Raw genomic sequence first — 72,089 nt, 5'->3', positions numbered from 1 at the left:
TCAACCAGAAAGGTTTTGAAGATGACAAATTGTCCTAATATACATAAAATAAAGAATATACAGAATTTAGTGTCATCCCTATTTCTAGGGTTTATTATATAATCAGTATCATTAGAAAGTAACCATAAAATGAGAATCTAAATATTTTATGTTATTTTCACATTTTATAAAAATCTGCATATTTGTCAGAATAATTTTTATACTTAATGAACAAAAATTATGAGAATTTTAATCTTTGAATATTCACTCACTAATACTTTTCCTTACCACTGCTACCTGTCCACCAAACTTAATACAAAAGTGTGTCTTTTTGAAAATGCCTTTGCTTTTACTATTAATAATGGGCTGAACACCAAACTCCTGTTTTGCATATAGTGATAAATTCATCCTAATAACACAAAACTTTTCAGAAAAACTTATGCCATTAACATAAGAGAAAATTCAACAGAAGATACAAAATATTGTTGTTCATTTTTTTCTTCAGTTGGGCAAATTCCAGACAGTATGCTTTTTTCATAAAACTTGAAAAATTAGTCATTTACACTATGAATATTTTTGGTCTTAGAATTTATTTACCCTCTTACAATTTGAAAGAACCCAAATAAATTTTCTTATGAGTTACATGCATTAATATTTATTTATTTATAATGATGTTCAACATGTGAAATTAAAACTGATAAAATTTATATTGGCATGCTAATTTTAAAAAATAAAAATTTTTCATGTTAAATAATAAGATGTATATGAAAAATATTTTCTCAAACAATGTATTATTTATAAGAATAACATTTAAGTTATAAAGTATGATGTTGTGACACACATATAGTAAACTGATTACTAGAATAAGTAGAATTAACTCATCTCTTATTTCACATAGTTAACCTTTACAATCTTTTGTAAGTGCACCTAACATCTACTCTTTTAACATATTTCCAGTATATGTAAAATACTATTAACTATAGTCCTTATGCTGAACATTAAATTTCTAGCTTTATTTATTGTATATAACCACTACTTGGTACCTTTTGACCTACATTTTCCCATTTGCTTTCCCTAGTCTTTCTTGTAACTACCATTCTCTATTTCTGCATTCAGACTTTTTTAGATTCTAGATATAAGTGAGATCATGCAGCATGCTTTACCTATGTCTGGCTTAATTTTACTTAGAATATTGTCCTCCAGGTCCATCCATGTTTTCCTGAGTATCAGGCTCCTCTTTTATGGAGATTGAATACTGTTTCATTGTGTGTATGCATCACATTATTTTTATTCATTCATCTATAGAGAAATTTAAGTAGTTGCCATATCTTGGCTACAATAAATAATTATATAATGAACATGGAAAACACAGATATTCTACAAGAGGCTGATTTCAGTGTCTTTGGCTATAAATTCAGAAAATGAATTTTTGGGTCACATGGTAGTTCTATTTTGAAATTTTAAGGAAATGCAGTGCTGTTTTCCAGAACAGATTTACATTCCCATCCACAATGTACAAAGCTTATCTTTTCTCTACACATTCACCATGAAAATTCACTTGTCGTGTTTAATAAAACACAATTTATTCTCATATCAGTTTCTGCATTAAATATGATGTTATACACAGTTGGATTGAAGCATAAGAAAAAATTGGATTCACATACATATATAGTTTGAAAGAAGTAGTGGTCACCATTTAAAAGAATTGTAAGGATTCTGCTTTGACACATCAAAATTCAACAAATTATCATCTCTTCAAGGATAGATTCAAATTGAAATTGGAAATCATATCTGTAATTTCTTAGTATTTAGCTACATTAAAATCCATTGATTTTCTTTGCATTCTGAACGGATATTTTACATGTGTATCATTCTCTATCTAATATCATATATTAGTCATTTGGAAAATTTTTAAATTAGTGACACTACAGATCTTTAAATATTAGCACATTGTGTGACACAGTATAAAATCATATTATTAATATCATTCATCTCTTCCCAAAGGCTTTTAAGTGTTGAATAGCCATTCAGGTCTTGGTTCTGGATATGTTTTCTAGAATGCTTCAGTGTGAAAGTTCAAATCTTATCATTGGTACTAAACAGTTGTTTATTTTCCCCCTGTGAACTGACGATCTCACTTCTGTATGCATGTATAAGAAAGTGTTTGTTGAAGGTCTCCATCTGAATTCGACAGCTAGTCTGTCAGTTAAATAGAAGTGGCATTTTGTGAGCTAAATTGGCTAATTCAACTGGTAAATCAAACCATCATGCAAACGCTTTGGTCCTCAAGATGAGAATTTTACTTCTGTGCACAGGTGTTTCTCCTCTGTTTCCCAGTGTGTCACTCACATCTAACTGAAGACATAGGCTATTAGAAAGGTAATTATTTTACTGTTTCATCAAAACATATTTACAGTGCATTTTCATGTGAGTGATGTTTTAAAATACACCAACTTCTAGTATGCTTCAGTGACAATCTTTTGATTTGTGCTAAATAAGCTGTCAGTTGTGCCCACCACTGTTTTTATAATAGGTGTTCAGAAATTAACACACTGAATATGAAAACAGTATCTCATTATTATTAGATCAAATGTATCGTCCATTAGGTTGGACCTTGTAGTCCCTGAATGCATGTCTAGTGCTCACAAAAGTCAAGAATTTACCTTTAGAACTAGTTCACATTGTTGTCTGTTCCTGAACTCCACTCTGAGCTAAATTTGACTATAGCCACCAATAGAAGAGCTGGAATAACTGTCACCAATCACGTTTTCTCATACCCACACAATGCTGATAACCGTAGTCTCTGCTACAAACATAGCAGATACGAAAAAATGTTCAGCATCACTGGCCATTCGAGAGATGCAAATGAAAACAACAGTTAGATTCCACCTCACCCCAGAAAGAAACCAACCAATAACAAATGCTGGCAGGGCTCTGGGGAAAAAGAAACCCTTTTCCACTGTTGATGGGAGTGTAGACTGGTGTAACCACTATGAAAAACAGTGTGGAGAGTCCTCAAAAAACTAGGACTAGAAGTCCCATTTGACCCAGCTATTCCCTTGCTGGGTATCTTCCCAAAAGAATTAAAAACATCATACCACACGGATATATGTGCACCCATGTTTATAGTGGCACAGTTTGTAATAGCTAAAGCTTTGAAACAGCCCAATTGCCCATCAACTGGTGCCTGGATAAAAAAGATGCGGGTTTTAATACAATGGAGTACTACTTTGCCATAAAGAAAGGTGAACTTGAGACATTTATAGCTAAATGGATGCAACTTGAGGTTATACTCTTAAGTGAAATAAATAGGACACATATTTATAAATACCAAATGGTTTCGCTGGTGTGAGAAACTGAAAGTATAAACAAGGATCAAAATGTATAGTAGATAATGTGAAATAAGAAGAAAAATTTCAAAGGGGAAGGGGAAGTAGGGAGGCAGGCTGGGGGAAAGGAAAGTAGGGAAATAAAAAATGAGAAAAGAAGGAGAAAATGGAAACAAAACTTGAGTAAATAAGAAGGGGTAGAGGGGTGGGAGGGAGGGAAGGGAAATGGGGAAAAACAAGAACTAAAATGTATCATGTAGAGGTGCAAATTCCCAATGATGAATGCGATCATAATGGATACCTAAAATCTACCAATAAACTTATCGAGGAAAAAAGGTGGCCATAGGAGGCTTATTTGTCCCCACAAAATCCAGTAAGTTTAAAAAAATCAGAAACTGAACTTATTTTATAACCTATGTTTTGTTTTTTACTATAATTCATCTTAACCAAAGTATCAGGCTTCATCTTAACCCAGTTAGGAATGCAAAAAAGAAAAGATAGATGACAGTGCATTGATCGTGTGACCCAAACCTCAAGCCTGGCCAGGGCTTCTCAAATTTATTTCACATTTGAACCTAGGAAATTCCACAGAATGCTGCAGAGGGGTTTTAGTCAGAACTATTTTTCCCCTAACTTATAGGGGAATGTGAACGTGTTAACAACAGTCAAAGTAATTCATCTTTGGGTGCCTAAGGAAAACAGCCCATTTTTAGTTAAACTGAGTATGTATTATAGAGTGGAAGTTGGGATACTATTGTGGGTTGTTCATCACTTAGAGTCTCATTTACTTTGTTTCACTTGTCAGCTGTCAGAGTCTATGAATGTTATTCAGGATTTGCTAATTGCTTAGCAATACGTTTTCAGTAAACTACTCAATCACAAATAAAAGGACACTTTCTTCTCATTTTCTGTGATGGTTTGAAAATTCTGGGTAGATGTCTCAGGAAATATATATCTAAGCCATATGATGTTTCTTCGTTCATTCTTCTGTAGTCAATAATTTCCCAAGACAGGAATATTATATTCCTATTCTTCCTATGGGAATTTACCCTTATTTCTTCTACTTTTTATTAAAATATAGTCAAATCGTGTTTCCTTCACTATTTTACTCACTTACCATTTAGTCCTGATCTTCAGTCTGTATTTGCCAGTTTGCACATAGTCTCTCTCAATGTCTGATATTTGCCATGTTAAACATTTCTAATGAGATGAAAGATGAAAATAAATAAAATGCAATAGAGCCGACAAATGAGGGTCAATATAGCAACCCTTTATGAACCCATCACTTTTATTGGAGAAAATACATATCAAGCAAGGAAAATACTTCAGCATTATCTTTCTATGTTAGATTTTGATATGATTGATAAATTAGAAAGCAAATCTTTACATGTAATAATTAGGGTTAGTGACACAAAAGTAAATACAGAAAAGTCTTTTCGTCTGAATTGTGAAAGGATTTGAATGTCAGAAGTAGAAGTTGGGAATCTGTTAGATTTCAGCCATAGACCATTCTGAAACAAGATGAGAGATCCCCATACATATTTATTCAGTTAACAAAAATATATCTATTACATGAGTTTATTATAGATTTGTAAAATTCTGTATTAGACATTTCCTTTACAAAAAATCACAGGTGTTTATTTCAAATGTCAAACTCCATTTATGCAAAGCAAACTGACTTTTCATTGAACTGTGTCCTGACATGTATTTCTTTCCCACTTGATATAACAAATATTTTGAAGATTTAGTTTACTATATACATAAAAACCTCAATGTACTATACTATCATTTTCCCACCAAATTTTAATATTGTATTTTTTACACAGGTTAATATAAAAAATCTCATAAACTGTATATCATATTGATATATTTCTTTAATTTTATTTTGTTGTTATCTGATAAGGAGGATAAGCATATACTACACCTATATCTGCACAGTTATCTCATCTGGTATCCTTCATCCATCTAAATAGAAAATAATTTTCTATCTACTGTTATTTTCCTTCTGCCTAAAGATCTTCCTTGAAAATTTCCAATTGCACTTATAGTGATGAACACTATCAACAGAAAAAGTCTGCCTTTTTGAAAAAGATCTCCATCCACATTGATAGATGATGATATTTTTGCTGGGTAGATACTTTGTCATGGACAGTTTTACCCTACAGCTGCTCCCAACTGTTAGGATTGTTTTTAGAATTATCTTGTGTCTGATGCCATGTTTGCTATCATTGTGGCTCCACTCTGCGTAATGTATCTTTCTTTTCCAATGTGCTGTTAATCTTGGCTCTTTTTACCTGACCTCAATAACTGATTTATGCAGTGCCTTCAATTGGTTTATCTCTTATCTCGCTTTAAAAATTTTTGTTACATTTTTTGAGTATTTGGAGACAGGGTTTTCAGCAGATGTGGAATTTTTGCTCATGATTTCTACAATAGTCCTTTGTTCTGTTCCTCCCACACTCCAGTGCCATGTATTTTTGGTTGCTTGAAGTTGCCTTATGACCCTTTACTCCTCATGACCTGAAAGCAATTCTCTTTCTACATGTGTTGCTGTATTTGGGTACTTCGGTTGTTATGTTTTTAAAATTTTTACCTTCTTTTCTATAGAGTCCAATTTGCTGTTTTACACATAGAGAATATTTTAAATCTTAAAAACTATATTTTAGAGCCTTGGGATTTAGCTCAGTGGTTCCGCCACCTGCCTCACAAGCACAATGTCCCGAGTTAGATCCCTGGTACCAAACAAACAAAAACAACTATATTTTATGTTTTAGATATATCATTTCTTTGAGAGACTTAGGTATATTATCACCTTGCCCATATCTTCTACATATTTATTTCCGCCTTGCCTATGTCTTCTACATATTTATTTCAATGTTGACCATATTTTCTTCAGATTTCTATTGCTGAATTTTCTGTTCATGGTTCTTATTTTCCTACTTTATTAAATGTCTTGTAAATTTTTAAACAAATATGGCACACTGAGAACTTTATAAATCATGGTACTAGAATTTCTTTTATCATTTTAAGTATTATTGCACTTTATAATTATATGCAATTAAGTTACTTCAAAGTAGCTCATTGCAAGGAACTCAGTTTGATCCCCAGTACCAAAAAAAATAGTAGCTCATCATTTTGGACTTTTACAACATTTTTGTTATGCAAGATTAGAAGCAGCATACAGCCTGGAGCTCCCTTAGCCCACCCCTGAGGTAACCCCTTTCTAAGGACTCTTTTCAGCAGCTCATCAAGTTCTTTTCTCCTCATCTGGTGGAGACAGGAAGTCCTGTGAACCATGTGCCTGGGGAGTAGCCTGTCTCCCACTTTCCAATGGTTCTTTCCTTAAGTCCCCCTCAGGTAGGCTTCTTGCAACAGCTAGTTACCAGTTGACAGCCACTGGCTCAAACACAAAGCTTTGTTGTTCTCCTGAGCTGCCTCTCTCTGTGTGGGTCTCTGCTCTCTGTATTCTGCTCTGCAGACTCTGTCCTTTACTCAGTAAGCCCACCAGGTTCTATTTGAGTTCCATTTTTTTCCCCTGCTCTGTGGTGTGGAAACTCTCTCAGGCTCAGGACCCAGAGGCAATCACAAAGCACATTTTATTACCATTCTTTCAGCAGTCGCTCTTCCTTGTTTCCTAGTCAATAATCTGAAAAGCATTCCATTTTCCATGTATTTTGTTAGGTTTTTAAAGTGCTTAATACTTGAAGATTAGTCTGGTCCAGATCATTAAAAGATAGTTAAAAGACAAAGCCTTCACATTTTTATTTTATTTATTTTACTTTTGCCATGTTTAAGCATACCCACAGACTTCCCTCACATTCAGATTTTAAGAAACAGGCACATAAAATATGAGCCATAAATGCATTAGCTTCAAAGTAATTTGTATAATTAATAAATTCTGACCAAATTCTTAGAGAATAACTTATTGACAATAATTATAAGTTATCATAAATCTACTTATTTAAGGTTCATTTAAGTGTTAAACCAGATATTTGTATTTTTGAAATAGTAAATATAATCTAACATAATAAAAACTTGGCTATATTTGCTTATTTTCTGTTTTGAATTTTAGATACAATTTAGCTCTTTGAGAAATGGGCACAAAGCTACTTCTCTAACATTTGCTATTTGAACACCCCGCAAAAATAAGCTTGAGTCATTTGTAGGAAGATGGAAGCACCTTGAGTCCATAACATTAAGTGAAATAAATCAGACACACAGTTTACATGTCACATGGTTTCTATTATACGAAAAACCCAAAGTATAAATAAAGGACAAAATAAAGATAGATAACAGGAAGTTGTGAAATGGATCTTTCTCGAATAGGAAGGGGATCAAGACATGGAGGTGGGAAGTGGAGGGAACGGAGAAAAAAAAAGAATTAAGATGTGTTATGCACATGTGCCAACTCCACACCATGGATATAAATAGTATGCACTGCAAACATAGACTAATAAAACATTCAGATAAGAAATAAAGAAATCTATTTTTTTGTAGTGCCCTTGAAAAGAACAGCACACAAGCACTCACTACCAGAGAGAAGAGGTCTAGGACCAAAGCAACTAAGGATAGCACACTACTTTCAGTTTGGGTAGTGGGGAGAGATTCTTAAATAAGCCCCTGCTTGCTGAGCAAGGTGTCCAGAGTCAGACCCTGAGAAAGTTGATATTATTCAAGAGGGTCAAAAACCTTATCTACCTTCTTTAGATCCAGGAAACATTTTTTTTAAATCTTAGTGCATTTCATTTTGTAAAATATTACCAGATAAATTTTGCTTAAAGGTATACTTAATAGGCAGTAGGCACAGTGAAAAATGGACAAGTTTTGCGATTAGTCCAAAATGGATTAGTCTAAAGCACTTAAAACAATTATCTGTTGTAATGAGACACTTTTAATTGAACATAAAAACATGGTTTTAAATACTAGATACTGTTATTACCTCACATATGGTGATGCCTGTGAGGAGGAAGCAGCCAATATGGATTAATTTCTCAGCTTGGTGAAGTTATAAGGACCTGCTCCTATCTTTTTCATTCTGCCTTCTCAGCATGTTCAGCTCAAGCATGGTTACTAGATGGCCATACAGCATTTAGGCAATTTATCTTCATTTCTTAGTGTCTGGATGTAAGGATGAAGACATCCTTCTCTTGATACAGTTTTCTAAAATAAGAAAAACTATCCAAGAAGTCCCTGAGGATACGTTTCCTAACTTTTTATTGGTTGGATGATTTCAGAAGGTGTCCCTGAAATAGTTAATGAGACACATGAATTGGTTCAGGCTTTGTGCAACCAGGGCTAAAGGAAAGAATGAAGCTGTAGAGGAAGTGAATTGGGACATTATCCATTCTCCCAAGGATGCCATATATCTAGCACCATTTTAGAAACACAGGCAGGAAGTGAGTTTATTTTATAAAATGAATGCTTTAGGGTGCTAGCATTTAACTCTGAGAATCCAAGTAGAAAAGAGAAGGTTTTATTAACCGTAATTCTTTCCCTAAATCTGAGAGAGAAGGATAGAAACATCTTCCCTGAAATGGAAAACTTCTAAAGTAATTTGAACTAAATTGATTTTCTATTAGTGAAGAAAGGGGTAGAGAATGGCTATTAGGTAAGAAATCAGCTTTATTCCACATTTGTTCTTTAAGAGTGACATGTAGTACATTATGCTGTGATATGCTGCCCAGATCTGCCTTTAGGAATGAAAGAATCATTTTTCCTGCTGTTGCAAGCGCTGCTAGCTGACATTCCTTGACTGTCAGACCTCTCTGGGGATTGTCTCAGCTAAAAAGCTTTTTCTTATTCGACATCACACCCTTTTCCCAGGTTATTAATCTAATAATCCACTGATGCAGGCAAAGGCCTGGCTGTCTAGGTAGGCACTGAATGTTGACTCTGTCTTGAGAAGGAATTGACTGCTCTGGACCTTGTGGTACTTTCTCCTCTCCCTCCGCCCAGCCCTGTTTGTGTCCTTTCCCCTGAACAGGTGACGATCCCTGAGCTGACCTCCTGAATTTTGTGCATCTTAGTGTTTGTTTCATCAGTGAAACCTTGGGAGTTGCTTTCTGTCCACATATGCAAAAAGGGCAAGGAATTACAACATCTAACTTGTTTGTGAAGATAATAAATATATACGTAAATGAATGGAGCTAAAGACAGACATTTACACCTAATGATATGCTTGCCATGGCCTATGGATAGAAATCCACAAATAAACTTATTAATTAATTTAGTTTTGTAAATTAATATTCCTTATTTTATATTTAAATACTTTTCAGCTAATTTATTCTCTGATTTTAATCATAAAGTCAATGTGTGGCAGAAGTAAAATACATCTCTTAACACATTCTTACTTTATTGTATCTTTTTTGAGAAAAGAAAAATAATGATGCCACTCAACCAGTGGTAGAAAATCATATTAAAAACATAACTAGAAAGAATATGTAACAATTTTACATTTGAAAATTTCTTTGAGATATAAATCACATTTGGCTCCAAATTATTCCCATGTCAAAAATAGCAGAGATTAATTTTTCAATTTCCTATAATTTCAGTGTATTAACACTATGACTTTATTTTCAAAATTACATGTATGTACTTTAAATGTGTGCATATCAAGTTTTACAAATATATAGTGACATTATTCTATAATAATTCAATTTCATTAAAGAAAAAATTGCTAAATTTTGTTGGAATATAAAATATTTGAATTATAGACAATTATAGAAAATCACTCTCAAAAATTATTGCAATTGTACCCAATTCCTCACTACCAATTGGACAAATATATGATATAATGTAAATCAGAATATGTAAATATCCACACATACATATTAATGCTTTACTATTTTCCTAAAGAACCATAGTTTGCAATAGGGTAAATCAAACAAGTGAAGGAGAAACAACAAAATTATTGTTTGATTGATTTTCTCAAATACAAAGATTCAAACAATACAATGAATAAATACATGATGATTATGCTAACCCAAGAATCGTCCCCTAAAATGTCACATTCAAGTATAATTCATGAGATAGACGGATCCCATATTTCAATTTGCAAATATTCTGCTAGATTTTAAACTGCATTGAAGTGAAATTAAAATGATATGAGTTTGATATATATGTTGTTACCATAAATGATTTATTATGAATAATATATAATAATTAATTTATTATGACTTTAAGTATAGAATTTTCAGGAGTTAAAAAAATTTACACTTATTATATCAAGTCAAATACATAATATCCTTTGGGAACCCCTGAATAACTAACAAAGACAGATACATAACCTAGCAAATTCACATAAACATGGGATGATGTGTATATATTTGGTAAAGATATTGTGGGCATTTGTTCATTTAGTAAAAATATTCTAGAGGATAAAAAGGCCTCTTCCTCATGGATTTTATGAATAATCATATTTTTACTTGCTAATTCATCCCTTTTCAACTGCTCATTGAAGATTTTCCTCTGTTGCCTCCTTGAAAATGAGCCTCACCTTCTCTCACAGTTCTCAGACCATGAAAGTATTATGGTTTGTTGCCAATGCCTACATGTAGATCTCACTATTTTTCCATTCAGAGGGAAAATTAAAGGTTAGTGAATATATTGCCATGGTGCTAGTCTGAGGTTAGCATCTATAAGCTATGAGTTCAACTAATTAACATTTCTAGGTTTCAGCACTTTCATCTGTAAAGATTAAAATATGAAGAGTACCTGGTATACATAGTTGTAACCCAGATTATTCACTAATATAGTGCAGCCAGGTTACTTGGAACAGTCTCTGGAATAACTTTCAGTTCATAATATGTAGCATGATCGAATCATTCTTATGATCATTAGTTCCAGTAGGAAATTGAAATGCTATTGACTAAAGTATGGACAGCTGTCTTAGTCACCTGCCCATCCCTGAGACACACTACCCGACACCCACAATTTAGAGGAGGAGAAACTTCCTTTTGGCTCACATTTCCAGTCAATGGCAGAAGCAGCATGGTGGAAGGGGCTAGGTGAAGGACAAGGGGTCCTCACATGGCAGCCAGGAGAGAGAGAGCCAAGGGAGGAGCCAGGGAAGGGGATTAGCTTTCCCTCTAGGTCATCCTTTCTGTGACTTGTCTTCTCCAACCGAGCCTGACCCTGAGTTGTTCATTCAGCTCTGACATCCTCAGTGGATTAATCCAGTTATTAATACAGCAGCCCCATCACCCTCTAAAAAGCCCCGCTTCTGAACACATGAGCCTGTCGGGGAACATTCAAGATCTACAACATAAAACTTCAGGAAAATTTCTTAAAGCTCATTGTTTTTGCCTTTTAAAATATGTTATTATGAACTGAGAGCAGAAAATACATAACTGGAAAAATTATAGCTTATTGAAAACTTGGTCTCCTTTTTGATAAAACAGACTAGCATCCAAAAATAGCGTATTAATTAACTTTATTAAAAATGAAATGCAGATTCTCAACTATAGCACGGAAGACTGTTGTCTTATCAACTTTGACCTGTCAGCTTCAACATTTCTCTTTGTTTTACAAGAGACCAAAGTCCCAATGGCATCATTCTTTATTCATTCAAATGCCTTATTCCTAATAAAAGTAACTTGAAAGTTGTAAGAGCGGAGCTACACTTCATTGTCATCATCCTGACACTAGATACCCCTTGCCCTCTTATCTACTGCTGCTCTTTTAACATGCAGAACAGCTTCTTTGAAAAAAATTGATTCATATGCCCACAAGGGGACTTTCTGATGTGGTCTCCACATTTGAATATTCAAAAATGTGTGTTAGGTTATTCCTAGCTCTCCAACACACAACTGGTTGTGATCCTAAAACAGTAATCACATTGTTCTTGTAAAACCAATATTGTAGAATCGAGGAAAATATGAATCAACTGTGAAATGAATAAACACAAAATAAATACAAATAAATTGTAAGAAAAGAACAACAGTGCTCTGTATTCTAAATATTTCATAAATACTGTACATATCTGAAGACTTCAAGTAAAGGAACTTAATTTTATTTTTTAAAGTATAAGAAAAAATATTTTATTTATTTTTATTTAATTTTCTCAAATTCACATGAACTAACAATACTTACCTTTTATTTAATTTTTAAAAATGAATGCAAATTAACAATATCTTTCATTTAACTTTACATATGAATTGACATTTGCATATGAATTGACAATATTTACCTTAAAAATGGTTCCAGCAATTTGTATATTCATTAAACAAACTCATCTGTATATATCTTATTAGACTATCAGATTTAGAAAAATTCCTAGAACCTTAAAAAATGGGAAATTTTCAGATATCAATCTTTTTGGAGAGAGAAAGTTTCTGGGCAAAAACATGAGTAGGTATGAAGAACATTAGAGAAAAATATGCAGAAGGAATAAAAATAAGGGAAATAAATATTCAAATACAATGGTGGAATTATATGGAAAAATATTAAGTAACCAAAACAGAAAAAGAATAAAATTTCTGGATGGAAATATCATTTTAAGGCTTTTGATTTAGAAGACAAAAAGAGAGAAAGAGAAAAGAGAAGTTGAGATTAGGAAGGTGAGGTAAGGAATTAAGAAAAACATACACTAAGAAGTAAAAGAAAAACAAAAGTAAAAAAGGGATTAAAATAATACTTATAGAAGAATTGGATAAAACAGAAAATGTTAAGGATAATAATATGTTAGTAATATGTCAATATCATACTATACTTTAAGAAATAAATTTTAGTTTAATACTTGCTACTAGGAAAAATTAACTAAAAAATTTCTTTAAAAAGTTCAACTTTGAAGAAAAGTGAAAGAAAAATTCGGTGTTAAATACAAGTACAATGACTCATGAGGTAATTAACTCCTCCAGTCAATTATACTTAGAAAGTATTTTTTTTCTGAAAAGATTGTATTTCAAACAGCTTGAGAATTACAGAAGTTCAGTCATCTGATATATGAACACCAAAATATAGCTACTGCTGCTCATTTCCAGTCAGAGATTTTTACTATTACGTATACAATAATAACATGCTATAATTGCCCGTATTACGGTAAACATTAATTTGTAAAATAAATTATAATATTTTATTTTCCCTCCCATGAAAGCAGAAAACATGTTTATTTTTCATTAGCAGAATATATTTGTGATATATAACAATTATCTTTATTTGGGGAGCTGGTACACATACATGTCACATATGATCATTTTATTCTTTCCCTCAATCCTTTCTCGTTCCCTCTTCCTCTCACTCCCTTCCCATCTCCACACAATCCACCTGTTTCCAACCATCTCTCTTTTTATTTTGCTCCTTAATTTTATTTATATTTCAGGTTTCTCATAAAAAATAAACCACATGATGTTTGACCTTTTGTGTCAGATTTCTTTCACTTATATTATGACCTTCAAATCCATCCATTCCAATGCAACCACTATGGAAATCAGTAGGGAGAGTCTTCAAAATAACTAAAAATAGATATTTCATTCTGGTTTTGGTTATCTTCCTGCAAGTGTTAATTCATCATATTTCAGTATAGCGATACACGCATATCATGTGCACATCAGCACAATTCACAATAGATAAATTATGGAAGCAACCACTATGTCCATTAACAGATAAGTGGATAAAGAAAATGTGGCATATATGCACAATGGAGCATAACTCCGTCATAAAGAAGTATAAAACTGAGTTATACAAAAAAATATGATTTTAAATTATATATATACACACATATATATATATATATTTCTTTTGGCTGTTATTTCAGCTCAGCTCTGGTAATTATTGACATTCTGGAACTCTTAAATGATTAAAAGGAAGAATACATTTTAAGTAAGTACACACGTCAGTAAAATATATAACTAATGTAACTAAGAATAAGAAAAACAAAACCTAATTCATTTTTCTGACATAAAATTATACTGTTTCACCTGAACAGCTTTGTGTAAACTTTTTTTTTTACTTCTGAGACTTTCAGAATTGAGTTTAAATACTGTACACATTTATAGCTTAGAGAGATCTATAAATGTGATTTCAATCAGCATACCCATGCTGCCAGAAAATCAGTTGCTCAGTCTAGAAAAAACAACCGTTTAAATGAGGAAAATGATTTTTAAACTGTAAAGAAAAAAGACTAGATCTAAAAGCCCAGATTTCACAATTTAATAATTTCTCTCTTCCTAATACATATTACACCTATTAAGAATGTAAAAACTTCATCATTGGTAGTTTTTCAGAGCTCTGAAAGTCAAAACCATCTAGAAAGATATGGGATTATTTTTGTTATATAACTTTTAAATTCTAGATACAAATATGCTGTGCTTCTATTTTTCTGTCAGTGATGTTGAAAATGTTTCTATATTTTCAATATCAATTATATTTTGTTATTCATAATTTTCCAAAAGTTATTTTTTACTGTTCAAAAACACAAGAAAGTGTTACATAGAAATCTTAAATGTATGTAAAAGTAATCTTACTATTTCTTGACTGAAATATCAACAAGTATGATTCTTCTCAGTTACCACTATTCTTGATTGTTTCCCCACCATTTCTATAGTTCCTCATTTCTCTATTAAAATGTACATCATATTCTCATGATGTTTGGATGGCCAGTGATTGTAAGTGAGAGAGCAAGTATGTGGTAAAATGAAGGCCTGAAGTGTGTCTTCCACAAGTCAATAAAAGCTACAAAATAGCAGTATAATTATGACAAAGTCTGTGTTTTAGGATAAGAATATATCCAAAGCAGCTAAGTGGACCAGCAAAAGAAATCTAGCTGTAATTTTCTTCATGTGCTACATTCATAGGAAAAATGGAAATTTAGATAATTCTGTTATTCATATTTATTTGTCTACTCTGATAGTAAATGATTCTGTACTATACTTGTTAATATATTTTAAGAAAAGGACATGTTTCTTTTTCTTATTTTTTTTAAAAGGTGTATTTTGCTCTTTCAGTATATTTTTATTAAGATTACAATAATTTTATTTATTTTAAAAATATATTATTGAAAATTTTACTAGAATTATAATAAATTTGTAAGATGTCTTAGAAGATAATGGGTTTTCCATGTAAAATAAGTACTCTGCTTTTGTGTTATCCTGTCTTTTCCCTTTTCTCCATTCTTTGCCAATTTTTTCCTAAATTTTGTGTTCACATTATTTTTAATATTTTTTCCCCTCAGATGTTGTGAATTTTCAAGAGTTCTTCTTTTCAAGAGTTCAAGTGTCTCCATAGTGACCATATCTGAAAATCTTGTCACCCCCTCAAATCAAACATATTTTGAAATTCTTTTACTGACTTGCATTCTCCAGTCTGCCTACTTAAAGGAAAAATAAAACAACAAAAACATTCTGGGCCACAAAGGCAAGGCAAGAGCATCACAATCCCTGACTTGAAATTGTACTACAGAGCTGGTGGTAATGTTAAACAGCGTGGTAGTGTTAAAAAACCAACTTGAGAATGAATGGAATAGAATAGAAGATTCAGAAACAACCCCAAACACACTCAGCCACCTCATCTTTGAAAAATAGGCCAAACACCTTCATTGGAAGAAAGATAGCATCTTTAAAAAATGGTGCTGGAAAAAATGGCTTTCTACATGCTGAAGACTAAAACCAGACCTGTGTTTCTCACCATGTACTAAACTAAAATCAAAATGGATTGAAGATCTAAATATTAAAACAGAAACACTAAATCTGCTGGAAGAGAGAATAGGTAGAGCTCTTGAGGACATAGAGATAGCCAAAGACTTCATGAACAAATTCCTGATTGCACAGGAAATATTACAAATAATCAACTGGGATCTCATCTTCTTAAAAAGGTTTTGTACAACAAAAGAAATCACCAACAGAGTGAAAAGACAACCCATAGAGTAGGAAAAAATTTAGCCAATTGTTCCTCACAAAAAGACTAGTATCTAGAGCATATAAACAATTGAAAAAAAATCAGACCTCTCAAATTTAAAGACTCAGTACAAAAATGAACATCTGAGATAAATGTACAATTCTCAGATGAAGAAGTACAACTGGCAAATAAATACATGAAAAAATGTTCAACATCATCGATCATTTGAGGGATGGAAATGAAAACAACACTGAGAGTCTATCTCACTCCAGAAAGAATGGCTAATATCAAGAAATCAACCTTGGGGAAAAAGGAACCCTTTGCCACTGTTGGTGGTTATGTAGACTAATGCAACTACCAATGTGGAAATCAGTGTGGAAATTCCTCAAAAAGCTAGAATTAGTGGTTCCATTTGACCCAGCTATTCTCTTAAGCATCTTCCCAAAAGAATTAAAATCATCACATCACAGTGATATATTCACACCCATTTTTATATCAGCACAGTTTGTAGTAACTAAACCTTAGAAACATCCCAAATGCCTGTCTACCAATAAATGAATAAAAAATGTATTTTTATATAATGGAGTACTACACAGCCATACAGAAGAATAATGAGACATTTATAGCTATATGGATGCATCTTGAGAGCATAGGCAAGTGAAATAAATCAGATACACATGTGTAAATATTGCATTGTCTCTCTGGTATGAGAAACTGAAAGTGTAAGGACTAAAATGTATCATAGTATTTTGAAATAGGAGGAAATTGTTCAAAATACTCCCAAGTGTCATATACTTTGTTAAGGATTAAAATATTTTATGCAAAAAGGTCTAGTTTTCTTAGGAGATAAGATAGATTAGCAATTCAAAATATATTCTTTTAAGATCAAGATGAAAAAATATAAGGTAGGAAAAGGAAAGTTTCACATTATTTGATGATCATATTTATATTCCTAGAAAACCAAGGGAAACCAACTAAAAAGTATTTTCAATATATCTAGAAGTTAATAATTGTAATTATATATAACTGTAAATATATAATTATAGCTCATACATTAATAATATGTCAATAATTGTATTTAAAGAGATGATCTGATCTGCAATAGTGAGACAAAATGTAACTACATGAATCATAAGAGTAAATTTAAAAATTGATGGGGAGGATAAATATTTTGATAAATATAAATATATGTTTTGATTTGATAGTATTCATTTTTAAAGTTAAAAATATTTGTGTGTCTATATGATTATTAACTTTTCTTCTGAAGTGAGGTCTATTATTACATGGCAAAATAAAGCTGATTTTCTTCAAAAATAGTATTTATATCCGAACAAATGTTGATTATCACATTTCTTTCTTGTAATATATAATGCTGTAATAAAAATTGTGTGTAATTTCTCCCTTATCTTCTAGGAATGCTTATCTCATATATGATCGATAATAAGTAATGGCTCTATCTTAATTTCAGCATTTAAACTAATTTAAGTTTGTGTTAGAAGTTCAAGAATCCGGAGGATGGGAGAAATAAGGAAAGGTTGATCAATGGACACTAAATTACAGTAAGAATTGCTGGTGTGGTATTTTACTGTAGGTTTGCTATTGATAGCAACTAGGTACTGTGTATATCAAAAAGTTAGAACAAAGGACTTTGAATGTTATCACTATAAAGAAACAATCTATTTTAAGGGACTAGATATGTTTGATATGACTTAAATGTTTCATAATAATACTTATATGGAAACATTGCATAACACCCTAAAATATGTAAATTTTGATTTATGTCAAATAAGTTTATAAATTAATGAAATATGAACAAAAATGCACAGGTGAACACACAGCCCACCATCTATAGACAACACACCTAATGTTTGCAATGGTATTCTCCTGTATACACTCCTTAAATGACCTTTGTTTCAACCATTTTTAAGTGATTAAATTGACTCCATATGGTGGTAAATCTCATTGCAGTTTTTTACCACTCACCATCTGTGTATCAATTGAACAGTATTTTCTTTTTGACCTCTCTAAGGAATTATCACATGAAAATAATTTTCATAAATGTGTGGTTACAAATGTCAGATGTCATCATTATATATGAATATTCATGATGTATAGAATTTTCAGTTACCTAAGTGTGATTTTGAATATCAAAATCATAAAATTAACTCTGTATACTTAACACACTAGTTCACAATTTTAAAAAAGGAATAGTGCATAGAAAGACAAGTACTGCATTATCACATGCATATGTGGAATCTAAAACGTTGATCTCTGAAACTTCAGAGTAGAATGATAGTTAACAGAGGCTGGGGGAAGGGAAAGAAAGTTAATCAATGGCACTAGGTTATAGTTGGGTAAAAATAAGAAGTTATGGCTCTGGTGTACTATTGCATAGTAATAGGTTGACTCTAGATAACAATAATATCTTCTATATGAAACAAAACTAGACTGAAAAATTTTGAATGATTTTACCATAAAGAAATGATAAATGCTGGAAAAAACAGATATGTCTAACCTGACAGGTATTACACAGTGTATACATGTATGGAGGCAACATGTAATAACTCATAAATATGTATAATTTTTGTTTTTTCTAACTCAGAAATCAATTCTATTAAAATTTTAAAAAATTTTTAAATTCAAGATAAAAAAGTACTGAAGAAAATATGAACAAGGGACCAACTGTGACTTGATTTAAACTCTTTTCCTCCAATTTAACACCAACTTATGGATGACTACAAATATGAACCATATTGTAATGAATAAGTGAATTAAGTATTTTTCAAAATATTAGTTGTAAGACAATAAGGACATCTGCTATGTTTTATAATGTAGATTAATTAGTATTTAGAAGAATACTCTAGTGAATTACTCACCAATTCCTATTCAGAAGGGAAAATACAAACTTTTAGCTGAATTTTCAAATCAGGAAAAATAGGATCAGCCAGAAAAATATGAATTGTCATTTTGGGAGATCTGAGAAAAATATGCACATCATATTCATCAAGATTATTATTCAGTAATAAATAACTTGCAAAAGAAATTTCCAGATAAAGATTTATCAAAAAATTATATCAATCTTTTAAACAATAAATCCCAACAGGCTTATACAATATTTTCAAAAATAATAAAAGAAGAAGGAATGCTGATCAATTCTTTTTATGAGAGTGTTATCAACCTAATATCAAAAATGGACAAGCTACTACAAAAAACAAACAAATGAACAACAACAAATAAACAAATGTCAAAAGCAGTGTTGTCCTTTAACTTCTACTCATAGCTAACAAAATTTTTGCCGATCAAATTCTGTAATAAAAAGAGCATATACACAAAACACATGGAATTTATTTTACAATTGCAAGGCTGTTTGAATATTAGAAAGTCAATTAGTATAATGTGCAATGTTAAAAAGAAGAAAACTTACATGATTCTATCAATTGGATAAAAAAGGCATCTGACCAAATCCAACAAAACAAACTATCAAACAACTAAATTGTCAACATAATAAATCTTGATTAGGAAAACAAGGCGTAGTGTATAGTATACTTACTGCTAAAAAAGTGAAAATTTCCTTCTGCAAACAAGAGCAAAGCAAAGATGATTGTTCATGTACAACATGATGCAAGAAATTCTGTTCATTGTAGTAAAATGAGAAAAGGAATCCCTAGGGCACTAATAAGTAGATAGTAGTTACCCAAGACACAAGATGAGAACATAAAAATTAATAGAAGTTCACATACTACCAATTAACACATGGAAACCAAAATGAAAAAGAGAAAACACATTCATACTCATTATATAGAAAGTGAAATTCTTCGGTATAAATGAACCAAAACAAAACTATAAATAGGACTTTCATCCTAACACTTAATAAAATATTGAAGAAATTGACCAAAGAAAACATAAGTAGAAAAGCATACAATTTTTTTTTTTTTGTACCAGGGATCAAACTCAGGTCCTTGCACTTGTGCAGCAGGCAGTGAAACCACGGAGCTAAATCCTTGCCCCAAGCATACAATTTTTATGATTTGCAAGAATCACAATTGTAATGATGTGAATAATTTTTCAATTGATTTATGTAAGTTTATTGTAATTTCAACCAAAATCTAAGCAAAACTGCTGTGTAGATATGTAAGAGCTACATTCAAATTTATATGTAAAGTCAAAGGAAGGAAAATACCTAAAACAACTTTGAGGAAAAAAGTGAAAGAATTGAGAAAATTATTGTTATTTATATGATTTACTATATAACTATAAAATTAAGAGTTTATTATTGGCCGAGAGATTGACACATAGACCAATGAAATATAATAGAAAAGTCAGAAATAGAACCAATAAATTGTGTTTATATCTGGAAAAGATGGAAGTGATGAAATCAAGGAAAAATAAACCTTATAATTATGGTAATAGAACAACTGGATGCCAATGCAGAAAAATCAACCACTTAATGTTGTCCTAAGCTTCACATTCAGTGGAAAATTAACTAAAAATTAATCATGAACTTTAAAGCAACAAAATTATAAAACTTTGAAAAAATATAGGTAAAGAGTTCTTACACATAACATAAAATTTAGGCCGGGGATCTAGCTCAGTGGTTCTGCCTCCTGCCTTGCAAGCGCAAGGTCCCGAGTTTGATCCCTGGTACCAAAAAAAAAAAAAAAGATAGAAGAACAATTGGCAAACCACACCAAAATAATGAATTTCTTGAAAGTCATGGTTAAATAAAATTAACTTGAAAAAAAGTTTAAAAAAAAAATTTAAAAATCTTTAAATAACCTGAAAAACAAAAAGAAACTTGTTAAGAAGGTAAAAAGCCAAGCTATGCAGTAGAAAAATGCATGGAAGCCACATACTCCAACAAAATGCTTGTATCTAGAGTATGTAAAAATCTACAAAGCTCACCATTAAAAACTAAAAGTGAAGAGGCTAGAGACAGAGTTCAGTGGTACAGCAGTTGCTCAGAATGTGTGAGGTTTACCACAAATAATAATCATCATCACAGAGAAGCCCACCTGGATAACAGTGGCACAAATGTGCAGGCCCCAGCCAGGGCCCCACCCAGACACCAGTGGATTGGTTGCCCAGGCCCCAACCAAAAGCCTGACCAAACTACCACTGCACTGCATACAGACCCCAGCCAAAGGCCTGCCCGTACAACAGCTGCACAGTCATGTCCAAGCCCTAGCCAAAGGCATGCGCAGGCATGCAAACCTCAGCCAGAGGTCCACCCAGACAAAATTGCTAAGTGAGAAACAGCCTGCCCTGCCATCAGTGGTGCAGTTGCACAGGCCTCAGCCAGAAGCCTGCCTAGACAACAGCTATGTAGTCATGTGCAGGCCCTAGCCAAAGGCATGCCCAGATACCATTAGAATTGGTGCAGTGGTGAGCAGTAGAGAGCAGGTCTCTCTGAGGCATGTTGAGAATTGAACTCCCTGGGAGATCAAATAGTCACCTCAAAAAAAAAAACAGAGTAGACTGTATCTGTTGAAATGAGAAGACACCTAAACAATACCCAAAAGTGACTTCCAGATCACCAAAGGCAACCCAAAAGGGCAACAAAATGGAACAATGTGGAACTCAACCACCTGGACTCCCTGAACTGGCGACAAAGGAGGATCTAGAAAAACTAAAATCAGAAATAGTTTCTTAGAAAATGACAGAGATTGTGTCCATAGTGAAAGACATGATTTATAATTTTAGAGGAGAAAAAGATTTTTAAAAAAAGGAGCTCAGGAACATGATGGAATCTAAGCATAGGAAAAAAATGAAATTCATGAAACAGATGCAAACAGATATCCAGGAAATGAAAAACTCCATTGAAAGTTTATGCAGCAGAATGAGCCAATGTGAGGACAGAATATCAGACATAGAAGACAGGATTGTGATTAGTGACCAGGAAAAGAAAGGTTTCTTAAAAATAGCAAAGGATCACAAGAAATCAATCCAGCAGCTGCTAGATGATGGTAAGAAGAATAACGTAAGACTTGTCAAAGTCAATGAAGAAACAGAAAAGAGTTCAAATGATATTAAAAAAAAAAAATGTTTACAGAACTGATGCAAGAAAACTTCCCAAACGGGAATAAAATTTGATATACAGATAAGTGAGGCATATAGGACTCTAACTAGCTGTGATAAAAAATAATCTACAACTAGGCATATAATAGTTAAGATTCTAGAAACCCAACAGAAGACCAAAATACTACAAGCAGTTAAAGAAACAAATCACATACAAAGGAAAGCCCATCAGAATCAACAGCAGACTTCTCAACACAAACCCTCAAGCCAAGAAGAGCCTGGAGTGAAGTATTTCAAGCCCTAAAGGACACAATTTCCAATCCAGATTGTTGTACCCTTCAAAACTATCTTTCAAAATTGATGGATGCTTTCATGACAAAGAACACCTGAGGAACTTCGTGAATACCAAAGCAGCACCCCCAAAATTTTTAGACAATATCCTAGGAAAAGAAAATGAGGATCACAACCCCAGGAAGCCCACCAGAATGAATCCATTAGGTAAGACAATAAGTTAAATGCAAAGGGGGAGAATTCAACAAAAAGAAAAGGTCATGACAAGGATAAGTCAATACATATATGTTATAACCATCAATGTTAATGGTCTCAATTCACCAATCAAAAGAAATAGACTGGCATAATGGGTCAAGAAGCAAGATCCAACAATATGCTGCATACAAGAAACACACTTAATTCAAAAAGAAACTCATAGACTGAAAATTAAAGGGTGGAAAACAATAGTCCAAATGACAGTAATCTGAAAAAAGCAGGAGTAGTTATCCTATTTACAGATAAGATGGATTTCAAACCAACACTAATTGAGAGAGACAAAGAAGGCCACTACATTTCTGCAAAGGGAACAATTCAAGAGGAAGAGATGACAATCATAAATATATATGCACCAAATAAGCACTAATACAATAGTAGTGGGGGACCTCAATACCACACTGTCACAAATAGATAGATTAACTAGACAAAAAATAAACAACCAAATACCAGAACTTAACCAAACTCTTGAATAAATGGACTTAAAAGATATTTACAGTGTTCCACTCCACAAAATCAGATTATACATTGTTTTCAGATAGACACGGTTCATTCTCCAAAATAGACCATATACTTACTCATAAAACATGTTTAAGCAAGTGCAAAGGAATTGAAGTTATCCCCTATATATTATCAGATGATAGTGTGATGAGATTGGAGATCAATAGCAAAAGAAACCACAAAAACTTCATAAACACATAAAAAATTGAATGATACACTTCTGAACAACAAATGGGTCACATAGGAAATTAAAGAAGAAATTAGATAGTTTCTACAATTAAATGACAATGCCAATACAACATATTGGAATGAATGGAACACAATCAAATAAGTCTTAGGAGGGAAATTCATAGCAGTGAATACTCATATTAGGAAAACAGAGCAAGCACAAATAAACAACGTAATGCTGAACCTCAATTTCTAGAAAAAGAAGAGCAAGACAAACCCAAAGCTCATACAAGGGAAGAAATCATAAAGATCAGAGAAGAAATAAATGCAATGGAGACTAAGAGAATGATAAAAAAAAATAAATGAAGCAAGGAGTTTGTTCCTCAAAAGAAACAAAATTGACAAACCCTTAACTAATCTTATCAAAAAAAGGAAAGAAAAGGCCCAAATCCATGCAATTGGGAATAAAAAGGGTGAAATTACAATGGACCCAGCAGAAATCCAGAGGATCATCAATACCTACTTTGAGGACCCATATGCCAATAAGATGGAAAACACAGAAGAAAGGGACAGATTTCTAGATATGTATGAATTTCCAATGTTGAACAAAGAAGACCTAAAAATCTAAGCAACCCAATATCAATCAAAGAAATTGAAAATATAATTAAAAACTTTTCAGTGAAGAAAAGCCTAGGTCCTGATTCTTATAGAATTCATTGTTGAATTTTATAAGACATTTAGAGAAGAACTATTGCCACTACTGTTTAAACTGTTCAATGAAATTGAAAAGAAAGCAATATTCCCAGATTCATTCCTGGAAGCAGGCATCACTTTGGTCCCCAAAGCAGAAAAAGACCCATCCAAAAACGAAAACAATAGGCTAGTCTCCCTAATGAACACAGATGCAAAAATCCTTAATAAGATACTGTCAAACAGAATGCAGGAGAAGATCAAACATCCTGACCAAGTGGGATTCATCCCAGGGATGTGGGGATGGCTCAACATACACAAATTAATAAATGTCAAACACTACAGTATGCAGAGCCAAGAACAAAAAGCATATGATCCTCTCAATAGATGCAGAAAAAGCTTTCGATAAAATCCAAAATCCATTTGTGATAAAAATCCTATAGAAAATTAGAGTAGGTTGTCTCTATCTCAACTTGATTAAAGCCATCTATGAAAAACCAACAGCCAACATCATACTAAATGGTAAACACTAAAATCCTTCACACTAAAGTAGGAACAAGACAATGATGTTCACTATCATCACTCGTCTTCAATATAGTTCTGGAAACATTAGACATAGCAATTAGATAAGAGAAAGAAATAAAAGTAATAAAGATAGGAAACAAAGATGTTAAATTCTCATTATTTGTAGATGATATGATACTCTAATTAGTGACCCCAAGAAATCCACCAAACATCTTCTAGACTTAATAAACAAATTCAGTAGAGTGGCTGAATACAAGGTCAGCACAAAAACTCAATAGCCTTCCTCTACACTAACAATGGACACACTGAGAGAGGAACTGGAGAAAAAACTCCTTTTACAATAGTATACAAAAAAATGAAATACCTAGGAATCAATCTAATGAAAAAAAATCAAAGACCTCTACTCTGAAAGCTATAGCACTCTGAAAAAAGAGATCAAAGAGGATATCAGAAAATGGAAAGACATCCCTTGCTCTTGGGTAGGAAGAAGCAACCTAGTGAAAATGGCCCTACTTCCAAAACTGCTATATAGATTCAGTGCCATCCCAATTGAAATCCCAGCAGCATACTTCACAGACCTTGAGAAAACAATCCAAAAATTCATTTGGATCAAGAAGGGACCTAGGGTAGCAAAAGGAATTCTAGGAAACAAAGATAAGGTAGAGGGTACCGCAAACCCCAATTTGATACTATACTACAAAGGTACTGTGATAAAAACAGCATAGTACTGGCAAAGAAACAGACCTGGGGACCAGTGGAACAGATGAAAAGATGCAGAAAAACTCCAGACACACTCAGCCACCTCATCTTTGACAAAGAGCCCAACACCCTCACTGGAAGAAAGATACTCTCTTTAATAAATGGTGCTGGAAAAATTGGGTTTCAAATTGCCAAAGATTAAAACTAGACCTATATGTCTCACTATGCACTAAACTAAAATCAAATGGATCAATGATCTAAACATTAAAATAGGAACAAAAAAAAAATAGGAACACTAGACTGTCTGAAAGAGAGTTTAGGTAGAACTCTTGAAGACATTGGTGTAGGAGATGATTGCATGAACAAAACCTCAGTTGCATGTGAACTAGCACGAACAGTCAAAAACTGGAATTTCATCTTATTAAAAAGTTTCTGAACAGCAAGAGAAACCACCAGTAGTATGAAGAGACAACCCAAAATGTGGGAAAAAATTTTACCATCTTTTCCTCAGACAACAGTCTACTATCTAGAATATATGAAGAACTTAAAAAAATCAGACCTCCCAAATTTAAAGACCCAATCCAAAAATGGGCATTAGAAATGAACAGACATTTCTCAGACAAAGAAGTAGAAATAGCAAATAGATATATGAAAAAATCTTCAAAAACCACTGGTCATTCAAAAGATGCAAATGAAAACAGTGCTAAGATTCCACCTCACTCCAGAAAAACAACTGATATCAAGAAATCAACCAATAACAAATGGTGGCGGGATGAGGGGAAAAAGGAACCCTTTTCCACTGTTCAAGGGAGTGTAGACTGGTGCAACCACTGTGAAAATCAGTGTGGAGATACCTCAGAGAACTAGGACTGGAAGTCCCATTTGACCCAGCTATTCCCTTTTGGGTATCTTCCCCAAAGAATTAAAAGAATCATACCACAGCGATATAGCCACACCCATGTTCATAGCAGCACACTTTGTAATAGCTAAAAAGTGGAAACAGCCCAATTACCCATTAACTGGAGACTGGATAAAGAAGATGTGGGTTTTTTTTTTTAATAAAATGGAGTACTACTCAGCCATAAAAATGAAAAACTAGACACATTTATAGCTAAGTGGATGCACATTGAGGCCATAATCTTAAGTGAAATAAATAAGATACATGTCTGTAAATACCAAATAGTTTTCTGGTGTGAAAAACTGAAAGAGTAAATAAGGGTCAAAATGTATAATAGATAATTTGAAATAGGAAGAAAAGGTCCAAAGGGGAAAGGGAAGTGGGAGAGGTAGGGGAAAGGAAAGAAGGGAAAGAAGAAGGAATAAATATGAGAAAAGGAAAAATGGAAACAAAGTCTTTGTAAAATAGGGAGTGGTGCAGGGGTTGAAGAGAGGGCAGGAGAATTTGGAAAAAAATAAGAAACAAGATACATCATGTAAAGGTACAAATTCCCAATAATGAATGTCATCATAGTGAATATCTAAAATCTACCAATAAACTTAATGAATTAAAAAAAGAATAAAAATAATCATTATAATAAAATAAGCAATATGAATAAAGAAAATGATCTAAAAATATATGAGGTTAGAAAACGGAAAATATATCTATCTCTCTGAATAGAATACAACTAAAAAATGAATGTTTAACACTATTAGTCAATAGAGAAATGCCAAATAAAATAATGAGTTGTCACTACATAATCATAATGGCTGAAACAAAAAACTTATAATGTTAAAACTGAAATGTATACAAATTGTGTCACTCCCAAGTTTCTACAGGAAAGTAAAATGGTACAGCCAGTTTAGAAAACGGCATGACATTTTCAGATGAAACTATACATGTATTTATCATATGACCCAGCCTATCTGCACGTTGGGCATTTATCCTAGAAAAATGAAAACTTATGTTCCACAAAAAAGTTCCACAAAAATATTCATGGGAGCATTATTTAGAACAACACAAAACTGGAACCAACCAAATGTCTTCCAAGGAATGATTAAATAAGTACAATGCATTCATTCCATAGAACCTAAGTGAACAACAACAACAAAGAAAAAGGGAAAAAACCTGCCTCTGTATTTGGATCTCAATGGATTTTATCTAGTGAAAAAAGCCAATAAAATTATTTCTCATTGTTAATTCTGAGTCTGTTTATATTACCTTCTCAAAATGAAAAATGTGGTGGTATAAAGCAGATTAGTGGTTGTCAGAAATTCGGAGGTTGAGGGTGGACAGAGAAGGATATATCACAAAAAAAAGTGATGTGAAAAATCTTGTGAGAATTATTCTTTATCTTGATTAAGATGATGGTCCATGATTTTACGTATAGGACAGAATTGTATGTAACTGAATACATACACCCAAAATGATTGTCTTTTAAAATGTCAAAATACAAATGAATTTGGTGGGCTGTATTGATATATGTTTTCTTTTTTGATATCAAACTGTAATTAGACATAAATTTACCTTAGAAATCTGGGTAGGGGGATAGTAGATGAGACTTTTTTATATTATTTCTTATAACTGTGTGTCCATATAAAATTATCTCGAAGTCAAATGTTATTTTAAAAAAGCCTCCCAGGGCTGAGGATTTAGCTCAGTAGTTCTGGTGCCTCCCTCGCAAGTGCAAGGTCCTGAATTCGATCCCCAGTACCAAAAAAACAAAAAATAAAAAACAAGAAAGAAGCCTCCCAGTATCAACAACTGGGAGCTAAAAATTGTAATTACATACAAATGAAATTGCATGCATACGTGTATTGTATACATACATAATTTTGTTTTATAATGTGCATTTATACCTCATATATGAAATAAACATATCACCCATTTGTATGAAATATTCATATATCCATAATGATATCAATAAATGGTTAAATGCTTTCTTCCTAAGAAAAGAACAAAGAAAAGGAGAAAAATGTAATTTTATATTTGAGATACCTGCCAAGCTCTGCCTTACCCAAATGATGAAGGATAGTGTCAGCACTGCTGAGTCAAATTGTTAGCATGTACTGCTGCTATGGTGCGAGGAATAAGCCCATCATGTGGGTCTAATCATCACAAAAATATCTCAAAACACCAACTTGACAGTGTTTTACCAAATATCTAATTAATACTTATCCAAATTCTCAAGGTTCTGAGAAACAGGGAGTCTTAGAAACCATCACAGACAAGAAGTAACTAAAAGATGCATGGTGACTAAGTGTAATACAGTAAATTTAATTAAAACTTGGAATGGAAAGTGGATATTAGGAAAGGAATAATTAGTGAAATCTGAATAGATATGAAGCTTAGTCACCCTTGTTTGTCAGCTGTGATGAATATCCCATGATAGTGTAACTGCAGTAAAAATAATGATATATATACTGAAACTTTCTGTACTATTCTTGCAATATTTTCTGTAAATATTCTATTCTATTCTATTCTATTCTATTCTATTCTAAAGCTCTTGATTAAAAATGAAATAAAATTTAAAAATCAAGATTTTCAGTTATATAGCCTTCATTTTAACGACTCAGCCTCCACATGAAGCTAGTGCTGACCACAGCTTGTAGTACAGATATATGATATTTTCAATCTAGAGTTTCCCCACAGAGTTTATTACTTCACCTGTGTCCAGTATCCCCCATAGAACTTCTTTATCAAAGTAGCTTTTTTTCTTAATGTTGACATCCAACAACAATACTAGATAGCAAATATCTCACAAATACATGGGAAATGGTGAGTTCAGCCCAGAGACCTGCATTCTGAATGTAAGGTAAATAATACTCAAACTTCTTGACTACAGAAAACTACAAATATAACACTACCTAAAACTTCTTTAATCCACAACATAGGAATACAGTGAATATAAGCGATAGCTGGTGCTTAGTGATCCTGTAAACAAGTCAAAAGTCTTCCCCTGTCACAAGCTTCATATTACCTTTGATATTTCCTGCATTTCTCGGTTTGCTAAAAAATCCAAAAGATCTTCACCACATGGCAATCTCTCTCAAATACTTCTCTGTAAAACCACACCATACTAACTGAAGCTTTCTACTGCTAAGAAAAACATTTTTCTGGTTCTCCCGCTGCTATCACACACCTTGGGACGAATGGTTTTTGAGGCAATAGGAACAGCATACGTGGAGAGCAGTAGGGAAACACAGATGATCACAGTCACTAACTCATCCACACAAAGCAAACAAATGACTCAAGGACTAGAACTCTTGGCTCTATCTCCTGATGCTTTAAGGGCTGTGGTATTGTATAACCGCATCACGACAGATATCTTCTAGAGGGGACCTGTGCACTCGCTAACATGTCTTTTCATGTTTGTTAGGTAGTATGCAGCAAGCTTTATAGAAAGCTGTGAAGATGTACAAAGAGGGCACAGTCCAATACCATTGACTGAACTGCACAAACCATGATCCTTTTGATCTATTCTTCTGGACTCCACCCACTAGATGGGCAGGTTTTGTATGAAGTGCCTTTGAAATCCTACGTCATGTCTCTGTAGAATTCTGTGCATTGAGGATATTTTACCACTGCCTCTAAAGTCAGATATGTTGAAATATTAATACAATTTAGATTATTAAGTGACATGGAGCTAAACAAAGAATTGATACACAAATAGGCCCCAAATGTCACCCTATGGTTGGTCCTTGTATAGGTTATTTCACGACAGGCTAGGATTATTAGTTCAAAGGTTCACTGTGAGGCACAGAATTCAAATTTTAAATATATAATTATTTTAAACATAGCTCAAATCATCAGAGTTTTACTCATTTTGATCCTGTCTGATTTCCATTTTCTGTGAAAATCAACTCTGCATCTCCTAACCATAGAAATAACAGCTCCTGTAACTCTAAAAGGCCCCTAATTGTGAAAGCTCTTCAGAATTTTGGAGTTGAAAGCCTCCGTGCTTTGCTGCTGAGCAACACTGCCTCACTGTGAATTCCCTCTAACTCTGCTCTTACCTGGGAGTTTCCTTGCCTTTACCCATTCCATGAGATGGCCCTGCATTGCAGTTTCTGAAAAGTCAGCTATGGAGGAAGACACCCTCCCTTGTGTAAACTTGTTCTACTGGCAACCAGGAGTTGTACAGTACTCCTGTGGTCACCACTTTTCTTTGACCACATTCACTCTTCAAGAGTCAGCCAGTGCCCTCATGCCTACAAAATAGAGGTTACCTGTATTATTGCCCTTTTCTAAGCAGCAGTTTTTGTTTCATTACTGCTAACTTGCTGGGAAGGGATGCACTTTATTTTCAATCAAAATATTTAAAATATTTTATAAGATATTACCAAAACAAAGCCTATATGTAAAGATTAATTTTCATAATTTAAGATTTTTATGGAATGCCTATAGTTGTACCATAAGACATCATTTCCCATTCAGCTGTCACACCAAAACACTGAATAGGAGAGTAAGATTTATGTAAAAATGTATTGTTGGCAGTTAATGGAAAACTGTTTTTTTTTAATATATGGAAATGATTCCTAGTAATTGTTAGTCATTAGAATTGTCCCCTTTCCTGCCATCAGACTGACATTTTAGCATCTGAAACTGATTCTCAGTGGATCCAGTGGCTGTCATATTCTTCTCTAAGACTATAGGGTGTCAGAGTTTCAAGATAACATTATTAAAATAAAACCTTGTGCTCAAATCAAGCACGTCAGAGAATCAGTGTTGTATAACAGCTTGAAAGCTCTGGGCTTGCTAAGTAGATACCATCACAGCTTGTCAGAATCATCAACCACCAACTGGGATGTGATATAAGAGTTTAAAGGAGCACTGTTGTCTTTCCCCTGGAAGAAATTAATACTTAAAACGGAAGCTTTCACCCTCTTTACATTTCTCTGAATTGAACTGATTGATTGTTTCATTCTAGACAAAACATTCATAATCTTTCTACGAATTTAATCACTATGCTTCTTTTCCAAATTCTTGCCTTTATGTAATAGTTTCTGGTTAAATTTTTTTTTTTAGTTTAAGCATTTATGACTGGAACAATTAGAGCCACTTTATCTGAACTTTTAAAAAATTAATTTAAGTGGTAACAAAAGAAAGCATCCTGTCACTTTCAGTGTTATCATCTGTAGCCTCAACATCAGGTAATTGGATTAGGCACAATGAAAAAACTTATTTAACAAATTCCACATGTCATTGTAAAACTAAATCTAAAATGAAAGGCAAATTATTTTTCAGTTGATATGAATAACCAATGCTTTTATTCTGTAATCTATTCGGTCCAAACATTTGATTGAGAAACAATTAATTATGACACTTTTCACTTGTTCCAATCACAGCAATAAGTATTCAAAAACTACAAGTGCAATAACTCATATAACAATTATAACGCAATCTTAAATCATAGAGTGTGGTTTAAATTGGGGTTTATAACACTCAATTGGATAACATATCTGCTTTTACTTGCATGATGCTGTAGCTGTTCCATTCACATATGGCGCTAACCACTTTGGTGTCCTGGACAAATTTTACCTGCTACCATCTCCATCTCTGCCTGAGGGCTTTTTCCAGGAAAGGATATTGGATCCTATCAGAGCCAGAAACTCACAACTAGAAGCTTTCAAATAAATTTATTCCAACTTCTTATCTCTTGAATGGAATAAAAATGGGTTCTAGGTTATTTCTCAGGATGTTAGTTGCCTAGATAATGCAATTTTAAAGGCTGCCTTTCTTTTTCAGTTCAAATTTCTTACTTCTCTGTATTTCTGTACCATTGATATAAATGGCATGTATTTGAATTCTTATCTCAGCTCAGGCTTAGGTGTTGGAGAAATCCAGACTAAAACATTCATTCACAAACCTTTTAGTTGTGCTGCCTCCCTTGTATCACCAAATTTTCAATGTCCTTAGCTTTTATTGTCAAGAAAAATATCGTTCTCTACTTACATAGGAATTGGTTAGAATAGTTCCCTGGGTAAGAATTTTATAGATTATATTTCACTCTCTATATTTTTTTCTTTTTTCTTCTCACCTTCAACAAACTCTTCTTGAAGCATTTATTATTTCAGACAATCCTCTCACGTTGTATTTACTCTTCAAATCACCAAACCCAGCAACAGGCTCAAACTAATCCAGAACACTAAAGTGTTCTTGTCAAAGTAATTTCACTTTTAAACCCAAAGACCAGATATTGGTCTTCATCAATCTCAGAATCTCAGCAGAGACCACTGGGCATAGCCTACTGCTTGTGGACCTTCACCTTTCAGTGCCTGTCTCTCTGAAACATCTGTTTTCACTCCTTAAATGGTTTATCTGTTTAATATACTTTTGCAAAACCCAAAACATCTTCTGTTTTTACTTTCCCTAATGTTAGAAAATGGAGCCACATTTTACTCAAAGGGTGCAAATAAACACCTACAAGAATTTGTGTAATTTGCCTTTTGTCTTGTCAATGATTAATGTATTTTAAAACAAAACTAAAAACCTCTTTTGTAAATAGCACATCATATCTCCACTTTCTCTAACCTTTTAATATCTTCTTTCTCCTGAAATTCTTGGCCAAATTATCAATATTTTAAGTCTAAACAATAAAATATATTTCCAACTCATATCTGACCCATACTATCTTTCCCTAATCTACACTTGACACAGGGTAACTTTCTATTCTTTTTTATTATTTTATTTTTTAATTTTATTTTTTAAGCAGAAGCCCAGTTGACTAAGGGGAAATTTCAGTTCTTCCTGAAGCCTACAAGTCTATCAGAATCTGGCTTTGTACTCGCATTGAAACATCATTAACTAACTTTCCAATTTTTACATAAGCTTCTGTCATACATCCCAAGTCACCTTAGGCACTGAGTCTTTTTTAGTGCTCATAGAAACCAAAAAACTATAAAAAGAAAGAAAAGTATGTAAGAAAGTAAATATTTAGAATAAGTAAATCCTAATAAATTACAAATTTTTGAACATTACAAATTCTAAGAGCATCATAAAACTGTATACTCCAATTGTGTCTTCACATCATTAAAATTGTATAACATAAATTTATAAAGAAATAAAAAATAATTCAATCTTATTTGCATTGTGACTGCTATATATTTATCTTATATTATTTCATATGGAAGCTGTAAGAATTTAGAGTGACATACCAGCATTTAAACTATACAAGCACATAAATTCTTATGATTTTAATCTCATTTGTTAATCAAAATAGAAAAATAAATTTTATATTTACAATTTTGTATGTTGCAGTATCCATTTCTGATACATGAGAGCTTTTGTTTCATCTAGGCATCAACAAGACCTAAATCTTCTATAATAGAACATCTTATAATTTGAAAATTGTCTACCAATTGCCTCTTTCTTATAACATTTCAAATTTTTTTTTCCTTCAAAGTCCTCACCTTTACAGTATGAGGTGCCAAAGCAGATACCCTTTTAAAAGCCTTTTAAAAGCTTTCTTAAAATGGGTGAAGAAGTATTGCTGCAAGACATTTTCTTGCAGGGATTGTTAACCATAAGTTAACTATAATGAGGAAACTGCCAAGTGAACCACCAACTGATTATCCATTCGCTAGACTCCCCCCAAAATTATTATATTATATATCTAATCCTAGTGATTTTTATAATCCTTGTACTAAACATCTCCAGGTAAAACCACATCCATGTTGATAAGACAAAAAGGAGATTTTCATATGGGAATTAAAAGAACAGTGTCAGTCAATGTTCATTTTTAAACTTTTGCCTCAACAAAAGGATTTAGAAGGGAAAAGGAAAACCTGGAAAAAAGCAGTACAAGAAGTTACAAATCAAAGAAATGAAAATGGAGAAAAAGGAGCCACTCACATTCTGCAGAAATTTGTCTTTATTGATAAAAAAGCAGGAAACAATAAACATTAATTCCTCAATTTTGATTGTAGACCAAATACACCCCCAAATTCCGTCCAAGAGTGATATGCAAATAACCCTCTAATTCATCCAGCTCCAAGACAACACTCTGACTCAAACCTCATTGAACAGAGTCAAGTTGTACTGTGTAATGTTCTTTCTCCTCTTACATCCAGACTCATTAATGTCCAAGAAGACTGGTACATCCTTTGATAGAGTACGGGGTCTTGCAAAGAATGAGTTTTTGAGGGTCTAGGAGATTAAAGCCTTAGCAAAAGTGGCTTTACACAGTAGGAAAAAAGTGAAAACTACTCTTCAAATAATTGGCTACTTTTTAGCTTTGTTACTACTATCCACTGGATAGAATCACTTTCATGAGCAAGCATAATATATGAAAATAAGTAAATATGTATACAGTGAATGACTGTATGTATGAATAATATATGTATCCTTTGTAGTTCTATGCATTTATGTCAGGAAGTAATTAAAACATGGATTTTAGAATACAATCAACATAAATTTGAATAAATGTTGCTTACTAAGCTCTCTTGTCTTCTGTTGATATGATTAGAAAAGAAATGGAAAGATGATAGATTTACTTAATAAGGATAATCACATTAAATATTAATGTCCTAATTTTCTAATTAAAATGTAGAGATTGTCATATTTGATAAAATAGAAAACCCCAAAGAGAACCTAAATAAATATAAAATGAGGGATAGTTTAAAAGAAAAAGGTGAAAATGCCAAATATGGCCGTGGATTTCAACGCTATTAATTGATTGATCAATGAGACAAAATACAATAAAAGTAAAAAGAAGAGTCAAATAACCTTATCAGCCAATTTTATCTAATTGACATATACAGAACACTCCAACCCACAGAATATTCTTTTTGTTGGGTATATTAGGATTTACCAAATGAGGTCATAAATTACTCTAAGTCATGAAATAACTTTGAGTAAATTTAAAGACATTATATAAAGCACTCTGATTTGAAAGTAATTTGAAAATAATTAACAACTTTTAAATAATACATGGATCAAATATGATATTTTAAAAATTAGAGAATATTTTGTTTGAAAGTATAAAGGAAATATAAAACAGCATTTTGAATAGAACGTGAAAATACAAATATAAAAAATTTGTGTGATGCCACTGAAGGATGATACAGTGGGACATGGATCATAATAAATGCCGGTAACACAAAAATATTTTTAAGAAAATACCTTTAACTTAAATAGAAGAAATGTGTTCTTAAATGAACTACAAAATAGAAAAATAAAAAAGTAAATAATATAAAAAATCTGTTTCATTCAGACAAACAGTAAAATTAAGAAACCATAATATATTGATGAGAAAAATGTCAGTATACAAAAATGACAAGGTAAGCAATGAGAGTAGTCTCTCCAGATTCTCTAGTTATTAAAAGGATAATAGGGAATTATTATAAATGACTAAGAATATGACCGTAATTTTACAACTTGTGAATCAGAAATCATTTCTGTTATGGTTGGAAATCTGAGGGCCTTTCAAAGGTCCATGCTGTAGAGACTTGGTTCCCAGCTTGATGACGTTGGCACCCAATGGGGACTACAAGAAGTAGGGACCAGAAGAAGGTCTTTGTGTCCCTGGGAACTTCACCTTGAAGGGGACTATGGAACCTCAGTCATTTCCTTTTCTTCTTTGCTGCTCATCTAAGTACTAAACAGTCTTTCTCTGTCAGGCTGTCCTGCAGTGAAATACTATCTTATGATGCATCTAAAAGCAACAGGATCAAACAATCATGAGTTGGAATATGCAAGGCTATGAATCAAAGTAAAACTCTTCCTTTGCTAAGTTTATTCTCTCACATAGTTGTTTTTTTTTTAATGGTACAACTTTTATTGGCCTCATGTAAAGCTTATTCTATTAAACCAACATAATTTCTTTCTGATTATTAAATGTCTATCATAAACAAAATACATTCTCAAAGTTCTGTAGAGATTTAAGTAATGGGGCAAAGACTAAGTTTGGAAACACCTTTTATTTTTTTCGCGGTACCAGGGATCAAACTCAGTACCTAGTGCTTGCCAGTCAGGCAAGGTGCCGCTGAGCCACATCCCCGGTGGAAACACCTTTCAAAGAAAAAGATGAGTTCCATTTTGGAAAGAAATTTGCTAATAGGACTATATTTCCATTGAAAAATACAACTATAGTTTCACTCCACTTACTTTTTAAGCTATCAAATTTTCTCATTTATGCCAACTTTCTGTCTTTCTACTTAAAAGTACCCTTTGGGAACGAATTAAAAGTCTTTGCCTTCTTTAATCTGCTGAAAAACCCTTGAGAATGCTCAGAAATGTCTAGAAAACCAGTATGTTTTCTCCTGGGAACAAACTTCATAGCCTCTTCCCAATTACCTGTGTTTTTCAAACATAACAAAATATGCATCATTTGATCTAAGGTAAGATTTTTGTTACCAGTGCTCCATTGTAAATATTTATCTAATGGAAGGCATTCTGTTGTCAGGTTTAATCGTTTTGCTTTGGCTAGGGAGATACCTGGCTGCATATTTTTATCAACAAATGACCCAACAATATAAATTTTGTCATGCTTGTAAGTAGTCATAACATTGGGAGAATCTGCAGTTAAATATATGATATTGTTCTTTGGAAATAAATCTACATATGACTTTTCTGTTGCTGTTAAAAACAATTTGTCCCATTTTTCCCCATACCTTTTAACTAACTCTCTATGGTAAGCACTATCTGGTTTAAGGTTGCAGAAGTAAATATGAAAAGGGTCAACATCTCTTCTGTTGCATCCTTCACTTTCTAAAAGTTGGCAAATAGTATTATTCAGTTCCTCTGGTTTCATATAATTATCATAAACCATATCAAAAACCAAAGGTTGTCCAAACTACATAGCCTGGGCACCCTTCCAACCATGGCAATTTTCTCCTTTATGTCCCAAAGTCGAAGAAATAGAAAGTTTTTCTGTTTATCTTCCTCAGTGGTTTCTAACAGCTTGGCCTTTTTTGCTTCTTCCTTTGCTGCTGCTTTCATTTCCTTTTTGTTTTGCTTAGCTTTCTTCAGATTTTCTTTAATATACAAAAATTTTAAGTATTTTAGTTTTGATGTCTTAGAGGCACATTCCATGATGTCCTTGAGCTCTTCTTCAGTGATGTGTTCTGCTACATTTCTCCCAAGCAATCTCCACATCTCAATTAATTTTCTGGTAGCAGCTGGTGTATCTTTACCCTTGTTACTTGGGACTGTGGAAACAGCCTCTTCTTGCACACTAGATTTCATTGTAGTTTTCCACCTATCCAATTCTAGCTGTGCAGGAGGAGATGCACTATCCTTATCAGGATAAGATACAGCTGGTATTTTGTAAGACATATGTCTCTGCAGAATTGTTGAATATAAATTCTTTCTCCTTTTAGGAAGGGTAAATGGCACCAAACACCTGGCATGAGGTCTTAAGAAAGTAATGCTGACATTCATTTTGAAGAAAATAGACATGTTAAAAAACCTCAGGAGCGAAGCAACAGCAACTACCGCAGGCTCAAGATGCAAGGACTCCAGTGGCTGACGATTTGCGTGAAACGTCGCTCAGAACTGCGCGCTGCAGCTGACCGGTGGCTCACTTCTCAGTTTTCCTCTCACATAATTGTTATAGTAATGGAAAACTGGTGAAGTGAAAAGGAAATTGTGATATATCTGTACAATGTTATATTATTCATCAATAAAAAGAAATAGATACTTCATACCTACAAAACATGTTTGCATCACAAAATTATGCGAAGTGTAAGAATCCAGACCACACCTACCAGAAAGAACAATAAAGGGGTAGATGTGTTAGTTATTTTCATGTTAATGGGACAAAATATCTGGAAATACAACTTAAAAGAAGAGAATTTTTATAGTTCATAGTTTTCTGTGGGTTCAGTTCATGTATGGCTGCTTCAAGGCACAAATGCCATGGTTGAAGGCCTGGTGAAGGAAAGCTGGTTATCCCTTGGCACACAGGAAGTAGAGAGAGCAGGGAGAAATCAGGGACAAGAGTATAACTCTGCAACTCAAGCTACCAGCAACCTGGCTCCTGTGACAAATATAAGACTGCATAAAAGACTTCTAAAGGAAAATTTCTATCTATACCATACCATCCAACTCCTGGTCCTCAAAAGGATCATTGCCATCTCATTATCTAAAACATATTTAGTCAACCACTAAAAGCCAACGATGTCTTAAAATTCTCAGTGTTGCTGAGAATTCAAGTCCAAAGTCTCCTCTAAACCTCAAAAGGAAACCCATTATTGTGAGCCACTGTGAAAATAAAAAAAGCAAGTCAAATATTTCTGATATGCAATATCACAGGAAAAACATCCCCATGCTAATCAGGAAGAATACGGGTACAGAAAGGTATCAGAACCAAAGCAATACTGAAACCCAGCAGGGCAAGCATTAAATCCTGTAGTTCTATGTCAAGCATCTGGGTAAGTGATAATGATATTTGGCTACTCTGCTCCTATGGTCTTGCTGTTTGCAGTACACACAGCTTCTCTCTTCGGGTGGTTCCCCTCATTGCCTGCAGATTTTCTCAGTAGACAGTCCTCATTCCTAACAATTCCATCTTCCTCCAGTGCACCTTTGGCTTTACTCTAACAGCTTCACACACTACCTGCCCTGGAGTTCCTTTCCTGGCCTTCCAGACTGTCTTCTGAAATCTAGTTTGAAGTCTCCATAATCCCACAATTCACCATACTTCATTCTGCATGCCTGAAAAATCAGCCATGTGGATGATGCCAAAGTCCATCATCAGCTAAAGCAGTAGCTGGATCCCTGTTCACTTATGGCTACAACAGCTTCTGGGTTCTGAGATGGCTCAACTTGGAGAAACACTTTCCTAAGCAGGGCTCTTCGGGGCTCTCTTAACTAAGTAAAATCTTTCTAAGGAGTTTAATCTTATTTGTCCTTAAGCCTGCAATGATTAGAGTCTGACCAATTTATGAGATACCTTTAAGATATCTTTCCTATTGATATAAAGTTCTTGGCTTATTTTTAGTGCTAAATGTTTCAGCAATCATACGCTCCCTGCAGCACTTCTATAGGTACTTCCTTTCTGGCCAACTTTCCCATCATCAGCTGTGATTTTTACTTCTGATTTTCACTGTAAATCTGGCTGAAAACAGCAAATAGTATCTATACCACAGTATAAAATTGTACTTCCTTAAAATTTTAATTACCAGGTAATCTAGTCTAGTGGCCTTACTCTCAGTCTGCTGCAAAATCTTTCTCCTGGAAAATAAAAACATTTTCTGTCAGAGCATAATACAAATGACCTCTAGTCCACCTTCCCAAAGAATCTATACCAATGTATGTGATCTTTACTGTCCTCATTTCTATCAGAATTCTGAACGTCGGAGCTATGATCAGAATTCATTAATCTCTGCTTATGCATTCTAAGGTTCTCTAGCCAGTGTCTCCAAACTTACTAATTTCCTCTTGCAAATCACTTTAAAAGAATTCTGAACCACATAGTTAGGTACAGTCCCAGAATGATCACATTCCTATTATCAATTCTCTACATTAGTCACTTTCTTGACACAGAAACTAAACACCTGACTTCCACTTATTGGAGGCTGATCAGACTTCCAATCATCTGACCATGGGTACTGTAGCAGGATAATAAAAGACAAGACAAAAATCTTAATGCATAAATAGGGGGCCCAGGACAGTCAAAGCTCTTATACAAGCTAAGAGGCTGTCTTCTGGAGCTTGCCCCTATCTATTGAACCCCAGCTTCTTGAAGAAGAAAGGGGTAAGGCAGGGAACAGTGGAGTGGAGAGCACTGATCCAGGCAGGGTCCTAGCAACAAGGGAATGAAATATTCTAGCAAGAACAGCTTATAGACTAATGAGAAATTTGTTTTTACCCATAGATTAATTTCTGCCTCTATGGGAGTTTTATGTATGAATAATGCTGCCCTTAGCTGCACTATTGTCCTGCCATCCAAGACCTCACAGCATCACAGATCACTAAGACCTCTGATGGAACCAGTGGTATGGGAAGTTGTTCCTTTCCCACACACCAACTGCTGGGTCTTCAGGCAAACCACTGTGGGCTATTAGCCAGACCCAGATTTCTAATATGAAAAGCCAATTTATAAATTATCAGATTGCTTAGGTGGTCTCCATCATCTACTACTTAAAGGAGGAGAGATCTATATGGCTGAATTTTCAAATACACTGGGTTCAGTTCATGGTCAGCTGAATGTAAGGCAGAAACAATATGGGGGACCAAAGTCTGCCATCCCGTGATGGTCAGAAAGCAGAGAGATTATGGAGGAAATGGGGAAAGAATACACCAATTCAGGTCATTTCTCCAGTGACCCACCCCCTCTGACCAGATCAAACCTCTGATCACAGGACACTTGGGGAACATTTTAGATCTAATCTATAGCTTCATATAGCATTCTAGGGTTTTGAAACTAATGTGTAGGGACAGTAGATCCAAGCTTTATTGAGAGCAGGATCATGAAGGATAGAAAGAGATTCCCATGCAACATGAGAAATTTATGAGATCATACATGTGTCCATTGTCTTAATTTTTTAATATCTTAAAAATCATTAGTTTGTAGATTTACAGTTTATTACATGTGCAGTTCATACATGCAAATTACACTTCAAGTTGTTAATTCTGAAAGAAGTATGGTATACCATTAACTTACTTCAATTTGTAAATAGTTTAGATCATTTCTAAATTTTGCTGCACGTTAAAACTGTAATGCCCACGTTTACTCTTCCTGCTTTATATTATTATAATTGGAAACTTATTCCACTTTTTTTTGCAAAATACTAATTGAATAGACATTTAATTTTTGTTTAATTAGTGAACTATCTTTGGATGTTGTTGAAAGAAAACAAAACAATATTTTATATTTAGCTACATATATAAATTTTTGTATTTTTGATTTTGATTTTCTTAATTTCTATTAATATGATTTTCTATAATTCATATCTATAAACTTCCATTTATCTCTGAGTTATGAGAAGTGTGAGGTAAGGTCATTTTTTCTAAGATTTTGGACAGCAAAAGAATAGAATACTGGAGGGAAATAGAATAATTTGGAATACCTAATAAAGTAAGTAATGGAAGGTGAGTATGACTTAAATATGTCAGTCTACAGTTATCTGGACAAGGATGATATATTTTGCTTTAGGATATACTTATAAACTTGTGCAAATGGCAGAATTTTTTTTTACTTCTTCGCCTAGTATTTTTAAAAGACATTTTATCATGTATCTGACATACTTCACTTTCAATTTGAAAAATATTTTCAGATATTCTTGGTAAATGGTTCAGGAAATGTTATTAGTGTTGAATAAGTTAGTAATTAGTAAAGATGATTTTATGTATATTGAATATACATCTGTTTATTATAAATGTTCATAAATAAAATATTAATAACATGCTAAGCATTGTTAATCACTAGTCATTTTCATGCAATTAGATATGTATCACATATTTAAGATGTGATAAAATGTATATGCAAATAATGTTAAAAGTTAGTTTAAAATTAAATTAAACTTGCACTTTTCTGGGAGAAATAAATTTCTATGAATCAGCTATTTAGAAAGAGAATCAGAAGTATTATATTTGTTATTATCTTCCACTCTTATAAATATAGAATTAACTCTCAAAATCAATGGTACAGATATAGTACAACTAATAATTGCTTAAAAATAAGTAATAACATAGCATATTAAGAATAGCTAATTTTTTAGTACTTAGTATGCTGAACAGTGTTTCAAGGACTTAATAGGACTTGACTAATTTTATTTAAATATTCCTTAGAGGAAGAGACTATGGAAGTCCTGTATTCATATAAGGGAAATATGCTGAGATGGAACTAACCTGTCATTCCAAGCTAGAATACCGTAAAGCCAAGATCTGCTCCTAGGTCAACAAGACACAAAACAACATTCTTAATTAATTATGCCTAATTTTCTTTGTGAGATATAATCACAGAACTTAAAATACATTTTATTTGTTTCATCTTCCATCATTATTGGTCTAATTCACAATATAAATTCTTTAATGAGAAGACTTTTAACTGGTAAATTATGCCAACTTCCTTGAGGATAGTACCATTTAGCTCAAGGTGTTACAGCTGTGCTAAGGTATTTCATTTATGAAGTACAATGATGATTGTCACAAATTTATTTTATTTTATTTTTTTAGAACAAGTTACTTTATTTTGATGAATAAAAGAAACAGCAATTGAAAACAAAACAAAATAAACACTTCTCTGGCAGAGCTACATCCAGACTCAAAGGCATGAGGTCCTCTTCCACAGTTCATTAGCTCTTGTCAGTTATTTTCACTATCTCAGTCTTCAAGCAAGTAGTTAGGGTTAACTACCAGGTAAAGGTCTTCTTCATAGCTCTCATTTCCCTCTGTGGAGCCTTTCAACCCAGCCTGGGTGAGTTCAATGAGAACATGACCATAGTGTGTGAGTCGATGAATGACTTTCTCTATGATTCTCTTTTTATTTATAAGTTCCTCTTCAGAGTCTATTTCTAATTCGATTTCCTTCAAGTACCAGTTAACAAGTTCACTCCTCTTTAATGCTGACTCATCCTCCTCTTCTTCCATCTTTCTGAGGTGAAACACAATAAGGTTAGAGATTCAGCAGTACTCAGAGAAGCCCAGCCTTAGGGAGGCTTTGGAAACAGGATCTTTATTTATGTCTTCACTGTAGCCACTGATTCCATTCACAGGGGCAGGGCTGTCAGCATGACCGTTAACACCATCTGGACCCTCATCGACATCCATCTGGGTCTCCTCTTCTTGATCTAGATTGACATCAGCAGTTTCCACCTGGATGATTGACTTATTTAGTAACCGAAAAGCTTCCTTCACATGTTTTGGCTGAACCTCATCACAGCAATGCATGTGGGCCATAGCTTCAGAGAGACGGATCATGCTCTCAAGCTGTCGCACTGTAATCCTCCATGAAGACTTGGTCACACCAGAACCATCCCTCTGGTGAAGACGTTTATACTGTTCCACAATGAAGTCCTCTGACTCTTTGGAAATCTTGGGTTTAAACTGTCTTGCAAAGAGAAGATACCTCCTGATGTCATTCAGGGAATAGACCCGATCAATTGATTCCTCAATTCTTGAATGCAAATGTACTATTCATCTGGCAATAGCATAATCTGTAACCTCATTACATTCATCCACCAGGATAAAGAAGAGATTAAATCAGGACATAATGGGAGCAGACACGTTTATGTTCTGTTTCAATGACTTTGACCTGTCATAGTGTCCACTGATTGGATTTGCTGCTGCCAAAATAAACGTCCTGGCATTCAGAGTAGCCTTCACTCCTGCTTTAGTGATGGAAATGGTCTACTGTTCCATAGCTTCATGAATAGCAACTTGATCCCGCACATCCATTTTATCAAATTCATCAATACAACACACACCATTATCAGCCAGCATCAAAACTCCAGCCTCAATAACAAACTCATGAGATTCTTCATCTCTCACAACGACTGCTGTTAAGCCAGCAGCACTGGATGCTTTGCCACTGGTGTAGACAGCTCTGGGGCTGAACTCTTCCACGTGCTTGAGAAACTGACTCTTAGCTGTACTTGGGTCACCAACAATACAAACATTTATGTCTCCTCGAAGAGAGGTCCCTTCTCCTGTTGTCTTTGGGACACCACCAAAGAGCATCAGCAGGACACCCCGTTTTACTTCATCATTGCCATGTACAGTGGGGAACAAGCTGGTACAAAGATTGTGGTAGAGATTTTTATCTTGACTAATTTCAAACACTTTCTCCCACTCTTCACAGTCATTTGGTTCTTAATGCTCTCAGCTGTTTGTTCCTCATCTCTGAGCTCTTTCCCTCCAAACCATGGGTTGGTTGGTGCAACATAACAGGCAAGGAAGACCAGCCTGTAAGAAAGATCCCTAACGCCAAGGGCTCGGAGTCCTCAAATGCCTTCTGTCTCATATCCATCAACACCACTGACACGGGAATTAGTTTCCGCACGTGCTCCTGGTGTAGTAAGCTTAGAGACATCAGGCACAACAATCAGTGTCCCTGTAAAGTCACACTTGTCACCAGCTTGAGCTGACTCCACAGCTTCAGTCCTCAAGATTACTTCTAAACTTCGGGGAATACTTCCTCTGGGAAGCTCAGCTTGAGTCTCTTGAATACGAACCTTTTGAAAATCAACAAATCTTGATTTATTTGTATCCAGCAAGAACCTCCTCCTATTGGCACAAACTGGATTTCGGCAGATGTTTGGCTGTGTGTGTTTGAACTGCTGCTCTACGTCCTTGATCACTGTCTGACAGTCCAAGCACAGGAAAGTTCCGCTCACCAGCTCCGGGTGAACTGGGTGAGTCCGCACCACCTCCCCACTGATGCGTGTGAGGAAACCAATCCTGGATGATGTGAGCTCTCGAATTTTGTGTCTAGTAGGTAAGTCTTGGAATGCAATATAAAAATCCTTGGCAAGAGGGATCTCTTTTCGGTTTTTGACAAAGGTCTTCAAGGCCTGACACAGGTAAGGATAGACTCTATAGAACTCTTCTTGAATCGTGGTGGAAAGTTGCTGGTTATATTGTTCCAGGTCTGCAAAACTCACAACCAACGTGTTTCTCTCAGGACGAACTAGTTTCTCTGCTAACTGCAAGTACTTGATTTCACCATCGCTGCTCTGGAACCTGTTGAAATGAATGTGATGGGTAGATGGGGCTCAGAATGGGATCACATGCCAGATGAAGTGGCTAACAGGTAGATACTCAGAAAACAGCGGGCATCCTCCAAGAAGTCCAGGAACAGTTTCTGGCATTTCTCGGCCACCTCATCGCGGACTTCCAGGTGCTGGCTGCCGGCGCCCGGTTCCACTGTCGCCGCGAGGTCCATCGCTGCCTGCTGCTGAGGACCCGCCGCCACCAAGCTTCCCTGCCACGAGAAGCTTCTCTCCGGACCACAAATTTGTATAATTACCTGCTGTGGAAATAAAAAGTACTAAAAAACCCCCCATCAAATGCCTGTGCTTTTATTTATTTATTTTTCTGAGCTTGGGTCCTTCTCACAAGAATTGTACATTTCAAGCCTGTGGCTCAAAATCCCATCACACTGAAGAAGAATCTCACATTTGACATTTTGCATTTCAGCCTACAGCAGCATGCCTTCTTATACAGATGACTTCATCTATTTAAAATGTTCTCCAATTTAAATATCTTCTTCAAATACCTTTGTATTTAACATTTTTGCTTACGTTTAGGCACAAAAATAAAGTTATTTGCTTGTAAGTTCTGTGGGGTATGGTTTTTAAGTGTAAGGTAAAAGAAAAGCTAAAAGTGCTGGACCTGTCTCTCAATTATTTGAAACATCTCTTCACATAGATATTCACTTCATAGATATAAAATACCTCCTGTGAATTTTTTCTAAACTGGAACACAAGATATTTTAGTGCGTGAGAGATTTCTATAATTTACAAGACCACACATATTACTTTCTCACTAATATATCCATCCATAAAGATATAAGGGTATAAAATAAGTACAGTTGGGGTAGTATAAAGTTTAATAAAATCTAATCTTGACAAGAAACAGTGCTGTTTTCATCTCATGCAAAAATGTACACAGTTGAAAATATAAAATGCTTTTTTGAGAAAGTATGCCATTTAGAAGGATAAAGAATAATATAGTTATACTGAATGTTGCACAAGACAGACTTATTTTTCAAGATTGTTTTGAGCAATTTTAAGTTTACAGCAAAGTTGAGTGAAAACAGAATTCCCAAACAACTCTGAATTCATCAAATTCACAACTGAAAATATCCCCCATCAGAACAGTGTGTTTTTAAGATTGATGTGTTGAGAATTAATATTGGGGTTCCTTACTACTGTACATTTGATTAGTTTCAACAAACATATGCTGACATATATCCACCATTATAAAGGTCATACACAGTAATTTCTCTGCCATAAAAATCTTTGGTTCAGCCCCTTACCTCTTGGGAACTACTAATTTTTATTGTACCTATAATTTCACATTTTCTAGAAAGTCATTCCATTTGACTCAAACTGTACATAATCTATGCATACTGGCTTGATTCATATAATTATAGACATTAATGTTCATCCATGCTTTTTCACAGCTGATAACTCCATACTTTTCAATGCTGAACAGTGCTCATTGTCTGCATAAACCCAGTTTACTTATCCTTTCAGTTTAGGTGCTTTTACATCTTGGTGATTGTGAGTAAATCTGTGTGCAGGTTTTTAATGAGGACTTGTGTTTTCAAATCATTTGAGTAAATCCCAAGATTCACAATTTCTGGATTGTGTTTAAAGAGTATGTTTCCTTGCTGTAAGAATCAGTCAAAGGGTCTCTTACAATGATTGGAATACTTTGGATTCCAATTAGCAACAATCAAAGTTCTTATTGCTCTACATGTTCATTAGTATTTGGTGTTGTCAATGTTTGGGATTATGCCTATTCTAAATGGTGTGTACTTCTTCCTTATTATTTTAATTTTCAGTTTACTACTCACATATGATATCGAACATTTTTCAAGCTTATAGTTCCATACATATCTTCTCTGGTGAAATGTGTCAAGGTCATTTATTTGTTTTTTAATCAGATTTTTTTTTTGTTTTGAATTTCAATTATTTGCATACGTCTTTGGCAAGTATTTTCTTAGACTGTACAACGTGTCTTCTAGTATTTGTAACATTACCTTTCCTGAAACAGAAAATTTTACTTTTAATAAAATTAATAGAATCAGCTTCTCAATTAATTGTTTTATTCAAGGCATGTTGTGTCTACTTAGCATGTGGAAGTGTTATAATTTTTAGTTTATAATTAGGTATAAATATGTTTAAGCTAATCTTTATGCAGGTCATAAGGTCTGTGTTTATTTTTATTCATTTTTTCATGTGAAAGTGAGAAACAATTACACTTTCACATGAAAGTTTCTCACTTTTCATTAAAAAGAGTGTATTGTGTTGCCTTTGCTTCTTTGTCAGAGTTTAAATGAATATATGTTTGTGGGTCTATTTCTGAACTAATTTTTTCCATTAATCTATTTTTTCTATCCCATTACACATTTTTGGATTACTATAGTACCTCTCACAGTCAAGTAATGTTTTTCTATTTGTTCTTCCCCTTCCATGTTGCAAATATAGACATTTAAAATAACAACAAACCATTTGCAATATTTCAAAGACTTGAACACCATGCTCATAGTACCTCAGTTATACTGTTCTGCAAGGACCTAATAATGATTACACATTATAAAAATCATTATGAGGAGCTAAGAGAAATATAACCAGACCATCCACAACTAAAAATAAAACCAAACCTATCAATATTAAGTGTCTCTAATTTCTACCTGAAAAGGTATAGAAATCCTTTAAAAGAAATCATTATAATCTGAAATTTATGAAAAATTTAATGTCAATATAGAATGAAAAATTATGAAAAATTAAACTAACATCATATAAACAAAAATATCTAGTAGAAATTGATATAAAGATGATTCAGATATTGGAAATAGTAGAGGACTTTAAAAATAAGAATGTGTTGATAATTTAAAGAAAAAAATGTAACAAGTTGACAAAAGTGAAGTATTAGTGGAATAATGGAACACATTAAAAGAATCAAATTTAAATCCTAGAAATAAAATACATAAAAACCAAAAATATCTAACCATCTACTGCAAATTTATTTAATGTTCCGAAAAAAGAAGATGGAGAAAATTATAAAAATATATTTGAAGACACGATGAGAAGCAATCACAATTTTCATTGAGAACTAAAGATAACAAGAATATAGCTGTTAGTAATATGGTCAAGCTGAGAACAAACAAATGTCACATTTACTTCCAGCAGATGACCAGGAGGGGCAGTCACAGAAGGAGGCCAGCATAGTATGTTGGAGATCAGATTGGAGTTGTACAGTGCTTAGCCGAGACAAAGAATCAAAGAAAAATACAGAAGACTAAGACAGAGGGGCTGAGCAATTAAGTAAATACATCAATGACAATGGATAGCAGAAAAAGGTTATGTAAATAGGGAAAAGGAGAAAAACAAGAATTTGTGATGATATTAGATTAAATTTGGATATATTATTTGAACTTGTGGTTTTAAACTATATAAGTGGAAAATTAATTTGTATATAAATAAGCATGTTTATATATGCCAAATTTAATTGTTCTAATTTGAAACCTATAAGCAGTGACAATCCAATAACAATGAGCACATCTGATATTTATATTTTGATTTGTAAAAGTCATTTTCCTAGTAAAAAGCATTACAGTGACTTTGACAAATGATAGCATTTTGATTACAAAAATATAGGTAAGATGTTCAGAGTAATATGTAAAAATGCACAAAACATGTATATATATTATAAAATTATACATTTGTGAATATATTAGCTCAACATGCTTAGTAGCTGGAATATCACAGAATTTCACAGTTGTGTCTACATTTACAAATCAAGTTCCTAATCATATAATTGAATATTTGAGAGAAATTTCATTAGAAGCAGAAAAAATGTCAACAATAGTTCAAATACCAATCACTAAGAAAAGTCTCATCAAACTATGAACAGAAAGTAATCTTCTCAACCTGATAGAGGACAATATAAAATAATCTACTAATTTCATCACACTTAATGAAAAGATGTTGAAAGTTTTCTTCCTAAGTTTAGAAAGAGCACATTTTCTCTTACCCCTTTTGTTTAATACTACACCACAGAACCTAGACAGAGAAATAAAGCAGGAAAAATTTTTGAAAAATACATAAAATTGACATAGAAGAGATAATACTGTCTTTCTTTACAAATAATAATATATAAGGATATATCTATTTGGAACATGATGGAAAAATTCCAAAGGAAGATTTTAGAGATATTTCCAAAGATTTTTTAGAAAACCTGTCAAACTAATTTATGAAGTTTTCAACTTTGTAAGCCATAATGCATTAGTGAAAATGCAAATCACTTTTTCAAACCAGAAGTAAATAACTTGAAAATTAATATAAAAATAATTCCATTTTAATAGCACTAAGAAGCAAATATATTCCAGAATAAACTTGAACAAAAGACATTCAAGACATTTATGTTAAAATAGTTTATTGATAAGAAAAATTAAAGACATATATAAAAAATTTATGAACTGAAAGTGCAAGTTATTAATTTTTCTAAAGTATGTTTTTGACATAAGATTATACATAATGGACCCGGAAGGAAACTCCCCTGCCACCATCCTAGGCTCCTAGGCCAGAGAAGCTCAGCCGGTCCCAGCACCCGGAAGGAAGCTCCCTGCTTCCATCCCAAGCTCCTAGGGCAGAGAAGCTCAGCTGGTCCCAGAACCTGGAAGGAAGCTCCCCACCTCCATCCCAAACTCCTAGGGCAGAGAAGGTGAGCCATCCCAGCACCCAGAAGGAAGCTCCTCCACTGCCATTCCAAGCTCCTAGGGCAGAAAAGCTGAGCCAGTATCAGAACCCAGAAGGAAGCTCCCCTGATGCCATCCTAAGCTCCTAGGGCAGAGAAGGTGAACCATGTGGGCTCCAGAAGCACCCCTTCCCGTGGAAATGAGAAGACATGTAAACAAGTCTCAAAAAAAGACTTCTGGATCACCTATAGCAACCCCAAAGGGAAATGAGATGGAACAATCTGATACTCAACCACCTGGACTCTCTGAACTGGCAACAAAAGAGGACAAATGAAATCAGAAATAATTACTCAGATAACAGCAAAGATTGTGCTCATGGTGCAAGACATGATTAATAAATCTAGAGAGGACACAGATAAAAAAATAGAGGACATGAGGAACATGATGGAATCCCAACATAGAAAAACAAATGGAATATATAAAACAGATACAAACAGATTTCCAGGAGATTAAAAACTCCATCAAAAGTCTGCACAGCAGAATGAACCAATGTGAGGATAGAATTTCACATACAGAAGATTGCAATTAGGAGGAAAATAAAAATTGCTTTAAAATTGTAAAGGAACATGAGAAATCAATCCAGCAGGGCCTAGATGATGCAAAGAAGAATAACATAAGACTGATTGGAGTCAATGAAGAAAGAGGAGAGAGTGCAGATGACATAAAAAAAACTGTTCACAGAAGTGATGACAGACAACTTCCCAAGCAGGGGAAAAGAACTTGACATACAGATAAGTGAGACATATAGGACTCCAAATGGCCTTGATCGAAAAACATCTACACATAGGCATATAATAGTTAGGAGTCCAGAAATCCAACAGAAAAACAAAATTCTGCAAGCAGTAAGAGAAAAGAAACAAATCACATACAAAGGAAAGCCCATCAGAATCACAGCAGATTTCTCAATGCACACCCTCAAGGCAAGAAGAGCTTGGAGTGATGTATTTCAAGCCCTAAAGGAAAACAGTCTCCAATCCAGTTTGATGTACCCTGCAAAACTATCTTTCAAAATTGATGGAGAAATAAGAAACTTTCATGATAAAGAGCACCTCAGGGACTTCTTGAATACCAAACCGGCACTCCAAAAAATTTTAGACAATACCCTAGGAAAAGACAATGCAGATCACAACCCCAGGAAACCCAGCAGAATGAATCCATTGGGTGTGAAAAATTAAATGCAAAGGGGGAGAATCCAACCAAAAGAAAAAGTCATGACAAGGCTTTTAAAACTTTTAACTTCATCTTCCTAATGAGTGCATAATTCAATCTTATTATTGTACTGATTAGTATTTTTCTGATTCTAGAATTGCACACCATTCCTTATGGTATACTGGCTATTTATCATCTTCTTATGTCTACATTTTAATTGGGTTGCCTATTAATGAGCTCTAAGATTTCTTTTTATATTCTGGTCATAGGTTATATGTATTGTAAATATGGTCTGTTTAAGGACTACTTTTCATTTTAATGACGTCATTTAAAATTCTAAATTTTGATGGAATCCCATTTATTAATTTTTTTCTTTTATACGTTATGTTTTTTTGTATCCTAGGTAGTTCTGGCCTACCCTGAATTCATAAATACTTTCCCTTACAATTTCTCCTTAAAGTTTTATACTTTTAGGCTTTCATATTTAGGTTCATAGATCCCTTCAAGTTATTTTCATGTATGGAAAAAAAGGGTTGAGGTTAATTTTTTATATACGGATACCAGGTTTTCTAGTGTTGTTTGTTGCAAACACTCTCTTTTCCTCGGCTCTTGAGTTGAGTTTATATTCTATAAAATGATAATGTTAAATATTCTTTCAAAACTCAGTGGGCCATATATGTGTGGTTCTATTTCTAGATTCTCTGTGTTTTTCAAATGATCTATATGTCTTTCCTTACACCAACACTGCCTTGATTACTGTAGCTTTAGAAGAAGTCTTAAAATTAGGTATTAAATGTCTTCCAACACTGTTTTTGTTTTGGTTTTGGTTTTTTTAATTTTTCTAGGTCCTTTGCACTCCTACATAACTTCTAAATTTCAAAATCCAATTCTTCATTTATAGCAAATATACACATTCCTGAATTTTTATATATACCTTGTGTTTTCTAATCCTGATAAATTCAAATACAAGTTCTAGGGGCTCCTAGAGATATCTTAGTATTTTCTCTGTAGATGAACATTTCATCTACATATAAAGATTTTGCTTCTGCCATGCCAATCCTATCCTAATTGTGTCAGTTTATTGCTAGACTATTTTGATGGGGCCTAGGTTTCAAAGTTTAATGGACAGATAAAGAGTAAGCATATCTGCCCTTGTTCCCCACCTTAAGGAGAAACCATTGTATCTTCTCCATTCATATAAGGTGTTCTCACTAGAAGTATGGAGTACATGTCTTTAATCTGTTGAGAAGGTTCTGTTCTACTTCTAGTCTCCTGATAGCTTTTACCATGAACAGCTGTAGAATTTAGTCCAATACTTTTTCTCCAACTAGGGACAGAATCATCAGGCTTTTTCTTTTCCCCTGTTAAAATGATGACTTTTGGAGGTGGATATTCCAATGCTGAACCAACACTGCCATCCCTATAATAAAACCACTTTCTACATACTGCCAGATCTCACTTCCAATAGTTTGTTTTGTAAAACAAATTTCCATCTGTGTTCATACTTTTTTCTTCTATTATATTTATCCAGTTTTATGATTAGCATAATATTGAGTTCCTAAAATGAGGGGAGAAATATTCCTTCTTTTTTTGCTTTAATTGTTTGATGTAATTTATCATTTAAAATGTATATGGGCCTGCTGTCGTTATATAGGTAGGTTTTCAAGGTAGGACTATACTTTCTTTAATAGGTGCTATTCAAGTTTTATATTTCCTCCAGAGTTAGTTTCATTAATTTTTCTTCCAAGGTACTTCTTAGAAGTTGTCAAATTTATTTCAAAAAAGATTTTGTAATATGCTTTCTATATCCTTTTAAATTCTGTAAAATCTGTGATAATGTCTCCTAGATCTTAATATTGTAATTTATGAAATGTATAGCTGATATTGTGTAACAGGAAGAAAAGGTCTAAAGGAGCATGGGAAGTGGGTAGGGTAGGGGAAAGGAAAAAAGGGAAAAGAAAAAAATCAGAAAAGGAACAAAATGGAAACAAAGTCTTTGCCAATAGGGAAGGGTGGAGAGGGTGAAGGGAGGACAAGGGAAGGAGAAAAAATTAAGAACCAAGATACTCATGTAATGATATAAGATCCCAATGATGAATGTAACTGTATTTTATACCTAAAATGTACCAATAAAGTTAATGGGAAAAAAATAAGGTACGTTTTTGGCTTTAATCAAATTGATACAAAAATTCCCAACCAGTTTAAAAATATTTTAAAGTGATTTCTAAAACATATTTTGAAAACTAGGACTTTTTATGAACTAAAATGATCTGGAAGTAAAAGAATGAAATTGGAAGCCACACAATTCCAATTCCAAGGTGTACCAATTCTAATTGCAATTTAACTGAAACAGTTTTACTGAAAACACTATTGAGATAGGAATTTTCAAACTAGATCCATTGATGGTTGGTTTCAATACTTTACTTAATTTTATAGATACAATGTATTCTCTTGTTTGAAATCTGAATTAATTTTGTAGATTGCTACTGCTGCATAACAAATTCAAAGCATTGGTTTAACTTACAAATTGATTTGAGTTCTAAAAGTGAATTTAAAAGGAAAAAGAAAACATTCTGTGATTTGTTTGAGGAATTTTATATTACAAAGCATAAGGTATGTTCTAATGGCATCGTAATTTCGTAATGGAAATGAAATGGAATGAACTAAAAAGCCTTAGATTGAAACTACTCTGAGTAACTGCCCTCCCAACTGCAATTACTTGAGCAATTCATGCAGACATAGTGTCATTTTCTGCATTGCCAAAAAGAGATTTTTGTGTCTTTTAACAAAAACCTATCATATTCAATATAACTTTAAAAGTCATAAAAACAGAAATCTAAATATATATTTTGAACATCATATATGTATATCATCATACATAATAATTATTATCATATCAATCAATAATAAAACACAATAGCCTGCTATTAACAATATGTGGCCCATTCATTATTGGAAACTTGTAATCTTTCCTATGTTCTTCCCACTGTTCTCAGAATAAACAAGGCACAGTAAAAAATAAGGTGTGAGATAAAAATGGACTTTGAGAACAGCAAAAAATTAAGCCTCATGTATGAATGCTTTCTATAAATTTTGAAAATGTACTTAAATTGCTATAGAAATTGTTACAATTGTTTGTTTATATTAATTCTTAACTACAGTGTGATTGAGAAAATGCAATGAGCTCAACAGAAAGCACGAGTGACAGATGTTTGTTTGTCTATTCACTTGCTTTTTTCTATGATAGGCCTTTATAATACTTCCTTATCAATGAAAATGTCTCTCAAAAACGTAGGAAGCTGTCAGTAATAAGTTTTGTCAGTGACGTTTTGTTTCTCCTAATTCAACATATTTTGAAGTGTATGACGAAAGTTAATAGAGCCTTAATGAATAAATACATATTTGGCTGCTACTTACTCTTAAACATAAATGAAAAGCCTTAGCTGCTTAAATAATACGAGTAGATTTAGAAAATAAAGGACACAGTAATTCACAGTGTCCAGTTCTATTTCTTAAAACCAAGCTATAATTTATTAAAACTTAAAAACATACATAAAGATAAATCTACATCTTATATATAGTATAGTTCTGAAATTAGTATATTATAGTGAGTTTGAACAAGGAATATTTCAGATATATTCAACTCCATCATTACATTTCTCATTAATAGTATACACAATAAAAACATTAAAATAAATGTTTTTGAAAATAAAATTTTAAAAGCTGAATTGGTAAACATAATATTTGACCAGAAGTAGTTATGATTTCTATTTAATTTTTAAAGGAAATTCCATACTGATTTTCATACTGGTTGTACTAGTTTATAGGAGACCAGATGGGAAGAATGAGGCCTAATTGACCTCCATGGTGAGCACTGAGAAGAAAGAGGGCAGGCAGGCGAGCTAACCCTCTGCAGGGGAAAGTAAAACATAGAAGCTTAAGTTGTTCACCCGGAGATGTACTGTGGAGGGTGGAAGACACATGAACCCTGCAGAACTCTAACTGCTTGTGCTCCTGTCTGAATGAATAAAACCAAGGTGCGCCAGTGATTTGAGGCTCAATGCTCAAGGGAGAAAGGATCCCTCTGGCCCTCCAGATTTTAACCTGTTTCTTTGTCTCTTTATTTTTCATCCATGTCACCCCTTGGTCAGGCTGGAGGTCACAGGTGGGTTCCTACACTAGTTCACTGCTCCACCAGCAATGTAGAAAGGTTCTTTTTTCCAACAACCTAGTACAACCAGCATGAAAATCAGTACGGAATTTCCTTACTTTAATTTCATTCTTCTACTAAACAACATATTATAGAAATTGTGTCAAGTGATATTAAAATTGTGTTAGCAGAAAAGTCAATAGCAGATTCCAAATTTTCCAGGAAATAATTTACAGAGAAAATAAATTTAAAACAATTTATATTTGTGCAGATAAGCAGGATAGAAGAATTACATTATGAGAATAAAGGGAAATTTTTAAAGAAGCAAAACATAAAGTAAAATTAAACTAAAAATATTCATTTCTAATTTAATAGGAGAAACACAATGAAGTGAGGAAATTAAAAATTATTTTTAATGGAACAGAAGAGAAACTTGGAGAGGAGAAAGTAGACAATGTGGTAATAAACAGTCCACTGAAATATGCTCCAATGTAAAATTGTGGAATTGCTTTATTCTTTTTGTTGCTATGGCAAAAGGAATTATTTCTTTAAATTGTTCGTTGCTAGTGTATGAGAACTAAACTCATTTGTGTACATCCTATCATATATTTTAGCTATTACCATTTTATTAGTACAGGCTGAGCAACTTTATTACAAAAATCTGAAGTCCCAAATACTTCAAAGTCTGAAACATCTTTATCACTGACATGCTGCCTCCAGGGGAAAATTCCACATCTGATTTTCCATAATGGATCACAATAAAAATGTGGGTATCCTAAAACTATTACATAAAATTACCTCTGGCCTTAAAATTACCTTATTCCTCTATATAAGTTGAAACATAAATTAATTTTGTGTTTAAACTTGGATTGTATTCCCAAGAAGTCTCATCATGTATATGGTAATGTAAAATTTGAAAACATCTGAAATCTGAAACACTTCTGACCCATCATTTGAGATATTAAATATTCACTCTGTAATACAAATCTTGCATATCACTCAAACACTAACTGAAGGGCAACTTCTGTTTTATACATTCTCTTGCTCATCATCTTACTGATACTTCCTTTTAATAAATACTCAGATTTATCAACCTTAATAATTATAATCTTTTACATAGATCCATTGCATCATCTATATCCTCTATTTTGTTAACAATGACCTTGTAACTCCAGTCAGACTGCCCAATTCCTTTGCACATTTAGGTTCCTGGCATATTATTAATAAGAGCCATACAAACAATTCAAATGTGTACCAGGAGCTGAATAAAAACATAAGATATGGCATACACATGTACATGCAGAGTAGTGTCATTCAGCCTTAAATGAACATCTTTCCACATGCTAAACATGTATGAAACTTGAGGAGATTACACTAAATTAAATTAGAAAATCGCCAAAAATAAAGAGACAAGTACTATATAATATCACATTTGTGGGGTATCTGGTGAAGTCATATTCATAGAAAGAGATAGTAGAATGGTAGCTAGAAGGAGGGAGGAAATCTTCCTAACTTCATTCTTCTGCTCTTCAATCTATTTTCATATTTAAAAATTATTAGTAAATGTAAAGGTAGCTTGTTAGGCTAATTACTTTACATTACTACAGATGATCACACAATTAAATGTGAAGGATTTAAATGTATAAAAGAAAGTATATTGCACGTACTCATACAATTTCTCTCCGGTAGTTTAAAAATAAGATAATGACTATGCTACCTTCATTTTTAAGTCCTAATTTTCTTTAACTTTTATATTCTAAATTTCAGACTACCATATTATTTTTTCTTCTAATACTCAGAATGGGGAGTTCCTTTTTTTAAAGTTTAATTTAATTGGTATATTTTAGGTGTGCAATATAATGACTTTCATCATTGGATATTTGCACCTTTACATAATCTCTCTTGATTCTTATTTTTTCCCCATTCCCCTGCCCTCCCTTCAACCCCTCCATCCTTCCCTATTTACAAAGACATTGTTTCCATTTTTTCACTTTCTCACATTAATTGCATTCCCTTCTTTCCTTTCCCCTACCCCTCCCACTTGCCCTACCCTTTTGCCCCTTTGCTTCCTATTTCACATTATCTATTACACCTTTTAGTCCTTATTTGCACTTTCAATTTCTCACACTAGAGAAACTATTCAGTATTTACACATGTGTGTTCTATTTATTTCACTTAAGAATATCACCTCAATGTGCATCCATTTGGCTATATATATCTCTAATTTTTCATTTTTTATGGCTGAGTAGTACTCCATTTTATTTAAAAACCACATTGTCTTTATCCAGTCTCCAGTTGATGGGCATTTGGGCTGTTTCCAAGTTTTAGCTATTACAAACTGTGCTGCTATGAACATGGGTATACATATATCACTGTGATATGATTCTTTTAACTCTTTGGAGGAGATACCCAGCAGTGGAATAGCTAGGTCAAACGGGACTTCCAGTTCTACTTCTTTGAGGTATCTCCATACTCATTTCCAAGATGAAAAATCCCACCAGCAGTGGACCAGTGTTCCTCTTTCCCCACAGCCCTTTCAGCATTTCTTATTGGTTGATTTCATATTAGCAGCCATTCTTTCTAGGGTGAGGTGGAATCTCAGCATTGTTTTCATCTGCATCACTCAAATGACCAGTGAGGTTGAGCATTTTTTCATAAGTCTATTTGCTGCTGTTACTTCTTTGTCTGAGAAATGTTTGTTCATTTCAGACACTCATTTTTGGATTGGGTCTTTAAATTTGGGAGGTCTGATGTTTTGAAGCTCTTTATGTACTCTAGATAGCAGACCTTTGTCTGAGGAACAGCAGGAGAAAATTTTTGCCCACATTGCGGGTTGTCTCTTCACTCTGTTGGTGATTTCTCTTGCTGTGCAGAAGCTTTTCAATAAGAAGAGATCCCACTTGTTGATTGTTTGTGCCAGTTCGTGGGCAACTGAGTTTTTGTTCATAAAATCTTTTCCTACACCAATGTCTTCAAGAGTTCTACCTAACCTCTGTTCCAGCTGGTTCAGTGTTTCTATTTTAATATTTAGATCTTCAATGCATTTTGATTTTAGTTTAATGCATGATGAGAGATATAGGTCTAGTTTTAATATTTGGCAAGTTGAAAACCAGTTTCTCCAGCACCGTATATTAAAGAGGCTATCTTTCCTCCAGTGAGGGTGTTTGGCTCCTTGTCAAAGGTGAGGTGGCTGAGTGTGTCTGGGGTTGATTCTGCATCTTCTAATCTGTTCCACCGGTCCTCAGGTCTGTTTCTTTGCCAGTACCATGCTGTTTTTATCACAGTAGCTTTGTAGTATAGTTGCAGGTTGGGGATTGTGATACCCCCTGCCATGTCTCTGTTACCTAGAATTGCTTTTGCCATTCTGGGTCTCTTCTTGTTCCAAATGAATTTTTGGATTGTTTTCTCAGGGTCCATGAAGTTTGCTGTTGGGACTTCAACTTGGATTGCATTGAATCTACATAGCAATTTTGGAAGTATGGCCATTTTCACTATGTTGATCCTTACTACCCAGGAGCAGGGATGTCTTTCTATTTTCTGATATCACTTTCAATCTCTCTTTTCAGAGTGCTATAGTTTTCAAAGAAGAAGCCTTTGACTTCTTTTGTTAGGCTGATTCCTAGGTATTTCTGTTTTCTGGATGTTACTGTGAAAGGAATTGTTTAACCTATTTCTTGGTGAGTCTGCTGTTTGTGTACAGGAAAGCTATTGATTTTTTTGTGTTGACCTTGTATCCAGCTACTTCACTGAATTTGATTATTAAGTCTAGAAGACTTTTGGTGGAGTTCTTGGGGTCTTCTATATAGAGTATCATGTCCTCTGCAAATAATGACAATTTGATTTCTTCATTTCCTATCTTTATTATTTTTATTTCTTTCCCTTGTCTAATTGCCATGGCTAATGTTTCCAAAACTACGTTGAACAAGAGTGGCAATAGTGGACATCTTTGTCTTGTTCCTGACTTTAGTGTGAAGGATTTCAGTTTTGACCATTTAGCATGATATTGGCTCTTGGTTTTTCATAGATACCTTTTATAAGATTGAGGTAGATACCAACTATTCCAATTTTTTGTAGGGTTTTTATTCGTAGCTGTGTGTTGGATTTTGTCAAAGGCTTTTTCCATATTGATTGAGATGATCATATTGTTTTTGTCCTTGGTGCTATCGATATAGTGTATTATTTATTGATTTGTGTATGTTGAACCATTCCTGTATCTCTGGGATGAATACAACTTGGCCAGGGTGTATGTGATCTTCTTGATGATCTTCTGCATTCTATTTGCCAGTATCTAATTAAGGATTTTTGCATCTATGTTCATTGGTGAGATTGGCCTATTGTTCTCTTTTTCTTACTCTGCTTTGGGGATCAAGGTGATGTTTGCTTCCAGGAACAAATTCAGAAGTATTGTTTCCCTTTCAATCTCATTGAAGACTTTAAACAGTATTGGCAGTAATACCTCTGTAAATGCCTTGTAGAATTCAGTGGTGAAGCCATTAGGACCTGGGCTTTTCTTAGTAAGTTTTTAATTATGTTTTCAATTTCTTTGATTTATATTTGGTTGTTTAGAATTTTTGGGTCTTCTTCATTCAACTTTGGAAATTCATATGTATCTAGGAATCAGTCCATTTCTTCTATGTTTTCCATCTTATTGGCGTATAGGTTCTCAAAGTAGGTATTGATGATCCTCTGGATTTCTGCTGGGTCCATTGTAATTTCATCCTCTTCATTCCTAAATGCATGGATTTGGGCCTTTGCTTTCCTTTTCCTGATAAGGTTGGCTAAGGTTTTATTGATTTTGTTTAATCTTTCAAAGAAGCAACTCTTGGCATCATTGATTTTTTTGCATTGTTTTCTGAGTTTCCATTGCATTGATTTCTGCTCTGACCTTTATAATTTCCTCCCTTGTATGACCTTTGGGTTTTCCTGCTCTTCTTTTTCTAGAAACTTGAGGTTCAGTATCAGGTTGTTTAATTGGGCTTGCTCTGTTTTCATAATATGAGTATTCACTGGTATGGATTTTCCTTGTAAGACTTCTTTCATTGTTTCCCATGGATTTTGTATTGTCATTTTCACTTAATTGAAGGAACTGTCTTATTTGTTCTTTAATTTCCTCTGTGACCCATTGGTTATTCAGAAGTGTGTTGTTTAATTTCCATGTGTTCATGAAACTTTTGTGGTTTCTTTTGCTATAGATCTCCAATTTCTTTCACTATGGTCTGATAATATACAGGGATAACTTCAGTTCCTTTGCACTCACTTAAATATGTTCTATGAGCAAGTATATGGTCTATTTTAGAGAACAACCTGTGTGCAGCTGAAAAGAAAGTGTATTCTGATTTTGTGGGGTGGAACACTCTGTAAACATCTATTAAGTTCATTTTTTCAAGAGTTCGTTGAGTTCTAATATTTCATTAATTATTTTTTGTCTAGTTGATCTATTTTTGACAGTGGGGCATTGAGGTACCCCACTAATATTGTATTAGAGTTTATATGATTTTTCATGTCTATTAGTATTTATTTTATATAATTGGGTGCACTAGTGTTTGGTGCATATATATTTATGATTGTTATCTCTTCCTCTTGGATTGTTCCTTTTACAAGGATATAGTGTCCTTCTTTGTCTATCTTAATAAGTGTTTGTTTTAATTCCACTTGATCCTCAAAGAGGATAGCTACTCCTGCTTTTCGGGAGGTTCCTTTTGCATAGAGTATTGTTTTCCACCCATTAACTTTCAGTCCATGAGTTTGTCTCTGAATTAAGTGTGTTTCTTGTATGTAGCATATTGTAGGATCTTGCTTCTTGACACATTCTGCCAGTCTACTTCTTTTGATTGGTGAATTGAAACCATTAGCATTGATGGTTATAACTGATACTTATTGACTTATAATTGTCATGACTTTTTCTTTTTGTTGGATTTCCCTCCTTTGTGTTTAATTTCTTATCATGCCTGATGGATTCATTCTGCTGGGGTTGTGATCCTCATTGTCTTTTCCTAGGATATTATTAAAAAATTTTTGGAGTGCTGATTTGGTATTCATGAAGTTCCTAAGGTGCTCTTTGTCATGAACATATCTTATTACTCCATCAATTTTGAAAGATAATTTTGCAGGGTACATTAATCTGGGTTGGAGGCTGTTTTCCCTTAGAGCTTGAAATACATTTCTCCAAGCTCTTCTTGCCTTGAGGGTTTATGTTGAGAAGTCTGTTGTGACTCTGATGGGCTTTCCTTTGTATGTGATTTGTTTCTTTTTTCTAACTGCTTGTAGAATTTTGTTCTTCTTTATGGTTTCTGGAATTTTAGCAATTATATGCCTATGTGTAGATTTTTTTTGATCAATGCTAGTTGGAGTCCTATATACCTCACTTATCTGTATATCAAGTTCTTTTCACCTGCTTGGTAAGTTTTCTGCCATTACTTCTGTGAAATTATTTTTATGTTGTCTGTACTCTCTCCTATTTCTTCATTGACTCTGATCAGTCTTACGTAATTCTTCTTTGCATCACCTAGTAGCTGCTGGATTGATTTCTCATGGTTCCTTACAATTTTAAAGAAATTTTTCTTTTCCTGGTCATTAATCGAATTCTTATCATCTATATCTGAAATTCTATCCTCACATTGGCTCATTCTGCTGTGTAGACTTTCAATGAAGTTTTTAATCTCCTGGAAATCTGCTTGCTTCTGTTTTATGGATTTCATTTGTTTCCTATGTTGGGATTCCGTCATGTTCCTCAGCTCTTCTGTTTTTTTTTTTTTTCTGTGTCCTCTCTAGATTTATTATTTGTGTCTTGCTCTATGGGCACAATCTCTGCTGTTACGTGAGAAATTACTTCTGATTTCATTTTTTTCCAGATCCTCTTTTGTTGCCAGTTCAGGGAGTCCAGGTTGTTGAGTATCATTGTTCAATCTCGTTTCCCTTTGGGGTTGCTGTAGGTCATCTGGAAGTATGGTTTTGAGCTTGTTTATGTGTGTTCTCATTTCAATTGTGGTGGGAGTGGGTGTGCTGCTGATGCCTGTGTGGCTCACCTCCTCCGCACTTGGAGTGATGATATGGTTGCTCAGAAGCTTCCTCTTCTGCACTGGGAATTCCTTTAAGAAACTTAACATCAGTGTGATTTTAAATATATTGCAATAATTATATGGTTCTTTATTTTTAACATTCTTTTTGTTCTAATTCTCATACTTCTTCTGTGTATTCAATGAAATATTTAAACTAGCAACAACAGTTTGAAAGAATGATTTTATATATCTTTGATTTCTTTAATAAATATATATGTTGCCATTAAAAAATTTCACCTGAAATTAATATAATATTATGACAAATTATCATGAAGAGAAAGAAAAAGCATTCTCTTCTGTGAAGTTCTGATAAGAATATGTTTCTATAAGAGATTTTCCTTTTTTGTAATAGGAAAATTCTAATCCTTACATATTAAAGGTCAAATGTAATTATACACAATTCTCATTATATTTATTTTAGAAAACTAAGAGATTTGCCATCACTTCTTTGTATCATTGACTTTTTATAAATAAATTGCCCTTTGAAGTATATGAAATTTAAATTGTTTTAGTTATTGTTTTAGTAAGTAGTTATACTACTTACTTTAAACTATGGTTGACAACATAATGATATATTTTACAAATTGTGGTTGTATGTAGTCTACCACATGTAAAGTTGAAAGGGAGATTTGATTGCTAAAGAGATTAGCACCATTATAAAGAAACCAAGTACTTTGAACAGAGACAAAATAAGTCCTTTCAGGAATCAATAAAACACCATCCATTGCAGGCTGATCAGTGTGAAATTGTAAATTGATGTGCGATTTCCTATGCACCTTGTTTGAGAATGCCTGTTTAGAGATTTGGTTCCTCACAATGCATTTCATCATGCTCTGCCAACCAGGCACATGTAGATTGCTGCAGGCATAGTTCAAAGGGGTATGGCAACTAGTCAAGCTAGCAGCAGTCCTTGGTGTCATCTACAAAATGTTGGATGTTCAAACATGAAGAATACAAGAGCTGAGGCATGAAATATGTTTCAATCCAGACTTGAAAGGAAAACATACAAGGCCAGCCAATGTGCCTCTGAAACAGCTGTTCAAGAGGCTGTAGAAATGAAGGCAAAGGTGCAGTGGAGAGCACAGGAATTGGTAGATGCTATGAATGTGAAAAATTTGCCAAGAAAAGCCACAGTTCAAGAGCAGAGCTAGTTTAAGAATTAAGCCATCTGTCCTGAAACCAGAAAGGACAAGGAGTGGAGCTATAAAAGTTCTTTGGCACTCACATTTCAACATATGCCCCAGATGCCAGGCATGGGGCTACAGAACTTAATGTTAGTCCTGCTGGATTTTGGTCTTGATTTGGTCTGATTCTTTTCTCTCAGTTTTTCCCTTTTGGAATGGAATTTAACTCTACATAATTATATTTTGTGACTAAATAACTTACTTGTTTTTTAAATTCGACAGAATGCCATGGCTAAGAGTTTGACTTGCATCTCAGAGGAGACATTGACTTGGATTTCTGAGTAATGCTGAAACTACTGAGACCATGGGGAAGGCCAATAGTGAATTTTTATTTGTTTGTGCAATCCTAACTAAGGATGAGTTAAGGGGAATTATGACCTTGTTTTGGTTTTAGGATAAATATAGTCTAGCCAAATGTGTTTGGGTGTAAAGTTGACAACAGGTGGAATGTGACAGATAAGCTGGATTGACAATTTGATTTGTTTGTAAGCTATCTAGAGAATTATCAAAATATAATTCTGGGTGTGTCTGGGTGGATCATGAAAGGCTGACCTTGGGTAATATAACTGGTGTCTAGCCCCATGCTCTCTGAAGCTGTTCTCTTTTACTACTAGCTTGTACTTCTAGCCACTCTGATGTGAGCAGTTACCAAAGGCCCTCTGCCATAATGTCTCTGCTTTGGAGCAAGCCAACTAGGAACTAAAAACTCTGAAACCATAAGCTGCATAAATCTTTTCTCCTTTAAGTTGCAATGTCCAGTACTTTGTCTAGCAATGGAAAAGCTGACCTATACAAGTGAGAAAAATCCGATGCCTACAAAACCTCCATGTTGTTCCCAAGAGAAAAGTAATGTGAGGGAAGGCAGTGCAGGGACTGAGAGTGTTAGAAGAGGAATGCCCACAAAGTGACAGCAGATATTTCTTAGGAATTGTGGCAGGCCAATTTGAAAGCACAAGATGAAACTGAACAGTTTTTAAATATTCACAATTGTGAGTGGGGTGAAAAGTATATGTGCAAGAGCTAAACAATATGAGTATCACAGGAAATAATTAGTGAAAGCCAACAGTAGGGGAAACTGTAGGCATAGAAATGAAAAAGGATGACTCAAGTACAGAAGGAAGAGAAGTAAAGAGAAGGTCAAAGTACTAATTCAACAATGTAGGAGGCAACAATATTGATTGTGACTAAAACAGGCCGTAAGCAGCACAGGCTATGAAGAGTTAACCCCATGATTGACTTGCTTTGAGAAACAAGTCCAGGCAAAGCCTACATGCTGAGGTCAGAGTAACATGCACCCAAATTCTGTTCCCACAACTAAAACCTTCTAACTAGAAGGACAATGTTCTAATCACGACCATATATTTAGTCTATTCTGTTCCTAATTTGAGAATGCTTTGTCTTGTCTTTTACGAGCCTTGCTTATATTAATTTCCATAGAAACCACATGACTGTGCATCCTTGCACATAGTCCTGCCCTTGCACAGAGCTCAGCTTTACCCAATTTGATTAGCAGTAAACAAATCAGTGGCTTGGACTGGCCAGGACCTTTGTTAATTATAATGGCATTGGTCATCCTAGCTCTCCACTTTATGTCTCTCTTAGTTCTGTCTTTCATGGTTTTTCCTTGGGCCTGAATCATACACTGGGAAGGAGATATGAGCCTACTACAGAGGTTTCTGGTAATGTGTCTGGGCTCCCCAGTACAATGAGATCTCAAAAAATAAATATACTATTTTGTAAAAAGTTAACTTTGATAAATGAATCCTTTTGACTTCAGAAAAAATAATTTTCCCTAAAATTATCAAAATAAAATAATTATGGTCAAATCTTTTACAAAGTTAAAATTAAAGAAAAGGGCAAAAAAAAAATAACAAACAATAGATGATGACTACATGTTAGAAAAATGTGTCCATTGAACAACTATGAAATCTATTTTCTAACATTTAAAGTGAGAGGGTGTACATAAAGATAGAGGTAGAAATAAAGAAAAATTGCAATTGGGATCCAAAACTGAAGATGTAGGGCCTGGGATTTAGCTCAGTAGTGCTGCACCTGCGTCACAAGGTGCTGAGTTTTATCCCTGATACTGGGGGGGGAAAAACATCAAAAACTAAGAGGTGTGAACAGTAATATAAATTAGAAGAATCATATACAAAAGAAAATTTTGCAGAAATGGTGACTAAAACTAGAAGGAGAATAAAAGGGAAGAAACATAACTGTGGAAATCAGACCTGCAACTCTTCTAAGTAAGTGTTAATTAATTACATATTTTAAACATCACACATTGTACTTCTTTGACTGAAATATTAATGTGACTTGAAATAGTAAAATTCCAAAGTGGAACCCAAATTGAAACTCCAAATATTCATTAGTTAAGAAAGAAAAATTAACATAATTCTTAATATGCTAGCATTTATCTTTTTTTTCTTTCCCCATTAACTTTATTGGTACATTTTAGGTATAAAATACAGTTACATTCATCATTGGGATCTTGTATCATTACATGAGTATCTTGGTGCTTATTTTTTTCTCCTTCCCTTGCCCTCCCTTCACCCTCTCCACCCTTCCCTATTGGCAAAGACTTTGTTTCCATTTTGTTCCTTTTCTGATATTTTTTCTTTTCCCTTTTTTCCTTTCCCCTACCCTACCCACTTCCCATGCTCCTTTAGACCTTTTCTTCCTGTTACACAATATCAGCTATACATTTCATAAATTACAATATTAAGATCTAGGAGACATTATCACAGATTTTACAGAATTTAAAAGGATATAGAAAGCATATTACAAAATCTTTTTTGAAATAAATTTGACAACTTCTAAGAAGTACCTTGGAAGAAAAATTAATGAAACTAACTCTGGAGGAAATATAAAACTTGAATAGCACCTATTAAAGAAAGCATATTCCTAGCTTGAAAACCTACCTATATAACGACAGCAGGCTCATATACATTTTAAATGATAAATTACATCAAACAATTAAAGCAAAAAAAAGAAGGAATACTTCTCCCCTCATTTTAGGAACTCAATATTATGCTAATCATAAAACTGGATAAAGATAATAGAAGAAAACAGTATGAACATAGATAGAAATTTGTTTAACAAAACACACTATTAGAAGTCAGATCTGGCAGTATGTAGAAAGTGGTTTTATTATAGGGATGGCAGTGTTGGTTCAGCATTGGAATATCCACCCCCAAAAGTCATCATTTTAACAGAGGAAAGGAAAAAGCCATATGATCTTGTCACTAGTTGGAGAAAAAGTATTGGACTAAATTCTACAGCTGTTCATGGTAAAAGCTATCAGGAGACTAGAAGTAGAACAGAACCTTCTCAACAGATTAAAGACATGTACTCCATACTTGCAGTGAGAACGCCTTATATGAATGGAGAAGATACAATGGTTTCTCCTTAAGGTGGGGAACAAGGGCAGATATGCTTACACTTTATCTGTCCATTAAACTTTGAAACCTAGGCCCCACCATAATAGTCTAGCAATAAACTGACACAATTAGGATAGGATTGGCAAGGTAGAAGCAAAATCTTTATATGTAGATGAAATTATCATCTACAGAGAAAATACTAACAAATCTTTCGGAGCCCCTAGAACTTGTATTTGAATTTAGCAGGATTAGAAAACACAAGGTATATATAAAAATTCAGGAATGTGTATATTTGCTATAAATGAAGAATTGGATATTCAAATTTAAAAGTTAGGTAGGAGTGCAAAGGACCTAGAAAAGTTAAAAACAAAAACAAAAACAAAATAGTGTTGGAAGACATTTAATACCTAATTTTAAGACTTCTTCTAAAGCTACAGTAATCAAGGCAGTGTTGGTGTAAGGAAAGACATATAGATCATTGGAATAAAACAGAGAATCTAGAAATAGAACCACACATATATGGTCCACTGAGTTTTGAAAGATTATTTCACATTAACATTTTATAGAATATAAACTCAATTCAAGAGCCAAGGAAGAGATAGTGTTTTCAGCAAACGGCACTAGAACATCTGGTATCCATATATAAAAAATTAACCTCAACCCTTTATTTCCATACATGAAAATAACTTGAAGGGATCTATGAACCTAAATAAGAAAGCCTAAAAATGTGAAACTTTAAGAAGAAATTATAAAGGAAAATATTTATGAATTCAGGGTAGGCAAGAACTACCTAGGATACAAAAGACATGATTCATAAAAGGAAAAATTTGATGAGATTCCATCACAGTTTAGAACTTTAAATGACATTACTAAAATGAAAAGTAGTCCTTAAACAGATCATATTTACAATGCATATAAGCTATGACCAGAATATAGAAAGAATTCTTAGAGCCCATTAATAGACAACCCAATTAAAATGTAGACATAAGAAGATGATAAACAGCCAGTATAGCACAAAGAAAGGTGTGCAACTCTAGAAACAGAAAAATACTAATCAGTACAATAATAAGATTGAATTATACACTCATTAGGGAGATGAAGTTAAAAATTTTAAAAGCCTTGTCATGACTTTTTCTTTTGGTTGGATTCTCCCTCCTTGTGTTTAATTTGTCACACCCAATGGATTCATTCTGCTGGGTTTCCTGGGGTTGTGATCTGCATTGTCTTTTCCTAGGGTATTGTCTAAAATTTTTTGGAGTGCCCGTTTGGTATTCAAGAAGTCCCTGAGGTGCTCTTTATCATGAAAGTTTCTTATTTCTCCATCAATTTTGAAAGATACTTTTGTAGGGTACCTCAGTCTGGGTTGGAGACTGTTTTCCTTTAGGGCTTGAAATACATCACTCCAAGCTCTTCTTGCCTTGAGGGTTTGCATTGAGAAGTCTGCTGTGATTCTGATGGGCTTTCCTTTGTATGTGATTTGTTTCTTTTCTCTCACTGCTTGCAGAATTTTGTTTTTCTGTTGGATTTCTGGAATCCTAACTATTACATGCCTATGTGTAGATGTTTTTTGATCAAGGCCATTTGGAGTCCTATATGTCTCACTTATCTGTATGTCAAGTTCTTTTCCCCTGCTTGGGTAGTTGTCTGTCATCACTTCTGTGAACAGTTTTTTATGTCATCTGCACTCTCTCCTCTTTCTTCATTGACTCCAGTCAGTCTTATGTTATTCTTCTTTGCATCATCTAGGCCCTGCTGGATTGATTTCTCATGTTCCTTTACAATTTTAAAGCAATTTTTATTTTCCTCATCACTAATTGCAATCTTATCTTCTATATGTGAAATTCTATCCTCACATTGGTTCATTCTGCTGTGCAGACTTTTGATGGAGTTTTTAAATCTCCTGGAAATCTGTTTGTATCTGTTTTATGGATTCCATTTGTTTCCTATGTTGGGATTCCATCATGTTCCTCATCTCCTCTATTTTTTTATCTGTGTCCTCTCTAGATTTATTAATCATGTCTTGCACCATGAGCACAATCTTTGCTGTTATCTGAGTAATTATTTCTGATTTCATTTGTCCTCTTTTGTTGCCAGTTCAGAGAGTCCAGGTGGTTGAGTATCAGATTGTTCCATCTCATTTCCCTTTGGGGTTGCTGTAGGTGATTTGGAAGTCTGTTTTTTAGGCTTGTTTACATGTCTTCTCCTTACCCCGGGCAGGGGCTATGCTTCTTGTGCCCTAGGAACCTGGCATGGTGGTGGGGGAGCTCCCTTCCAGGTACTGGGACCGGCTCAGCTTCTCTGTCCTACTGGCCTGGGATGGTGGCAGGTGAGATTCCTTCTGGGTGCTGGCTAGCATTTGTCTTTTATGGCATATTCTTTTCAAATGAAAAGCTATAACTGAATGATACCACTTCAGTATAAACATGTTTATTCATTAAAAAAACCTTTTTAACAACTTTTGACTTTTAATTTTTGTGTTGCCTTTTTAATTTTGAACTTAATTTTACATCGTTGACTTTAAATATGTGTTGAATGACATAAATATTAGTTAAGTCAATTAAATAACACATTTTAATTTCTAATGAAATTTTACAGATAACTTTCATAATGTCTATTTTTTCTTCCAATTGTGATTTTTGTATAAAAATTATAATCATAAAAAATGACAAATCATGAAAATCACAAAATATACATTCAGGTGTTTCAAATGTAAAGAAATCTGTTAATTAAGCTTCATTATTAATTTTTGTTATCAACTGTTATGATATTCATAATGTTCTTGGTTATTTTCATGGATATCTTAGCTAATTAGTGCAGATATATATCTAAACACCTGAGATTTGGAAATTTATAATGAGCAGAAATTCATTTTTCACAGTTATAGAGGCTAAAATTCTGAGATCAAGGTAGGGACAGATTCAGTGTGTTAAGAAGGCCCTATCTCTGCTTACAAAATGGTACTTTGTTGTTGGGTCCATTGAAGGGAAGGAACATGGTGCCTTCACTTGGTGAAGACAGGGCAAAGAGGTGAACTCTCTGAAAAACCTTTTTATAGGGGCAATTAATGTCACTTATGACATCAAAGCCCTTGCGACTCAATCACCTCCTAACCACTATGCATCTTAACAATGTTGAACAAAAGATAATCCTTCCATATCAATTCAGGAAGGAACAAAAACCTTAGAGCCATAGCACTGGGCAATTAACTTACTATAGATAGAGCTGAAGACATTCTGAACCATACAAAGATTGGGATAATGTGATTTGAGTGATATGTATGTTAAAGTACACTAAGCAATCATTATTCAACTTTATTTATAGACTAGCACATTCATATAAAAATTCATAGGTCAAAGTCCGATATTATATGTGCATATACATATATGTGGAACAGACACACATATATATATATGAAGTATTTGTGTGAAACATATATTGTGAAATATAGAGAAGTATGTACAAGAAATGAAAGAATTGTGGGAATTTAGGAAATGTTAGAGAACTAGGGAGGTGGAATAACCTATGTCTTGCAGGAGAGTTTTTTGAGAATGACAGATGTTTTTTCTGGATACTAAAGAATGAATAAAGTTCCAAGACAGAGAAGAAGGAAACATTATTCATGAAAGTAGGAATATATTCCTAAATATCAAGAGAAAGAAAAATCAAGTGATGTACCATGAACTTAAGTGAAACACAGGAGACATGAGCCAAGCAGTAGCAAAATCCTAATACACATGGGTGAGAGAATTATAGCAAGTTTTGTAGGAAACCAAATACAGTGGTGGTAGAACTTCCCTACACAACATACAACCCTTCAGTTCAAGATTTCTATGATTTGTTGGCTAGACCCACTCTGAAAGCTGTTGGGTTATCACCCTCATAACCTTCTAAGGGAAAACACTCACAGGCTTTCTGATACTGAAAGGGAATATTATTAATAGTTTCCTCTATGTTAATATACTGTGGTCTGGATCATAGAAGTTCCAGGATTTTTTCTTTTTTTCTAAATATCAGCGGATTTGTTTTCAGTCTTAGTGTTGATACTTATTTAAATATAAGTTCATTGTCCTAGCTTCACAGTTATTAAATAAGAAAACTTGGAGGTAGGCTCCAAGTATCTGAATATTTAATAAGTTCCTCATGTGATTCTTATGTGCACCAATTAAAAGAGTAGCTGACCTACATTTTCAAGAGGTTTTGTTTATGAGCAGAGGACAAAGATGATGATATGAAGACAGGCGCATTCTTTGGAAAGTAAGCATACCATGCCTTATTGTCACAAAATGGAACCTGTTCTTATCAAACAGACTGTAAAGAATAGAAAAGAAAAAAGAGGAAAAAATCAAGAGAAATATTTAATTAATGCCTAACTCATGCTACTAATTCTGCTCACTTCTTGTTAAGTTTTAAATCTTTGCAGGTCTGAATAAAATTAACCAAATTTATAAAGAAATAATCTAAGATATTGATGTTATGTATCTTAAAGTACAATAATTCTGTCTAGATTAAGGTAGTTTTAGGAACTTAATAAAGCATTTAATTCCAGGGTACAGAGGTAGTTACATTATTTTTCCACAGGATAGTAAGTTCATATCCATGTACTCAGACCCAGCTCACAAGGTACAAAATGTGTCTCTCATGCCCTCAAGGAAATCACATTAAAAGTTCACTGACAAGGGGCTGGGGATTTAGCTCAGCTCTTTCTCCGCCTGCTGCCCAAGCACAAGGACCCGAGTTCGATCCCCGGTACCCCCCCAAAAAAAAGTTCACTGACAAGAGGGTAGATGATATAGTGAGCATTCTTTTTGATAATTGCTCTTATTTTAGATGATATATATATATATTTCCGCTGTAAATTTAAAGTGTACAATTACATTTTATCAGAGGCATGGATATACTGTTGAGATAATAGAACTCAATTTTAGGTATACATTGACAATATTTTCTCTTATGCAATTTGAAACTATTAGAGAACATTTTCTTACATTATTATTCAAGCTACATTTTTTACATTTGCCCATTACTTTTTAGTAACAAAAGAATCACAATTTAAATTATTAAGAAAATTATTTTCTACTTTTGCTTGTTTTGTACATTTGCTCATTACTTTTTAGTAATAAAAGAAACAATTTAAATTATTAATTATTTTCTACATTTTATATTTTTCTTAATAGTACTTAATTTGTTATATTAAAACATGCACAATATTTTTCCTAAAGGTAATTATTTGACATAACTCAAACATATTATTATTATAATACTATGCATAATAAAAATATCACTTGTCATCTGTCACCTCTAATTCACTGAGCTCCTGGTTTTGGGTATAACTCAGTGCTACAGTACATACTTATCAGAGTAATTGTTAATTGAAGGGACTTAAACTGTTGAGAGTGGCAGAAAACTGAAGGCATGCTGCTACTGTTTATATATTGTTTATTTAGGCAGCAAAGTTAACTTTTACTCTGTGTAACTTTGTTAAGCTTTGTTTGGAAATGGAGAATAAGCGAAAATGAGCAATAGAACTCAATGTATTCTTCCAGCACAGGGCAGTTAGCATTGGAGTAACTTACATAT

At 33.7% G+C, this 72,089-nt stretch overlaps 1 protein-coding gene and 1 pseudogene across 1 annotated transcript; both read right to left on the bottom strand.

Annotated features, from left to right (window-relative positions):
- Nucleotides 1-31,754: 31,754 nt before the first annotated feature.
- Nucleotides 31,755-37,673, bottom strand: LOC101717306 (tRNA methyltransferase 10 homolog C-like). The gene is given in 3 exon segments (XM_021262612.2): nt 31,755-31,813; nt 36,385-37,041; nt 37,044-37,673. Coding segments are annotated over 3 exon segments (1,290 nt in total). The 5' UTR covers nt 37,618-37,673.
- Nucleotides 37,674-42,331: 4,658 nt separating this feature from the next.
- LOC101698859 (DNA replication licensing factor MCM6-like) lies at nt 42,332-45,084 on the bottom strand (annotated as a pseudogene).
- Nucleotides 45,085-72,089: the final 27,005 nt, after the last annotated feature.

Source organism: Heterocephalus glaber, unplaced genomic scaffold (genome assembly GCF_053883595.1).
Source record: "Heterocephalus glaber isolate CG9 unplaced genomic scaffold, H.glaber_assembly_v1.0 deba00001555, whole genome shotgun sequence".
In the NCBI taxonomy this organism is placed as follows: domain Eukaryota; kingdom Metazoa; phylum Chordata; class Mammalia; order Rodentia; family Bathyergidae; genus Heterocephalus; species Heterocephalus glaber.
Note: the sequence above shows the minus strand (reverse complement) of the source record. Positions and strands in the feature narration are given on the sequence as shown.